At 45.1% G+C, this 72,089-nt stretch overlaps 2 protein-coding genes across 2 annotated transcripts; one reads left to right on the top strand and one right to left on the bottom strand.

Annotated features, from left to right (window-relative positions):
- Positions 1-4,145: 4,145 nt before the first annotated feature.
- LOC139542439 (involucrin-like) lies at positions 4,146-5,900 on the bottom strand. The gene has a single exon (XM_071347870.1). It carries the CDS (start codon positions 5,898-5,900, stop codon positions 4,146-4,148), a length of 1,755 nt encoding a protein of 584 aa, XP_071203971.1.
- Positions 5,901-47,735: 41,835 nt separating this feature from the next.
- On the top strand, positions 47,736-69,967 carry LOC139568554 (solute carrier family 2, facilitated glucose transporter member 9-like). Its single transcript, XM_071390470.1, has 12 exons — positions 47,736-47,940; positions 51,508-51,606; positions 55,778-55,938; positions 58,268-58,392; positions 58,913-59,058; positions 60,678-60,810; positions 61,087-61,274; positions 65,169-65,279; positions 65,910-66,011; positions 66,320-66,380; positions 68,061-68,188; positions 68,579-69,967. Exons 1-12 carry the CDS (start codon positions 47,896-47,898, stop codon positions 68,828-68,830), a joined length of 1,551 nt encoding a protein of 516 aa, XP_071246571.1. The 5' UTR covers positions 47,736-47,895; the 3' UTR covers positions 68,831-69,967.
- Positions 69,968-72,089: the final 2,122 nt, after the last annotated feature.

The raw sequence follows: 72,089 nt of genomic DNA, 5'->3' as shown, positions 1-72,089 counted from the left end.
CTCTCTCTCTCTCTCTCTCTCTCTCTCTCTCTCTCTCTCTCTCTCTCTCTCTCTCTCTCTCTCTCTCTCTCTCTCTCTCTCTCTCTCTCTCTCTCTCTCTCTCTCTCTCTCTCTCTCTCTCTCTCTCTCTCTCTCTCTCTCTCTCTCTCTCTCTCTCTCTCTCTCTCTCTCTCTCTCTCTCTCTCTCTCTCTCTCTCTCTCTCTCTTTTAATAAAAATGTTTGTCCTTTTCAGAGGACCAAAATAAACATAGTTTTTAGAGCTTTTTATTGTGTTGTTACATTCTACACACATTTGACACACATGGCACTTTTTCTACCACAGCAAGAATATAGGTATTTGATATACATTACATCTGGATAGATAGTACTTAAACACATGCGGTATACATTATATATGGTGTACATAGTATATCGGGTTTTCAGTCATAGCTATTTTAAACCCTCCCCTCAGCTACTCTCAGTCCATCCCACCGATCTCTGTAAGCCAGCATCTTCTTATTGTTTCTATGTGCCATGTATTTTTCAACTGTGCTGTGATGTTTCACATCAATTCTGAACCTTTCTAATCGCATAGTATCTACAGATGGTCAGTTATATTGTTGGTAGATTGACTATGGATTTTCAAATCTCCCAACGGTGCTATTTGTAGGGTACATTTTTGGTAAATGTGATTTTTCAGCCATTCCTGAACCTGTGACCAGAAACAAACGACATAGGAGCAATACCAGAATAAATAATCTAATGATTCTGTCTCTTTGTAGCAACATCTGCAGAGTTGAGATGGGTGTATGCCCTATGTACATACAATTCCCTTTGTGGCAAGAATTTTGTATAATCATTTCAATTGAAAAACTCTAGGTTTTGAATCAAGCTGTTTTATTTATCATCAGTTCACAAACCATGTGCCATTTTGCAACCCGTATGGCGCTGCTGTCAACATTTTGGTCCTCAAATAAAACTGGTATATTGTTCTATTTATCCCTCTTTTTCTTTCTTTCTCCCTATCTCTTTCTCCCCTCCCTACTCTATCTCACTTTTACCCTCTCTCGCTCTCTCCGTTTCTCTCTCTCCAATCTCTCTTTCCCTGTCTTTCCTCTCTCTGAGTCTCTCTCTCTCTCTCTCTCTCCCTCCCCTCTCCCTTTCTCCTCTGCCACCCCCTCTCTTCTATCGTTCACAACCTGGAGAACCAATCAGGCGGTGTGTAAGCAGGGCCCGTGCGCCCCAACCGTGTCGTGCGGTTTAACCTCTGGCTCCGAACGACCCCGTCTCACAGCACGACCACTGCTTGGGTGGGAGGGTTGGGTGGGTGGGGGGGGGACGGGGGACGGATGGACAACCACAAGAGTTCAGAGACCACCAGGCATCTAAGAACTCAGAACTCCTGTCCCCCATTAAAATACTCCTGGGTCTGTACTGCGATTCAAGGCTTGTTGTTAAGTAGAGAAGGGTGAGGTCTGGAGATCCCAGAGCATAATAGCAGGGCATACCTTCTATAAAAAGAGATGATGAGGCTAGTTTTATAAAACCAGGTTTGTGTCAAGTTTTGAGGAGTCCATAGTCGTCGGTATGTCTTTTACAAATATGGTCCTCCATATCACCATGGTCCATATCACCATGGTCCATATCACCATGGTCCATATCACCACGGTCCATATCACCATGGTCCATATCCCCACGGTCCATATCACCATGGTCCATATCCCCATGGTCCATATCACCATGGTTCATATCACTATGGTCCATATCACCATGGTCCATATCACCATGGTCCATATCACCACGGTCCATATCCCCACGGTCCATATCACCATGGTCCATATCCCCATGGTCCATATCACCATGGTCCATATCACCATGGTCCATATCACCATGGTCCATATCACCATGGTCCATATCACCACGGTCCATATCCCCACGGTCCATATCACCATGGTCCATATCCCCATGGTCCATATCACCATGGTCCATATCCCCATGGTCCATATCACCATGGTTCATATCACTATGGTCCATATCACCACGGTCCATATCACCATGGTCCATATCCCCACGGTCCATATCACCATGGTCCATATCACCACGGTCCATATCACCATGGTCCATATCACCATGGTCCATATCCCCATGGTCCATATCCCCTAGGTCCATATCACCATGGTCCATATCACCACGGTCCATATCACCATGGTTCATATCACCATGGTCCATATCACCACGGTCCATATCACCATGGTCCATATCCCCATGGTCCATATCACCATGGTCCATATCACCATGGTCCATATCACCATGGTCCATATCACCATGGTCCCATATCACCATGGTCCCATATCACCATGGTCCATATCACCACGGTCCATATCACCATGGTCCATATCCCCATGGTCCATATCACCATGGTCCATATCCCCATGGTCCATATCACCACGGTCCATATCCCCATGGTCCATATCACCACGGTCCATATCACCATGGTCCATATCACCATGGTCCATATCCCCATGGTCCATATCACCATGGTCCATATCACCATGGTCCATATCCCCACAGTCCATATCACAATGGTCCATATCACCATGGTCCATATCACCACGGTCCATATCACCACGGTCCATATCACCATGGTTCATATCACCACGGTCCATATCACCATGTTCCATATCACCACGGTCCATATCACCATGGTCCATATCACCATGGTCCATATCACCACAGTCCATATCCCCATGGTCCATATCACCATGGTCCATATCACCATGGTTCATATCACCACGGTCCATATCACCATGGTCCATATCACCATGGTCCATATCACCATGGTCCATATCACCATAGTCCATATCACCACGGTCCATATCACCACGGTCCCATATCCCCATGGTTCATATCACCACGGTCCATATCACCATGTTCCATATCACCACGGTCCATATCACCATGGTCCATATCACCATGGTCCATATCACCACAGTCCATATCCCCATGGTCCATATCACCATGGTCCATATCACCATGGTTCATATCACCACGGTCCATATCACCATGGTCCATATCACCACGGTCCATATCCCCATGGTCCATATCCCCATGGTCCATATCACCATGGTTCATATCACCACGGTCCATATCACCATGGTCCATATCACCACGGTCCATATCACCATGGTCCATATCACCATGGTCCATATCACCATGGTCCATATCACCATGGTCCATATCCCCATGGTCCATATCACCACGGTCCATATCACCATGGTCCATATCACCATGGTCCATATCACCATGGTCCATATCACCACGGTCCATATCCCCATGGTCCATATCACCACGGTCCATATCACCATGGTCCATATCACCATGGTCCATATCACCATGGTCCATATCACCATGGTCCATATCCCCATGGTCCATATCACCATAGTCCATATCACCACGGTCCATATCACCATGGTCCATATCACCATGGTCCATATCACCATAGTCCATATCACCACGGTCCATATCACCACGGTCCCATATCCCCATGGTTCATATCACCACGGTCCATATCACCACGGTCCATATCCCCATGGTCCATATCCCCATGGTCCATATCACCACAGTCCATATCACCATGGTCCATATCACCACAGTCCATATCCCCATGGTTCATATCACCACGGTCCATATCACCACGGTCCATATCACCATGGTCCATATCACCATAGTCCCCATGGTCCATATCACCACGGTCCATATCACCACGGTCCATATCCCCACGGTCCATATCACCACGGTCCATATCACCATGGTCCATATCACCATAGTCCATATCACCATGGTCCATATCACCATGGTCCATATCCCCATGGTCCATATCACCACGGTCCATATCACCATGGTCCCATATCACCACGGTCCATATCACCATGGTCCATATCACCATGGTCCATATCACCATGGTCCATATCACCATGGTCCATATCACCACGGTCCATATCACCACGGTCCATATCACCATGGTCAATATCACCATGGTCCATATCACCACGGTCCATATCACCACAGTCCATATCACCACGGTCCATATCACCACGGTCCATATCCCCATGGTCCCATATCACCACGGTCCATATCACCATGGTCCATATCCCCATGGTCCATATCACCACGGTCCATATCCCCATGGTCCCATATCACCACGGTCCATATCACCATGGTCCATATCCCCATGGTCCATATCCCCATGGTCCATATCCCCACGGTCCATATCACTACGGTCCATATCCCCACGGTCCATATCCCCACGGTCCATATCCCCACGGTCCATATCCCCACGGTCCATATCACCATGGTCCATATCCCCATGGTCCATATCCCCACGGTCCATATCCCCACGGTCCATATCCCCATGGTCCATATCCCCATGGTCCATATCCCCACGGTCCATATCACTATGGTCCATATCCCCACGGTCCATATCCCCACGGTCCATATCCCTATGGTCCATATCACCATGGTCCATATCCCCACGGTCCATATCACCATGGTCCATATCCCTATGGTCCATATCACCATGGTCCATATCCCCATGGTCCATATCCCCATGGTCCATATCACCATGGTCCATATCCCCACAGTCCATATCCCTATGGTCCATATCACCATGGTCCATATCCCCACGGTCCATATCACCACGGTCCATATCACCATGGTCCATATCCCCATAGTCCATATCACCATGGTCCATATCCCCATGGTCCATATCCCCACGGTCCATATCACTATGGTCCATATCCCCACGGTCCATATCCCCACGGTCCATATCCCTATGGTCCATATCACCATGGTCCATATCCCCACGGTCCATATCACCATGGTCCATATCACCACAGTCCATATCCCCACGGTCCATATCCCCATGGTCCATATCACCATGGTCCATATCACCACAGTCCATATCCCCACGGTCCATATCACTATGGTCCATATCCCCACGGTCCATATCCCCACGGTCCATATCCCTATGGTCCATATCACCATGGTCCATATCCCCACGGTCCATATCACTATGGTCCATATCCCCACGGTCCATATCCCCACGGTCCATATCCCTATGGTCCATATCACCATGGTCCATATCCCCACGGTCCATATCACCATGGTCCATATCCCCATAGTCCATATCACCATGGTCCATATCCCCATGGTCCATATCCCCACGGTCCATATCACTATGGTCCATATCCCCACGGTCCATATCCCCACGGTCCATATCCCTATGGTCCATATCACCATGGTCCATATCCCCACGGTCCATATCCCCATGGTCCATATCACCATGGTCCATATCCCCACAGTCCATATCCCTATGGTCCATATCACCATGGTCCATATCCCCACGGTCCATATCACCACGGTCCATATCACCATGGTCCATATCCCCACGGTCCATATCCCTATGGTCCATATCACCATGGTCCATATCCCCATAGTCCATATCACCATGGTCCATATCCCCATGGTCCATATCCCTATGGTCCATATCACCATGGTCCATATCCCCATAGTCCATATCACCATGGTCCATATCACCACGGTCCATATCACCATGGTCCATATCCCTATGGTCCATATCACCATGGTCCATATCCCCACGGTCCATATCACCATGGTCCATATCCCTATGGTCCATATCACCACAGTCCATATCCCCATGGTCCATATCACCACAGTCCATATCACCATGGTCCATATCACCATGGTCCATATCCCTATGGTCCATATCACCATGGTCCATATCCCCATGGTCCATATCACCATGGTTCATATCACCACAGTCCATATCCCTATGGTCCATATCACCATGGTCCATATCCCCACGGTCCATATCACCATGGTCCATATCCCCATGGTCCATATCACCACGGTCCATATCACCACGGTCCATATCACCATGGTTCATATCACCACGGTCCATATCACCATGGTCCATATCACCATGGTTCATATCACCATGGTTCATATCACCATGGTTCATATCACCATGGAATGGAATGGAATTTTCCAGCACTAAGTCATAATAGCACAAAAACGGTTACCTTATTTGTACTCTGACTATGTCTTCCCTTTATCTTCAGAATAGAGGTTATCAGTGAGTTTGGTTGTCAGGATACGGTTCATCCTCTTTAGAGGTAAAATAACAAATGAAGTCTTCTTTTAGCGTGGCAGGACACTCAGGACAGAACCCTAACAGGCTGGAAGGAATGCTTTTAACAATATGCTGTTGGACATATTGGAACACGAGACCTCCAGAGATTGACGCATTCCAGGGGGGCATTTTTGTCGCTCTTCAAACCTCAGTCAACGCTACTATCTCCTTCTCGCCCCTCCATGCCCCCGCCCCCCCCGGTCCAGAGTCCCGGCACTCTACGTCCCAGTTTGGGACCCAACTGGGACGTCGATGAACTAATCGCCTAAGAATGCAGCTTTACACGGACCCAAACGCACACACACACTAACCCTAACCCTCTGAACATCAGAGGTCCTGTGTGCCCCAACCATCTGCGTTCTGGATCATGGAAAACCTCTCGTCCGGTGAAAAATGGAAAGGAAGATGTCTCTGTTAAATAGCTACACAGAGTGCCCTAAAAGTATTTTCTTTGGTGACTCACCTACAAGTCCTTAAACGTCTCCACCGGTGTGTTAGTTGATGCTTAGGGTCTTGAAATCTTCCCGACCATGTGAATAACTCAGAAAAGAGTCACTTTAATGTCTCTACCCAAGAGGTCATGTGGTCAGGAGGACAAGATAAACCCCTGGCTCTATGGATTGCCTACTGTTTGTTCCAACATCCACTGAAATGTTCATCTAGTAATCGTAATGTAACAATAGATTTTCTAAATTCTGTTGAGCTTTAGAAATCCTCATGACCTCTTCTGTATCATTAGGTGGACATCAGAGGAGGCTGTTGGGAGGAGCTATAGGAGGATGGTCTCATTGTAATTGCTGTAATGGAATAAATGGAAGGTGTCAAACAGGAGCCTTCCATATGTTTGATGTGTTTGATACGTTCCATTCATTCTATTCCAGCCAATTACAATGAGCCCGTCCTCCTGTAGCTCCTCCCACCGGCCTCCACTGGTGGACATCTGTCTAGCCTCTCTGTTTTACGAGCAGGTTGACGTTTATCTAAAAGGAAATCGCTCAGTCTTAGTTCAAGGTTAGGGTTAGGCATTAGGGTTAGCAGTGTGGTTAGGGTTAAGGTTAGACTTAGGCTTAAAACCAGATTTTATGGCTATGCCAGCTAGTGACCACTCTGCAGAGCTGCCTCTAGAACAAGATTCATGACAAAAAACACTAACATGCGTTCTACTCAAGGGGAATTTCTTCAACCGCTGACAAGGCATGTAACACAGTCCCACACAACCTCCGACATCAGCTAGTGGTGCAGACAGTGTGGCTGTGTGTGGTAGTTCGGTTTTGATGAACCCATGGATAAGACGATGCCTCTGCACCCTTAAGAATAGGGTGGTCAGGTCAGGAAGTTGGAGGAAACACATGGAACCAACTTTCAGCACAACTATGCCAAAAATATTTTCTCTGTCTCTCCCTCTCTCTCGCTCTCTCTCGCTCTCTCTCTGTCCTTTACAGTTAGGATAACAGTCGGGGGTGGGGGCAAATTCCACATGACACATTATCAGTGTGTTGAAAGTACCTGACTGCTATGTGACAGTCTGTCACAGTGTCAGTCAGTGACAGTTCCCCTTTAGAGGGGACGGGAGGGGGAGAGGAGCGGCGAAAGGGGTGGGAAAGAGGTTGATCCATTTGATACTGGTTCTCACTGGACACCCTGACAGGAGCTGTCGTTGGAGTGGTGGGAGGGCGAGGTGGGGGCACGGTGGGGTTCTTATCCATCAAAGACCCACCCCTATCTGCCGCGCTGTCCGTCAAATCCTGGGGGGTCGTGTTTGGATAAGGTTAGGGACTGGGTTGTGTGTGCGTGTGTGTGTGTGGGTGTGTGTCATGACAACACCTCTGCTGTCTAGGCTGGATCGTTAGGACATGTCACCCTGGCCTCATGTTACTGTGCTCTTACTGCCTAGGGTGAGGGGGGTGAGGGGCGAGGGTAGGGGGCACAGGGTAACATCAGAGGGAACGACCTAAACTGGAGAGACCTTTAACATTTGCTAGTTGCACTTTTGACCTGAATATACAGACAATATGTAGACATCCCCCTACAGATGTAATGTAATAAAAGTCACAGTCTCATTGTTGAAGAGAGTTAGAGTAAAATAACTAAGCCTTCAGAAAGTATTCACAACCCTTGACTTTATCCCCATTTCGTTGTGTTACAAAGTGAGATTAAAATGGATTTAATTGTACTTTTTTGTCAATGATGTGCACAAAGTATTCCAATGTCAAAGTGGAAGAAAAATTCTAACAAAATTCCCCCCCAAAATATAAAAAATAAAACACTAATATATCTTGATTAGATAAGTATTCAACACCCTGTGTCAATGCATGTTAGAATCACCTTTGGCAGCAATTACAGCGGTGAGTCGTTCTGGGTAAGTCTCTAAGAGCTTTGCACACCTGGATTGTACAATATTTGCATATTATTCTTTTAAAAATTCTTCAAGCTCTGTCAAGATGGTTGTTGATCATTGCTAGATAACCATTTTCAAGCATTGTCATATATTTTCAAGCCATTTAAGTCAAAACTGTAACTAGGCCACTCAGGAACATTCATCATCTTGGTAAGCAACTCCAGTGTATATTTGGCCTTGTGTTTTAGCTTATTTTCCTGCTGAAAGATGAATTTGACTCCCAGTGTCTGTTCTTAGCTTTATTCCATTTATTTGTATGCTAAAGTATTCCATAGTTCTTGCCGATGACAAGCATACCCATAACAGGATGCAGCCACCACCATGCTTGAAAATATTAAGAGTGGTCCTCGGTAATGTGTTGTGTTGGATTTGCCCCAAATGTAACACTTTGTATTCAGGACATAAAGTTAATTTCTTTGCCATATTTTTTTTGCAGTTTTACTTTAGTTCCTTATTGCAAACCAGATGCATGTTTTAAAATATTTTTATTCTACCAGGCTTACTTCTTTTCACTCTGGCTTTCAGGTTAATATTGTGGAGTAACTACAATGTTGTTGATCCATCCTTAGTTTTCTCCTATCACAGCTATTAAACTCTATAATTGTTTTAAAGTCACTATGGGGAAATCCCTGAGTGGTTTCCTTCCTCTCCGGCAACTGAATTAATAAAGGATGCTTGTATCTTTGACTGGGTGTATTGATACACCATCCAAAGTGTAATGAACAACTTCACCATGCTCAAAGGCATATTTAATGTCTTCTTTTTTTACCCATCTACCAATAGGTGCCCTTCTTTGCGATGCATTGGAAAACCGTCCTGGTCTTTGTGGTTGATTCTGTGTTTGAAATTCACTGCTCAACTGAGGGACCTAACATATAATTGTATGTGTGGGATACAGAGATTTGGTAGTCATTCAAAAACCATGTTAAACACGATGATGGCACGCAGAGTGATTCCATGCAACTTATGTGACTTGTTAAGGATTTTTTTTACTCCTGAACTTATTTAGGCTTCCCATAACAAAGGGGTTGAATACTTATTGACTCAAGACCTTTCAGCTTTTCATTTTTAATTAATATGTAAACAATTCTAAAAACATAATTCCTCATTGACGTTATGGGGTATTGTGTGTGGGCCAGTGACACAACATCTCAATTTAATCCATTTTAAATTCAGGCTGTAACACAACACAATGTGGAAAATGTCAAGGGGTGTGAATACTTTCTGAATGCACTATATATTGGCAAAAGTAGCCTATTCTTTTTACCACAGTTTTACACCAGTCCCTCCTGTATAACCCAATCCTTATTGGTCTATTACAAACTGTGCATTGGGATCTGCTTGATCTCATTACATTTCTTTGTAATGTTCTAAATTACCTGAAAATCCAAAAGTAAACTTTGGTTATTGACAAAACACACTTTTGTTCATTTTCACACAAAAAAGAAGCTTACGAAATAGGGATAGCACCATAGTCTATTTTTGAATCCAGAGGTGTTTGTATATTGTGTCAGAAAAACATAAAACCCACAGTTGTGATTAAGGAGGACACAGAGAGAAAGACAACCAGTAATCTTGTGGTCTTCCGGTACATACAGATGTAGGATCTTAAATTGATCACCCAGTGGTTGCAAGAAATTTCCCACATAGCAGGAAATGCAAACTTGTAGTGTAAACTTGTAGGCTTCTGAACTTTGTAATTTCCACTTAAATACGTCAGATCTGATTTGTATCAACCCCTACAACCCCTAAATGTATCAACCCCTACAAAAAAATGTCCATTAATTATAATCCACATAATAATTCAGATGTCCTGTTGCTGCAGGATTATTTTCCTGCTGTGAGAAACTGGTCAAATGAAGAACCTATACCTGTAGCCAGTTTGGCCAGGAGAGCCTATACCACCTCTATAACCAGTGGTCATTATCATTCTGTCACAACAGTAAGTTTGGCAGCAGGACAGTGACAGAACGGGACAGAGGTGATCTTAAACTTAACTGCTGTGCTGTGAGATTTTGGTATCCTAGATGTTGTCTGTGTTTTGATCGTTTCGTTTTTCTTCTCTGTGACTTGACTATCATTTTCACTTCCTTACGTTGTATTGTGACTTTGATTTCAGTCTGTCAAACTGTTGACGAATCTCATTTTGGCTGTTACTTGAGTTTTCCCATCTGTGGTTAGTTAGCTCCCTCTACTGTTAAATGTGTATCATACAGGACACATAGAGGACCACTATACTACACGATCATTAGTACAATAGTACGCTTTAGTCAATGGTACTCTTTATACATTTGATATTAGTCAAATATTTAGTTTACTATTGATAAGATGTGCACCAGGACATTTTACCTTTTGAAAACAACACTTTTGTATTTGTCATGCCCATTTTACACCAATGTAGCGTTGCAATTCAATCTTGAAATCTTGAATGTTCTCATATCAACCGCAAAACACACAGACACACCAATGACTGTAAAGCGAACCCCCCCAGCTCATCTCCTCCTCCTCCCTCCTTACCTCCTATCCTTCACCTCCTCTCACACCCCTCCTCCCTACCTCCCCTCCTTCTCCTCCTCCCCTACCTCCTCCCCCTCTATCCCTACCTCCTCTCCTTCTCCTCCTCCCCTACCTCCTCCCCCTCTATCCCTACCTCCTCTCCTCCTCCTCCCCCCTCCCTCCTTACCTCATATCCTTCACCTCCTCTCACACCCCTCCTCCCTACCTCTTCTCCTTCTCCTCCTCCCCTAACACCCCTCCTCTACCCCTACCTCCTCCTATCCATGATGTGATCTATAAATAGTCTCTCATCAGTAGATGGCGAGTGGTGCTGACCCTGGCCTTCTCTCCCCCCAACCCTCCGTCCAGCAGAGAGAGAGAGGTGATTGATGGGGGCTCAGGCCCGGGCCAACCTTCCACTTGGGCCCTGCTGGCTGGCTGTATAAATAATGGCAGGTCAGAGCCACTGAGGATGGAGGGATGGAGGGAGGAAAGAGGAGAGAAGAGGAAAGCACTCTAATGGTCTTGCTCACAGGTACTGCATTGTTAGTGTGCAGAATGTCTTTCAGATTCTCTCCTCTTTTTCTCCCTCTCTATCCCTTACCTCTCTATCCCTTACCTCTCTCTCTCTCTCTCTCTCTCTCTCTCTCTCTCTCTCTCTCTCTCTCTCTCTCTCTCTCTCTCTCTCTCTCTCTCTCTCTCTCTCTCTCTCTCTCTCTCTCTCTCTCTCTCTCTCTCTCTCTCTCTCTCTCTCTCTCTCTCTCTCTCTCTCTCTCTCTCTCTCTCTCTCTCTCTCTCTCTCTCTCTCTCTCTCTCTCTCTCTCTCTCTCTCTCTCTCTCTCTCTCTCTCTCTCTCTCTCTCTCTCTCTCTTAATTCAATTCAAAGGGCGTTATTGTCATGGGAAACGTATTAACATTACCAAAGCAAGTGAAATAGATAATAAACAAAAGTGAAATAAACAATCAAAAATGAACAGTAAACCTTACACTCACAAAAGTTCCAAAATAATTTTGAATGTCATATGTCTATATACTGTACAGTGTTGTAACGATGTGCAAATAGTTAAAGTACAAAAGGGAAAATAAATAAACATAAATATGGGTTGTATTTACAATGGTGTTTTTTATTTACTTGTTGCCCTTTTTTTGTGCCAAAAGGTCACAGTGCTGTGATGACACACTGTGGTTTTTCACCCAATAGATATGGGAGTTGGATCTGTTTTCTAATTATTTGTGTGTCTGTATAGTCTGAGGGAAATATGTGTTTCTAATATGGTCATACATTTGGCAGGAAGTTAGGAAGTGCAGCTCAGTTTCCACCTCATTCTGTGGGCAATGTGCGAATAGCCTGTCTTCTCTTGAGAGCCAGGTCTGCCTTCAGCGGCCTCTCTCAATAGCAAGGCTTTGCCCACTGAGTCTATACATAGTCAAAGCTTTCCTACATTTTGGGTCAGTCACAGTGGTCATGTATTCTGTTTAGGGCCAAATATCATTCTAGTTTGCTCAGTTTTTTTGTTAATTCTTTCCAATGTGTCAAGTAATTATTTTCTTGTTTTCTCATGATTTGGTTGGGTCTAATTGTGTTGCTGTCCTGGGGCTCTGTGGGGTTTTAACAAGGCTAATCTAAAAACAAAACTCCCTAAATTCTATCAGCATATCGATTGTGCTACCAGGGCTGGAAAAACCCTAGATCATTGTTATACTAATTTCCGCGACGCATATAAGGCCCTCCCCCGCCCCCCTTTCGGAAAAGCTGACCACGACTCCATTTTGTTGATTCCAGCCTACAAACAGAAACTCAAACAACAAGCTCCCGCGCTCAGGTCTGTTCAACGCTGGTCCGACCAATCTGAATCCACGCTTCAAGACTGCTTCGATCACGCGGATTGGAATATGTTCCGCATCGCGTCCAACAACAATATTGACGAATATGCTGATTCGGTGAGCGAGTTCATTAGGAAGTGCATTGACGATGTCGTACCCACAGCAACGATTAAAACATTCCCAAACCAGAAACCGTGGATTGACGGCAGCATTCGCGTGAAACTGAAAGCGCGAACCACTGCTTTTAACCAGGGCAAGGTGACCGGAAGCATGACCGAATACAAACAGTGTAGCTATTCTCTCCGCAAGGCAATCAAACAGGCTAAGTCCCAGTACAGAGACAAAATCGAGTCGCAATTCAACAGCTCAGACACAAGAGGTATGTGGCAGGGTCTACAGTCAATCACGGATTACAAAAAGAAAACCAGCCCCGTCGCGGACCAGGATGTCTTGCTCCCAGACAGGCTAAACAACTTTTTTGCCCGCTTTGAGGACAATACAGTGCCACTGACACGGCCCCCTACCAAAACCTGCGGGCTCTCCTTCACTGCAGCCGAGGTGAGTAAAACATTTAAACGTGTTAACCCTCGCAAGGCTGCAGGCCCAGACGGCATTCCCAGCCGCGTCCTCAGAGCATGCGCAGACCAGCTGGCTGGTGTGTTTACGGACATATTCAATCAATCCTTATCCCAGTCTGCTGTTCCCACATGCTTCAAGAGGGCCACCATTGTTCCTGTTCCCAAGAAAGCTAAGGTAACTGAGCTAAACGACTACCGCCCCGTAGCACTCACTTCCGTCATCATGAAGTGCTTTGAGAGACTAGTCAAGGACCATATCACCTCCACCCTACCGGACACCCTAGACCCACTCCAATTTGCTTACCGACCCAATAGGTCCACAGACGACGCAATCGCAACCACACTGCACACTGCCCTAACCCATCTGGACAAGAGGAATACCCATGTGAGAATGCTGTTCATCGATTACAGCTCAGCATTTAACACCATAGTACCCTCCAAACTCGTCATCAAGCTCGAGACCCTGGGTCTCGACCCCGCCCTGTGCAACTGGGTCCTGGACTTCCTGACGGGCCGCCCCCAGGTGGTGAGGGTAGGTAACAACATCTCCACCCCGCTGATCCTCAACACTGGGGCCCCACAAGGGTGCGTTCTGAGCCCTCTCCTGTACTCCCTGTTCACCCACGACTGCGTGGCCATGCACGCCTCCAACTCAATCATCAAGTTTGCGGATGACACTACAGTGGTAGGCTTGATTACCAACAACGACGAGACGGCCTACAGGGAGGAGGTGAGGGCCCTCGGAGTGTGGTGTCAGGAAAATAACCTCACACTCAACGTCAACAAAACAAAGGAGATGATTGTGGACTTCAGGAAACAGCAGAGGGAGCACCCCCCTATCCACATCGACGGGTCAGTAGTGGAGAAGGTGGAAAGTTTTAAGTTCCTCGGTGTACACATCACGGACAAACTGAATTGGTCCACCCACACAGACAGCGTTGTGAAGAAGGCGCAGCAGCGCCTCTTCAACCTCAGGAGGCTGAAGAAATTCGGCTTGTCACATAAAGCACTCACAAACTTCTACAGATGCACAATCGAGAGCATCCTGTCGGGCTGTATCACCGCCTGGTACGGCAACTGCTCCGCCCACAACCGTAAGGCTCTCCAGAGGGTAGTGAGGTCTGCAGAACGCATCACCAGGGGCAAACTACCTGCCCTCCAGGACACCTACACCACCCGATGTCACAGGAAGGCCATAAAGATCATCAAGGACAACAACCACCCAAGCCACTGCCTGTTCACCCCGCTATCATCCAGAAGGCGAGGTCAGTACAGGTGCATCAAAGCAGGGACCGAGAGACTGAAAAACAGCTTCTATCTCAAGGCCATCAGACTGTTAAACAGCCACCACTAACATTTAGCGGCCGCTGCCAACATACTGACTCAACTCCAGCCACATAAAAATGGGAATTGATGGAAATTATGTAAAAATGTACCACTAGCCACTTTAAACAATGCCACTTAATATAATGTTTACATACCCTACATTACCCATATCATATGTATATGTATATACTGTACTCTATATCATCTACTGCATCTTGCCATCTTTATGTAATACATGTACCACTAGCCACTTTAAACTATGCCACTTTATGTTTACATACCCTACAGTACTCATCTCATATGTATATACCGTACTCTATACCATCTACTGCATCTGCCATGCCGTTCTGTACCACCACTCATTCATATATCTTTATGTACATATTCTTTATCCCTTTACACTTGTGTGTATAAGGTAGTAGTTGTGGAATTGTTAGCTTAGATTACTTGTTGGTTATTACTGCATTGTCGGAACTAGAAGCACAAGCATTTCGCTACACTCGCATTAACATCTGCTAACCATGTGTATGTGACTAATAAAATTTGATTTGATTTTGATTTGGTTTGTTTGTGTTTGTGAACAGAGCCCCAGGACCAGCTTGCTAAGGGGACTCTTCTCCAGGTTCATCTCTCTGTAGGTGATGGCTTTGTTAAGGAAGACTTGGTAATCGCTTCTCTTTAGGTGGTTGTAGAATTGAACAGTTCTTTTCTGGATTTTAATAATTCGTGGGTATTGACCTGATTCTGCTCTGCATGCATTATTTGGTGTTTTACATTGTACACGGAGGATAGTTTTCGTGGTTGTCCCATTTTGTGAATTCTTGGTTGGTGAGCGGACCCCAGACCTCACAACCATAAAGGGCAATGGGTTCTGTAACTGATTCAAGTATATTTAGCCAGGACCTACTTGGTGTGTCGGATTTTATGTTCCTTTTGATGGTGTAGAAGGTCCTTAATGCCCTTTTTGCCTTGTCTCTCAGCTCGTTCACAGCTTTGTGGAAGTTATCTGTAGCTCGAGGCATGTATAGTTTTTTGTGTGCTGTAGGACAACGGTGTCTAGATGGAATTTGAATTTGTGGTCCTGGCAACTGGATCTTTTTTGGAACACCATTATTTTTGTCTGACAGATTTACTGTCAGGGCCCAGGTCTGCCAGAATCTGTGCAGAAGATCTAGGTTCTGCTGTAGGCCCTCCTTGGTTGGGGACAGAAGCACCAGATCATCAGCAAAAAGTAGACATTTGACTTCAGATTCTAGTAGGATGAGGCCGGGTGCCTTTGTCAATTCGATATATATGTTGAAGAGGGTGGGGCTCAAGCTGCATCCCTGTCTCACCCCACAGCCCTATGGGGAAAAAATGTGTTTTTTGCCAATTATAACCGCACACTTGCTGTTTGTGTACATGGATTTTATAATGTTGTATGTTTTTCCCCCAACACCGCTTTCCATCAATTTGTATAGCAGACCATCATGCCAAATTTAGTCAAAAGCTTTTTTGAAATAAGCAAAGCATGAGAAGACTTTGCCTTTGTTTAGGTTTGTTTGTCAATTAGGGTGTGCAGGATGAATACGTGGTCTGTCATACGGTAATTTGGTAAAAAGACAAATTTACATTTGCTCAGCACATGTTTTTCACAGAGGAAATGTTGTAGTCTGCTGTTAATGATAATACAGAGGATTTTCCCAAGGTTGCTGTTGATGCATATCCCACAGTAGTTATCGAGGTCAAATTTGTTTCCACTTTTGTGGATTGGGGTGATCAGTCCTTGGTTCCAAATACTGGGGAAGATGCCAGAGCTGAGGATGATGTTAAAGAGTTTAAGTATAGCCAATTGGAATTTGTGGTCTATATATTTTATCATTTAATTTAGGATACCATCAACACCACAGGCTTGGAGGGTTTGTATTTTGTCCTGTAGTTCATTCAATGTAATTGGAGAATCCAGTGGATCCTGGTAGTCTTTAATAGTTGATTCTAAGATTTGTATTTGATCATCTATATATTTTTGCCATTTTGCCATTTTTGCCATTAGTTTTTTATAGAGACAAAAAGATTGGAGAAGTGGTTTATCCATACATCTCCATTTTGGAAAGGTAGCTCTTCGTGTTGTTTTGTGTTTAGTGTGTTCCAATTTCCAATTTTCCCAGAAATGGTTAGATTCTAAGGATTCTTCAATTACCTTGAGCTGATTTCTGACGTGCTGGTCCTTCTTTTCCCGTAGTGTATTTCTGTATTGTTTTAGTGATTCACCATAGTGAAGGCGTAAGCTCAGGGTTTCTGGGTCTCTAAGTTTTCGGTTGGATAGGTTTCTTAAGTTCGTTCTTAGGTTTTTGCATTCTTTATCAAACCATTTGTCATTACATTTTCTTCGGTTTTCTGTTAGAATTTTTTCCAATGTATTTGAAGTCTGGTTTCCTGCTCTTAAGGTCAAAGGCAGATGACCTCAGACCTGGAAGAAGGAGGAGGAGAGGGGAGAGTAGTTTAATATGTGACATCTTTATCTAGTTTTAATTTCGGTCATAAATATTGAATGGTTTATTTGCTCATCTGCAGCTGTCTGCTCTGCTCTCCACCTCTCTCTCTCTCTCACACACTCTCTCTCTCTCTCTCTCTCTCTCTCTCTCTCTCTCTCTCTCTCTCTCTCTCTCTCTCTCTCTCTCTCTCTCTCTCTCTCTCTCTCTCTCTCTCTCTCTCTCTCTCTCTCTCTCTCTCTCTCTCTCTCTCTCTCTCTCTCTCTCTCTCTCTCTCTCTCTCTCTCTCTCTCTCTCTCTCTCTCTCTCTCATCATCTCTCTCTCCCATCTCTCATCCTCTCTCTCTATCATGGCTTTGGCCTTTTGACGACCAGCTTTCATTTCCTGGCTAATCCCTCCTGGTCTAGAGAATCCATCCTAACTCTGCCTGTCTGTGATCTCTCTGATCCATGTGATCTCTCTACTGCTGGGTAAGTGTAAAAGTCCACTCTCACTGTCTGTGACTGATGTACACACACACTAGCTCTGTCTGTGACTGATGTACACTGATGTACACACACACTAGCTCTAACAAGGTCATCCTTCACATGTGAAGGTAGACACACGCGCGCACGCGCGCACACACACACACACACACACACACACACACACACACACACACACACACACACACACACACACACACACACACACACACACACACACACACACACACACACACACACACACACACACACACACACACACACACACACACACACACACACACACACACACACACGTAACAGGGTCGTCACTCACACACACCCTCCTGTATTGGCCCAGTAGTCATATTAACTCCATAATACCAAAGTGTGACATTTTACTGTGTGGCTCCTTAGATCTGCATCAATACCAGCAGCTTCTCAAGTCAATGAAGGTGGATTAGGTAGCAGTGGAAATAAGAGGAACCAGCCAAATATAACCAGGCAGCTTGTTGTGCTTGGATACACACAGCTTATATCATTGCCAGGATGATAAATACAAGGGGTTAGCTCCCATCTCCGAGGCCTGAGGGAGGCATTGAACTCTGCCTCTGCAATAATGACTTTGTCCACCGAATCGATCCACCGTTGATCCATGTACAGTAATTCTTAGATCATCATCACCGTGATGTGTGGGGTGTGTGTGGGAGGGGGGTGTAGGGATGGATAGGTGCGTGTGTGTAAGTGTGTGGGCGGGGGTGGGGGGGATGGATAGGTGTGTGTGTGTGTTTGGAGGGGGATGGATAGGTGCGTGTGTGTGTGTGGAGGGGGTTATACACTGTATATGTGTGTGTGTGTGTGTGTGTGTGTGTGTGTGTGTGTGTGTGTGTGTGTGTGTGTGTGTGTGTGTGTGTGTGTGTGTGTGTGTGTGTGTGTGTGTGTGTGTGTGTGTGTGTGTGCATGTGTGGGCACGAGCTCCCTACTGCAATAACTTCAAGTCATATTCCGGTGCTCCATCCAGGTGACAAGTTAACGACGTGGAGGCCTTGGCCTCGATTTGGGACCAGCTCAGAAGTGTTCTAATAATTTCTCCTCGTTGGAGACGCACCTTCAGAGCAATATCTGTCCATCTCTCTCAGGAGTTCACTTATTACTTATTTGAGCTACATTTCTTTTTAGTTTTACCTGCATTGCAGTAGGCTCTTTCTCAATTTGCCTTCCCTTGATTCCTTGCATCCTCTCGTCTCATCTGCTTCAAGCGCATTGGAGAAGAAAGTCTGAGGGGAGGGACCTTGAACTGTCTTCTCCAATACAGTTGAGAAGGAGGCAAGGAGATAGGATATGAGAAAAGACTGAAAAAGAGTGTCCAAGACTAGTACGCATCTATCTGTCTCTGATTTGGAACGTGGCCGCTTTAGGGTCCGAGGAGACCTAGCCCGTCCTCTTTAGGCTGTACGCTTTTTCCTGGTTGAGAGGGAGCTATATTTCATTGTCATTTCACCCTCTCCTTAGGTCGATATAACGGTGAGAGACATATAGCCCAGCCTCTGCAGTCTTCTGGCTGCAGAAGGGGTTTAAGAGTTCACACTGACAGAGTGACAAAAAAGCGGCCCTTGGGTATGAACGACGGATGGGATATGCCCTCTTTTTCCCACAATGCAATCTGTCTAGGACTGATCCTCTTAGTGCGAGACAGCAGCTTGGGTCATTGGGGTGTGTGCGTCAACACACACACACACACACACACACACACACACACACACACACACACACACACACACACACACACACACACACACACACACACACACACACACACACACACACACACACACACACACACACACACACACACACACACACACACAGCAGCTGGGGCTCTTGGACAGAAGGGCAGTTTACCTTCTGTCTGGACAGAGACATAGCTCATCTGGAAGGTCCGGGGCCACAGGCTGTTTTCCCTGACATCACTGTTCTTAAGTGGTGATTTAGGAGGGGACAGCTTTTCAGTCCTGTGTGTACAGGCTTTTGTTCCAGCCAGTTCCAGTTCCACCCGTTTCCATTAATCAAGGGCTTGATTATTGGTTAGATGAATCAGGTGTGTTTCTGCTGGGTTGGAAGAAGAACTTGAACACCACTGACTGAGGAAGCTGATGTTTACCAGGCGATGAGTCTGCAGGTATCACTGGACGTGTTTGTGAGGTGCTGTAGCTTGTCTCCTAGTAACTACATTTGGTTTTCTTGTCCGATAGACACACATCTCCTCTTGCCAACAGGTAGGTGCCCATCCCGTCATTTTTTGCATCCATAAAATAGATTGTGAAGGCCGTTTCTGCATAATACAGCCATCATCCACTCTGTCTGTGTCTATCAGCCTGTGTGCCAGAACTTTACAGACGGTGATCTGTCACTGTTCTCCTCCATCTGTGTGTGAATTCATCAGCCAGTTGGTGAGAGAGTGGGCTGTGTTCATCAGTCAGTTGGTGAGAGAGTGGGCTGTGTTCATCAGCCAGTTGGTGAGAGAGTGGGCTGTGTTCATCAGTCAGTTGGTGAGAGAGTGGGCTGTGTTCATCAGCCAGTTAGAGAGTGGGCTGTGTTCATCAGCCAGTTGGTGAGAGAGTGGGCTGTGTTCATCAGCCAGTTGGTGAGAGAGTGGGCTGTGTTCATCAGACAGTTGGTGAGAGAGTGGGCTGTGTTCATCAGCCAGTTGGTGAGAGAGTGGGCTGTGTTCATCAGCCAGTTGGTGAGAGAGTGGGCTGTGTTCATCAGTCAGTTGGTGAGAGAGTGGGCTGTGTTCATCAGCCAGTTGGTGAGAGAGTGGGCTGTGTTCATCAGTCAGTTGGTGAGAGAGTGGGCTGTGTTCATCAGCCAGTTGGTGAGAGAATGGGCTGTGTTCATCAGCCAGTTGGTGAGAGAGTGGCTGTGTTCATCAGTCAGTTGGTGAGAGAGTGGGCTGTGTTCATCAGCCAGTTGGTGAGAGAGTGGGCTGTGTTCACCAGTCAGTTGGTGAGAGAGTGGGCTGTGTTCATCAGCCAGTTGGTGAGAGAGTGGGCTGTGTTCATCAGTCAGTTGGTGAGAGAGTGGGCTGTGTTCACCAGTCAGTTGGTGAGAGAGTGGGCTGTGTTCACCAGTCAGTTGGTGAGAGAGTGGGCTGTGTTCATCAGTCAGTTGGTGAGAGAGTGGGCTGTGTTCATCAGTCAGTTGGTGAGAGAGTGGGCTGTGTTCATCAGCCAGTTGGTGAGAGAGTGGGCTGTGTTCATCAGTCAGTTGGTGAGAGAGTGGGCTGTGTTCATCAGCCAGTTGGTGAGAGAGTGGGCTGTGTTCATCAGTCAGTTGGTGAGAGAGTGGGCTGTGTTCATCAGCCAGTTGGTGAGAGAGTGGGCTGTGTTCACCAGTCAGTTGGTGAGAGAGTGGGCTGTGTTCATCAGCCAGTTGGTGAGAGAGTGGGCTGTGTTCATCAGTCAGTTGGTGAGAGAGTGGGCTGTGTTCATCAGCCAGTTGGTGAGAGAGTGGGCTGTGTTCATCAGTCAGTTGGTGAGAGAGTGGGCTGTGTTCATCAGACAGTTGGTGAGAGAGTGGGCTGTGTTCATCAGCCAGTTGGTGAGAGAGTGGGCTGTGTTCACCAGTCAGTTGGTGAGAGAGTGGGCTGTGTTCACCAGTCAGTTGGTGAGAGAGTGGGCTGTGTTCACCAGTCAGTTGGTGAGAGAGTGGGCTGTGTTCATCAGACAGTTGGTGAGAGAGTGGGCTGTGTTCACCAGTCAGTTGGTGAGAGAGTGGGCTGTGTTCATCAGCCAGTTGGTGAGAGAGTGGGCTGTGTTCACCAGTCAGTTGGTGAGAGAGAGGGCTGTGTTCATCAGCCAGTTGGTGAGAGAGTGGGCTGTGTTCACCAGTCAGTTGGTGAGAGAGTGGGCTGTGTTCATCAGTCAGTTGGTGAGAGAGTGGGCTGTGTTCATCAGACAGTTGGTGAGAGAGTGGGCTGTGTTCATCAGACAGTTGGTGAGAGAGTGGGCTGTGTTCATCAGACAGTTGGTGAGAGAGTGGGCTGTGTTCACCAGTCAGTTGGTGAGAGAGTGGGCTGTGTTCATCAGCCAGTTGGTGAGAGAGTGGGCTGTGTTCAACAGCCAGTTGGTGAGAGAGTGGGCTGTGTTCATCAGCCAGTTGGTGAGAGAGTGGGCTGTGTTCATCAGCCAGTTGGTGAGAGAGTGGGCTGTGTTCATCAGCCAGTTGGTGAGAGAGTGGGCTGTGTTCATCAGCCAGTTGGTGAGAGAGTGGGCTGTGTTCATCAGTCAGTTGGTGAGAGAGTGGGCTGTGTTCATCAGCCAGTTGGTGAGAGAGTGGGCTGTGTTCATCAGTCAGTTGGTGAGAGAGTGGGCTGTGTTCATCAGTCAGTTGGTGAGAGAGTGGGCTGTGTTCATCAGTCAGTTGGTGAGAGAGTGGGCTGTGTTCATCAGTCAGTTGGTGAGAGAGTGGGCTGTGTTCACCAGTCAGTTGGTGAGAGAGTGGGCTGTGTTCATCAGTGAGTTGGTGAGAGAGTGGGCTGTGTTCAACAGCCAGTTGGTGAGAGAGTGGGCTGTGTTCATCAGTCAGTTGGTGAGAGAGTGGGCTGTGTTCATCAGTCAGTTGGTGAGAGAGTGGGCTGTGTTCATCAGTCAGTTGGTGAGAGAGTGGGCTGTGTTCATCAGTCAGTTGGTGAGAGAGTGGGCTGTGTTCATCAGTCAGTTGGTGAGAGAGCAGGCTGTGTTCATCAGTCAGTTGGTGAGAGAGTGGGCTGTGTTCATCAGTCAGTTGGTGAGAGAGTGGGCTGTGTTCATCAGTCAGTTGGTGAGAGAGAGGGCTGTGTTCATCAGTCAGTTGGTGAGAGAGTGGGCTGTGTTCATCAGTCAGTTGGTGAGAGAGAGGGCTGTGTTCATCAGTCAGTTGGTGAGAGAGTGGGCTGTGTTCATCAGTCAGTTGGTGAGAGAGTGGGCTGTGTTCATCAGTCAGTTGGTGAGAGAGAGGGCTGTGTTCATTAGTCAGTTGGTGAGAGAGTGGGCTGTGTTCATCAGTCAGTTGGTGAGAGAGTGGGCTGTGTTCATCAGTCAGTTGGTGAGAGAGTGGGCTGTGTTCATTAGTCAGTTGGTGAGAGAGTGGGCTGTGTTCATCAGCCAGTTGGTGAGAGAGTGGGCTGTGTTCATCAGACAGTTGGTGAGAGAGTGGGCTGTGTTCATCAGCCAGTTGGTGAGAGAGTGGGCTGTGTTCATCAGTCAGTTGGTGAGAGAGTGGGCTGTGTTCATCAGTCAGTTGGTGAGAGAGTGGGCTGTGTTCATGAGTCAGTTGGTGAGAGAGTGGGCTGTGTTCATCAGTCAGTTGGTGAGAGAGTGGGCTGTGTTCATCAGTCAGTTGGTGAGAGAGTGGGCTGTGTTCATCAGCCAGTTGGTGAGAGAGTGGGCTGTGTTCATCAGGCAGTTGGTGAGAGAGTGGGCTGTGTTCATCAGTCAGTTGGTGAGAGAGTGGGCTGTGTTCATCAGTCAGTTGGTGAGAGAGTGGGCTGTGTTCATCAGTCAGTTGGTGAGAGAGTGGGCTGTGTTCATCAGCCAGTTGGTGAGAGAGTGGGCTGTGTTCATCAGACAGTTGGTGAGAGAGTGGGCTGTGTTCATCAGTCAGTTGGTGAGAGAGTGGGCTGTGTTCATCAGTCAGTTGGTGAGAGAGTGGGCTGTGTTCATCAGTGAGTTGGTGAGAGAGTGGGCTGTGTTCATCAGCCAGTTGGTGAGAGAGTGGGCTGTGTTCATCAGTCAGTTGGTGAGAGAGTGGGCTGTGTTCATCAGTCAGTTGGTGAGAGAGTGGGCTGTGTTCATCAGTCAGTTGGTGAGAGAGTGGGCTGTGTTCATCAGTCAGTTGGTGAGAGAGTGGGCTGTGTTCATCAGTCAGTTGGTGAGAGAGCGGGCTGTGTTCATCAGTCAGTTGGTGAGAGAGCGGGCTGTGTTCATCAGTCAGTTGGTGAGAGAGCGGGCTGTGTTCATCAGTCAGTTGGTGAGAGAGTGGGCTGTGTTCATCAGTCAGTTGGTGAGAGAGTGGGCTGTGTTCATCAGTCAGTTGGTGAGAGAGTGGGCTGTGTTCATTAGTCAGTTGGTGAGAGAGTGGGCTGTGTTCATCGGCCAGTTGGTGAGAGAGTGGGCTGTGTTCATCAGACAGTTGGTGAGAGAGTGGGCTGTGTTCATCAGCCAGTTGGTGAGAGAGTGGGCTGTGTTCATCAGTCAGTTGGTGAGAGAGTGGGCTGTGTTCATCAGTCAGTTGGTGAGAGAGTGGGCTGTGTTCATCAGTCAGTTGGTGAGAGAGTGGGCTGTGTTCATCAGTCAGTTGGTGAGAGAGTGGGCTGTGTTCATCAGTCAGTTGGTGAGAGAGTGGGCTGTGTTCATCAGCCAGTTGGTGAGAGAGTGGGCTGTGTTCATCAGGCAGTTGGTGAGAGAGTGGGCTGTGTTCATCAGTCAGTTGGTGAGAGAGTGGGCTGTATTCATCAGTCAGTTGGTGAGAGAGTGGGCTGTGTTCATCAGTCAGTTGGTGAGAGAGTGGGCAGTGGGCTGTGTTCATCAGCCAGTTGGTGAGAGAGTGGGCTGTGTTCATCAGACAGTTGGTGAGAGAGTGGGCTGTGTTCATCAGACAGTTGGTGAGAGAGTGGGCTGTGTTCACCAGTCAGTTGGTGAGAGAGTGGGCTGTGTTCATCAGCCAGTTGGTGAGAGAGTGGGCTGTGTTCAACAGCCAGTTGGTGAGAGAGTGGGCTGTGTTCATCAGCCAGTTGGTGAGAGAGTGGGCTGTGTTCATCAGCCAGTTGGTGAGAGAGTGGGCTGTGTTCATCAGCCAGTTGGTGAGAGAGTGGGCTGTGTTCATCAGCCAGTTGGTGAGAGAGTGGGCTGTGTTCATCAGTCAGTTGGTGAGAGAGTGGGCTGTGTTCATCAGCCAGTTGGTGAGAGAGTGGGCTGTGTTCATCAGTCAGTTGGTGAGAGAGTGGGCTGTGTTCATCAGTCAGTTGGTGAGAGAGTGGGCTGTGTTCATCAGTCAGTTGGTGAGAGAGTGGGCTGTGTTCATCAGTCAGTTGGTGAGAGAGTGGGCTGTGTTCACCAGTCAGTTGGTGAGAGAGTGGGCTGTGTTCATCAGTGAGTTGGTGAGAGAGTGGGCTGTGTTCAACAGCCAGTTGGTGAGAGAGTGGGCTGTGTTCATCAGTCAGTTGGTGAGAGAGTGGGCTGTGTTCATCAGTCAGTTGGTGAGAGAGTGGGCTGTGTTCATCAGTCAGTTGGTGAGAGAGTGGGCTGTGTTCATCAGTCAGTTGGTGAGAGAGTGGGCTGTGTTCATCAGTCAGTTGGTGAGAGAGCAGGCTGTGTTCATCAGTCAGTTGGTGAGAGAGTGGGCTGTGTTCATCAGTCAGTTGGTGAGAGAGTGGGCTGTGTTCATCAGTCAGTTGGTGAGAGAGAGGGCTGTGTTCATCAGTCAGTTGGTGAGAGAGTGGGCTGTGTTCATCAGTCAGTTGGTGAGAGAGAGGGCTGTGTTCATCAGTCAGTTGGTGAGAGAGTGGGCTGTGTTCATCAGTCAGTTGGTGAGAGAGTGGGCTGTGTTCATCAGTCAGTTGGTGAGAGAGAGGGCTGTGTTCATTAGTCAGTTGGTGAGAGAGTGGGCTGTGTTCATCAGTCAGTTGGTGAGAGAGTGGGCTGTGTTCATCAGTCAGTTGGTGAGAGAGTGGGCTGTGTTCATTAGTCAGTTGGTGAGAGAGTGGGCTGTGTTCATCAGCCAGTTGGTGAGAGAGTGGGCTGTGTTCATCAGACAGTTGGTGAGAGAGTGGGCTGTGTTCATCAGCCAGTTGGTGAGAGAGTGGGCTGTGTTCATCAGTCAGTTGGTGAGAGAGTGGGCTGTGTTCATCAGTCAGTTGGTGAGAGAGTGGGCTGTGTTCATGAGTCAGTTGGTGAGAGAGTGGGCTGTGTTCATCAGTCAGTTGGTGAGAGAGTGGGCTGTGTTCATCAGTCAGTTGGTGAGAGAGTGGGCTGTGTTCATCAGCCAGTTGGTGAGAGAGTGGGCTGTGTTCATCAGGCAGTTGGTGAGAGAGTGGGCTGTGTTCATCAGTCAGTTGGTGAGAGAGTGGGCTGTGTTCATCAGTCAGTTGGTGAGAGAGTGGGCTGTGTTCATCAGTCAGTTGGTGAGAGAGTGGGCTGTGTTCATCAGCCAGTTGGTGAGAGAGTGGGCTGTGTTCATCAGACAGTTGGTGAGAGAGTGGGCTGTGTTCATCAGTCAGTTGGTGAGAGAGTGGGCTGTGTTCATCAGTCAGTTGGTGAGAGAGTGGGCTGTGTTCATCAGTGAGTTGGTGAGAGAGTGGGCTGTGTTCATCAGCCAGTTGGTGAGAGAGTGGGCTGTGTTCATCAGTCAGTTGGTGAGAGAGTGGGCTGTGTTCATCAGTCAGTTGGTGAGAGAGTGGGCTGTGTTCATCAGTCAGTTGGTGAGAGAGTGGGCTGTGTTCATCAGTCAGTTGGTGAGAGAGTGGGCTGTGTTCATCAGTCAGTTGGTGAGAGAGCGGGCTGTGTTCATCAGTCAGTTGGTGAGAGAGCGGGCTGTGTTCATCAGTCAGTTGGTGAGAGAGCGGGCTGTGTTCATCAGTCAGTTGGTGAGAGAGTGGGCTGTGTTCATCAGTCAGTTGGTGAGAGAGTGGGCTGTGTTCATCAGTCAGTTGGTGAGAGAGTGGGCTGTGTTCATTAGTCAGTTGGTGAGAGAGTGGGCTGTGTTCATCGGCCAGTTGGTGAGAGAGTGGGCTGTGTTCATCAGACAGTTGGTGAGAGAGTGGGCTGTGTTCATCAGCCAGTTGGTGAGAGAGTGGGCTGTGTTCATCAGTCAGTTGGTGAGAGAGTGGGCTGTGTTCATCAGTCAGTTGGTGAGAGAGTGGGCTGTGTTCATCAGTCAGTTGGTGAGAGAGTGGGCTGTGTTCATCAGTCAGTTGGTGAGAGAGTGGGCTGTGTTCATCAGTCAGTTGGTGAGAGAGTGGGCTGTGTTCATCAGCCAGTTGGTGAGAGAGTGGGCTGTGTTCATCAGGCAGTTGGTGAGAGAGTGGGCTGTGTTCATCAGTCAGTTGGTGAGAGAGTGGGCTGTATTCATCAGTCAGTTGGTGAGAGAGTGGGCTGTGTTCATCAGTCAGTTGGTGAGAGAGTGGGCAGTGGGCTGTGTTCATCAGCCAGTTGGTGAGAGAGTGGGCTGTGTTCATCAGACAGTTGGTGAGAGAGTGGGCTGTGTTCATCAGTCAGTTGGTGAGAGAGTGGGCTGTGTTCATCAGTCAGTTGGTGAGAGAGTGGGCTGTGTTCATCAGTCAGTTGGTGAGAGAGTGGGCTGTGTTCATCAGTCAGTTGGTGAGAGAGTGGGCTGTGTTCATCAGACAGTTGGTGAGAGAGTGGGCTGTGTTCACCAGTCAGTTGGTGAGAGAGTGGGCTGTGTTCATCAGCCAGTTGGTGAGAGAGTGGGCTGTGTTCATCAGACAGTTGGTGAGAGAGTGGGCTGTGTTCATCAGACAGTTGGTGAGAGAGTGGGCTGTGTTCATCAGTCAGTTGGTGAGAGAGTGGGCTGTGTTCATCAGCCAGTTGGTGAGAGAGTGGGCTGTGTTCATCAGTCAGTTGGTGAGAGACTGGGCTGTGTTCACCAGTCAGTTGGTGAGAGAGTGGGCTGTGTTCATCAGTCAGTTGGTGAGAGAGTGGGCTGTGTTCACCAGTCAGTTGGTGAGAGAGTGGGCTGTGTTCATCAGCCAGTTGGTGAGAGAGTGGGCTGTGTTCACCAGTCAGTTGGTGAGAGAGTGGGCTGTGTTCATCAGCCAGTTGGTGAGAGAGTGGGCTGTGTTCACCAGTCAGTTGGTGAGAGAGTGGGCTGTGTTCATCAGTCAGTTGGTGAGAGAGTGGGCTGTGTTCATCAGTCAGTTGGTGAGAGAGTGGGCTGTGTTCATCAGTCAGTTGGTGAGAGAGTGGGCTGTGTTCATCAGTCAGTTGGTGAGAGAGTGGGCTGTGTTCATCAGTCAGTTGGTGAGAGAGTGGGCTGTGTTCATCAGTCAGTTGGTGAGAGAGTGGGCTGTGTTCATCAGCCAGTTGGTGAGAGAGTGGGCTGTGTTCATCAGACAGTTGGTGAGAGAGTGGGCTGTGTTCATCAGACAGTTGGTGAGAGAGTGGGCTGTGTTCATCAGACAGTTGGTGAGAGAGTGGGCTGTGTTCACCAGTCAGTTGGTGAGAGAGTGGGCTGTGTTCATCAGCCAGTTGGTGAGAGAGTGGGCTGTGTTCACCAGCCAGTTGGTGAGAGAGTGGGCTGTGTTCATCAGCCAGTTGGTGAGAGAGTGGGCTGTGTTCATCAGCCAGTTGGTGAGAGAGTGGGCTGTGTTCATCAGCCAGTTGGTGAGAGAGTGGGCTGTGTTCATCAGCCAGTTGGTGAGAGAGTGGGCTGTGTTCATCAGTCAGTTGGTGAGAGAGTGGGCTGTGTTCATCAGCCAGTTGGTGAGAGAGTGGGCTGTATTCATCAGTCAGTTGGTGAGAGAGTGGGCTGTGTTCATCAGCCAGTTGGTGAGAGAGTGGGCTGTGTTCATCAGTCAGTTGGTGAGAGAGTGGGCTGTGTTCATCAGTCAGTTGGTGAGAGAGTGGGCTGTGTTCATCAGTCAGTTGGTGAGAGAGTGGGCTGTGTTCATCAGTCAGTTGGTGAGAGAGTGGGCTGTGTTCATCAGTCAGTTGGTGAGAGAGTGGGCTGTGTTCATCAGTCAGTTGGTGAGAGAGTGGGCTGTGTTCACCAGTCAGTTGGTGAGAGAGTGGGCTGTGTTCATCAGTGAGTTGGTGAGAGAGTGGGCTGTGTTCAACAGCCAGTTGGTGAGAGAGTGGGCTGTGTTCATCAGTCAGTTGGTGAGAGAGTGGGCTGTGTTCATCAGTCAGTTGGTGAGAGAGTGGGCTGTGTTCATCAGTCAGTTGGTGAGAGAGTGGGCTGTGTTCATCAGTCAGTTGGTGAGAGAGTGGGCTGTGTTCATCAGTCAGTTGGTGAGAGAGCAGGCTGTGTTCATCAGTCAGTTGGTGAGAGAGTGGGCTGTGTTCATCAGTCAGTTGGTGAGAGAGTGGGCTGTGTTCATCAGTCAGTTGGTGAGAGAGAGGGCTGTGTTCATCAGTCAGTTGGTGAGAGAGTGGGCTGTGTTCATCAGTCAGTTGGTGAGAGAGTGGGCTGTGTTCATCAGTCAGTTGGTGAGAGAGTGGGCTGTGTTCATTAGTCAGTTGGTGAGAGAGTGGGCTGTGTTCATCAGCCAGTTGGTGAGAGAGTGGGCTGTGTTCATCAGACAGTTGGTGAGAGAGTGGGCTGTGTTCATCAGCCAGTTGGTGAGAGAGTGGGCTGTGTTCATCAGTCAGTTGGTGAGAGAGTGGGCTGTGTTCATCAGTCAGTTGGTGAGAGAGTGGGCTGTGTTCATGAGTCAGTTGGTGAGAGAGTGGGCTGTGTTCATCAGTCAGTTGGTGAGAGAGTGGGCTGTGTTCATCAGTCAGTTGGTGAGAGAGTGGGCTGTGTTCATCAGCCAGTTGGTGAGAGAGTGGGCTGTGTTCATCAGGCAGTTGGTGAGAGAGTGGGCTGTGTTCATCAGTCAGTTGGTGAGAGAGTGGGCTGTGTTCATCAGTCAGTTGGTGAGAGAGTGGGCTGTGTTCATCAGTCAGTTGGTGAGAGAGTGGGCTGTGTTCATCAGCCAGTTGGTGAGAGAGTGGGCTGTGTTCATCAGACAGTTGGTGAGAGAGTGGGCTGTGTTCATCAGTCAGTTGGTGAGAGAGTGGGCTGTGTTCATCAGTCAGTTGGTGAGAGAGTGGGCTGTGTTCATCAGTGAGTTGGTGAGAGAGTGGGCTGTGTTCATCAGCCAGTTGGTGAGAGAGTGGGCTGTGTTCATCAGTCAGTTGGTGAGAGAGTGGGCTGTGTTCATCAGTCAGTTGGTGAGAGAGTGGGCTGTGTTCATCAGTCAGTTGGTGAGAGAGTGGGCTGTGTTCATCAGTCAGTTGGTGAGAGAGTGGGCTGTGTTCATCAGTCAGTTGGTGAGAGAGCGGGCTGTGTTCATCAGTCAGTTGGTGAGAGAGCGGGCTGTGTTCATCAGTCAGTTGGTGAGAGAGCGGGCTGTGTTCATCAGTCAGTTGGTGAGAGAGTGGGCTGTGTTCATCAGTCAGTTGGTGAGAGAGTGGGCTGTGTTCATCAGTCAGTTGGTGAGAGAGTGGGCTGTGTTCATTAGTCAGTTGGTGAGAGAGTGGGCTGTGTTCATCGGCCAGTTGGTGAGAGAGTGGGCTGTGTTCATCAGACAGTTGGTGAGAGAGTGGGCTGTGTTCATCAGCCAGTTGGTGAGAGAGTGGGCTGTGTTCATCAGTCAGTTGGTGAGAGAGTGGGCTGTGTTCATCAGTCAGTTGGTGAGAGAGTGGGCTGTGTTCATCAGTCAGTTGGTGAGAGAGTGGGCTGTGTTCATCAGTCAGTTGGTGAGAGAGTGGGCTGTGTTCATCAGTCAGTTGGTGAGAGAGTGGGCTGTGTTCATCAGCCAGTTGGTGAGAGAGTGGGCTGTGTTCATCAGGCAGTTGGTGAGAGAGTGGGCTGTGTTCATCAGTCAGTTGGTGAGAGAGTGGGCTGTATTCATCAGTCAGTTGGTGAGAGAGTGGGCTGTGTTCATCAGTCAGTTGGTGAGAGAGTGGGCAGTGGGCTGTGTTCATCAGCCAGTTGGTGAGAGAGTGGGCTGTGTTCATCAGACAGTTGGTGAGAGAGTGGGCTGTGTTCATCAGTCAGTTGGTGAGAGAGTGGGCTGTGTTCATCAGTCAGTTGGTGAGAGAGTGGGCTGTGTTCATCAGTCAGTTGGTGAGAGAGTGGGCTGTGTTCATCAGTCAGTTGGTGAGAGAGTGGGCTGTGTTCATCAGACAGTTGGTGAGAGAGTGGGCTGTGTTCACCAGTCAGTTGGTGAGAGAGTGGGCTGTGTTCATCAGCCAGTTGGTGAGAGAGTGGGCTGTGTTCATCAGACAGTTGGTGAGAGAGTGGGCTGTGTTCATCAGACAGTTGGTGAGAGAGTGGGCTGTGTTCATCAGTCAGTTGGTGAGAGAGTGGGCTGTGTTCATCAGCCAGTTGGTGAGAGAGTGGGCTGTGTTCATCAGTCAGTTGGTGAGAGACTGGGCTGTGTTCATCAGCCAGTTGGTGAGAGAGTGGGCTGTGTTCATCAGACAGTTGGTGAGAGAGTGGGCTGTGTTCACCAGTCAGTTGGTGAGAGAGTGGGCTGTGTTCATCAGTCAGTTGGTGAGAGAGTGGGCTGTGTTCATCAGTCAGTTGGTGAGAGAGTGGGCTGTGTTCATCAGACAGTTGGTGAGAGAGTGGGCTGTGTTCATCAGTCAGTTGGTGAGAGAGTGGGCTGTGTTCATCAGTCAGTTGGTGAGAGAGTGGGCTGTGTTCATCAGTGAGTTGGTGAGAGAGTGGGCTGTGTTCATCATTATCAACTAATTTAACTAGGCTTCATCTGGTGTACCATATCATTTAACCCTTGGGCAGAAAGAGGGAAGAGAGAGAGGCAGAACAAAAGAGAGGAGAGATGGAGGGAGGGAGAGAGAGAGAGAGAAAGGGAAGGATTGAAGGGAAGGGGAGAGGGGAGAAAGAGAGAGAAAAGAGAGAGAGACAGTTGCCTTTGGCGCTACAGATAACAATTAGTGAAGCTTGTGTCATTTTTTATCTCTCTTTCTCCGCATTTCCCTCGTTCTCACCCTCATCTACAGTCCCTCTTTATCCATCACTCCCTCCTCCCCTCTGTCTTTCTTTTGCTCTACCCTCTTTATCTCCCTCCCTCCCTCTCCCCTCTCTCCCTTCTCCTCTCCCCTCCCTCCCTCCCTCCTCTCCTCTCCCCTCCCTCCTTCTCTCCCCCATCTCTTAATTGGGAGCCACAGAGAGCGGTGGAAATCACATTAACGTGGGCCCTAGCCTGAGCCGGGCCATCCATCTTATTTTTTATTACGGCTGCCGTTCGATTTGTCACCGGCCTCGTTCGCTGATGACGGGCATTAGTCATCGCCGAGCGTTCCCGTACTACACACACACACAAAGACAAGCCCGTACACGTACACACACACAAACACACACCCACAAACACACATTCACACACACACAATGTTAATGTTATCATCTCCTAGTGACAGCTGGGTCTGTCCGGGGAGGGTAGAATCCGCCTGAAGACAGCAGAACATCCGTCAACGGAATATTTCCGCGGCCAATGGGACCCGGGACCTGCCGCTACCACGGCAATAAGCCACATTAAAGCACTTATGGGTGGCGGAGGGTGTGTGTGTGTGGGGTGTGTGTGCTGAGAGGGGAGGTTGTGTGTGTGTGTGTGTGTGTCTGTCTGCGTGTGTGTGTGTGTCTGTGTGCGTTGGCATGCATGCGTGTGAGTGTGTGTGTGTGAGAGAGAGAGAGAGAGAGAGAGAGAGAGAGAGAGAGAGAGAGAGAGAGAGAGAGAGAGAGCAAGGGGCGGTGAGACAGGGAAGGGATAGGAGGTAATTTGTTGCAATTAATTATGCTGTGAGTGTGGCTTTGTTGTGTGGGAGAGTGGTATGTATGTCTGTTGGAATGTTGCCCTTTAAGGCTGTGATGCCATTTGTTTGATTTATGCCCCATGCCAGCCTGAGGGTGTGTGTGTGTGTGTGTGTGTGTGTGTGTGTGTGTGTGTGTGTGTGTGTGTGTGTGTGTGTGTGTGTGTGTGTGTGTGTGTGTGTGTGTGTGTGTGTGTGTGTGTGTGTGTGTGTGTGTGTGTGTGTGTGGGAGAGAGAGAGAGAGAGAGAGAGAGAGAGAGAGAGAGAGAGAGAGAGAGAGAGAGAGAGAGCAAGGGGCGGTGAGACAGGGAAGGGATAGGAGGTAATTTGTTGCAATTAATTATGCTGTGAGTGTGGCTTTGTTGTGTGGGAGAGTGGTATGTATGTCTGTTGGAATGTTGCCCTTTAAGGCTGTGATGCCATTTGTTTGATTTATGCCCCATGCCAGCCTGAGGGTGTGTGTGTGTGTGTGTGTGTGTGTGTGTGTGTGTGTGTGTGTGTGTGTGTGTGTGTGTGTGTGTGTGTGTGTGTGTGTGTGTGTGTGTGTGTGTGTGTGTGTGTGTGTGTGTGTATGTGTGTGTGTGTGTGTGTGTGTGTGTGTATGTGTGTGTGTGTGTATGTGTGTGTATGTGTGTGTGATATTTAATGCATATACTTTGCTCTGCATGACAAAAATCCCTTGACAATGACGTCAGACAAACACAGTCCTGTACTTTGCCTTTAGCACCAATCATCCTTTCTGACCTCACACTTGACCTTGCTCTCATCCCCGTCTTCCAGGCCAGACCCCCAGGCTGTCTGCACAAATGGCCATAGGGAAGTGGGCTGGTCCATCTTCAGGCCAATGGGTTGGTCTCATGGGAGAGGAAAGGAAAAGTGTGTGTGTATGTGCATATGTGAGAGAGAGGTCTGTGTTTACAATAAAATGTCTGTCTCAACGCCACTATTCTTATTCTTACTCTTTCTTCCTAAAGTTCCCTCCATTTGCCACAAGGGGTCAGTAAAATCGTACATTTCCATGCATCAATTCGAGGGCTGCGTCTCACACCAAAGTGCCAAATGGGAAAGTTGTACACACAAATATCATGTAGCCCTGACTCCCAATAACCATGTATGTGTAACTACAATAGGACACTCTTACACCTTTATGTCTTTAACTCCTGACCTCTAAGTGGAAAAACATGTAATTGCCTCTATGAGTGTCGCCTGGAGTGGTGTGAAACCAACCGGAGTGGTGTGAAACCAAGCGGAGTGGTGTGAAACCAACCGGAGTGGTGTGAAACCAACCGGAGTGGTGTGAAACCAACCGGAGTGGTGTGAAACCAACCGGAGTGGTGTGAAACCAGCCGGAGTGGTGTGAAACCAGCCGGAGTGGTGTGAAACCAACCGGAGTGGTGTGAAACCAACCGGAGTGGTGTGAAACCAGCCGGAGTGGTGTGAAACCAACCGGAGTGGTGTGAAACCAGCCGGAGTGGTGTGAAACCAACCGGAGTGGTGTGAAACCAACCGGAGTGGTGTGAAACCAACCGGAGTGGTGTGAAACCAGCCGGAGTGGTGTGAAACCAACCGGAGTGGTGTGAAACCAGCCGGAGTGGTGTGAAACCAACCGGAGTGGTGTGAAACCAACCGGAGTGGTGTGAAACCAACCGGAGTGGTGTGAAACCAACCGGAGTGGTGTGAAACCAACCGGAGTGGTGTGAAACCAACCGGAGTGGTTCCTGACTCTCACTCCATCAGGCTTAATATAAGTATAAATTGTCATTCTGCAGTGACCTCAAACATGTGTGAATACACACACGCACACGCACACGCACACGCACACGCACACACACACACACACACACACACACACACACACACACACACACACACACACACACACACACACACCCTACCACCCCATCCTTTAATCATTTTCAATAGACATTCCATCTACATGTCCAACCATCAGTCAACTTGTTAATAGCAGTACTCCCAGTAGGACTCACTGAGTCACTGCCAAGTTCCTTCATTACCACCGGGGAGGAAGACAGAGTTTGAAAAAAGTCAACAAGATTTCCTATCATGTCTAACGCTAGAGTCAGTCTTTTTTAGACTGCTAAACTCCTCAATTACACAGAGAGTTAGAAACAATAGACAGTCTTCTCTCTATCAGTCATTCTCACACTCTCTCTCTCTAATCATATCTCTGCTAAACGATGGCATGGGGCGAGGATATTAGGTTCCCTCTCTCCTCATCCATCATGGCCGCACTTAACATGATCAGCTCCCCAGTTTGTTCAGTGCAAAACAATGGGGGACAGTCTCTTCCCCGCTCTAACAGAGTCAATGAGGAATTTAAATACTGCACAGGAGACTGGTGCGAGACTGGGGCTCAGAGGGGAGACTGATTAAGAGACAGGAGATGGGAGAAGATGAGGGAGAAGATCTGTCATCGACGATATGTTGGAATTATTAGAATTAAAGGGGACGTTAGTGTGGAGTTGTGTTACACCACACATACACACAAACACACACATGCAAGCACACACACACACCACACCACCCACTGCCTGGTATTGATGGGTAATTTATCAGAGGGGAGCTCGTTCCAACTTGATGAGAATATTACAGTAAATCATGGAGTGAAATGGCCTGATTAAGACAACCAGATTGAAAGTGAAAGCGTCCTAGGTCATTTTTAATCTTGTAACTGAAGTGCCAGTGGTGGAGGTGTTGCTGTTCATATTTAGAACCACATTCCTGTAAAGATTAGAGAGGATCTCATGTTAAATACTGTTGAAGTAATATGGCTACAGGTTCGTCTAACTAACCTAAAGCCCATTCTGGTGGGAAGCTGCTATAAACCACCAAGTGATAACAGTCAGTATCTGGATAACGTGTGAAATGCTTGATAATGTATGTGATATCAATAGAGAGGTGTATTTTCTGGGTGATTAAAATATTGACTTCACTTTCATCAAGCTGCCCACTCAAGAGAAAGCTTCAAACTGTAACTAGTAACTGCAACCCAGTGCAGGTTATCAATCAAGCTACCAGGGTAGTTACAAACAGCACAGGAATGAAATCATCAACATGCATTGATCAGATCTTTACTAACGCTGCAGATATTTGTTTGAAAGCAGTATCCAGACCCATCAGATGTAGTGATCACAATATAGTAGCCACATCTAGGAAAACCAAAGTTCCAAAGGCTGGGCCTATTATAGTGTATAAGAGGGTTTTGTAGTGATTCCTATGTTGTTGACGTGAAGAATATTTGTTGGTCCGTGGTGTGTAATGACGAACGCTGCACTTCGACACATTGCTAATCCCAGTTACTAATAAGGAAGTTACCTATTAAGAAAATGACTGTAAAAACTGTTCAATCCCTATGGATTGATGAGGAATTTTAAAATGGCATGCTTGAGAGGGATGAGACAAAGGATATGGCATATAGGTCTGGCTGTACAACCGATTAGCAAATATATTGCAAATTGAGAAATCATGTGACTAAACTGAATAAAAAGAAGAACCGACACTATGAAACAAAGATAAATGACAAAGAATGATAGTAAAAAGCACCTTCAATTAAATTTTGGGCTAAAAGGCAAACTTCGCTACATCATTCATTGAATCCGATGGCTCATTCATCACAAAACCCACTAATAACTACATTAATGATTTTTTCATTGGCAAGATTAGCAAACTTAGGCATGACATGCTAGCAACAAACACTGACACTACACATCCAAGTAAATCTGACCAAATTATGAAAGACAAGCATTGTAATTTTGAATTCCGTAAAGTAAGTGTGGAAGAGGTGAATAAATGATTGTTGTCTATGAACAATGACAAGCCACCGGGATCTGACAACATGGATTGAAAATTACTGAGGATAAAAGGGGACAATATGGCCACTCCTATTTGCTATATCTTAAATGTAAGCCTACAAGAAAGTGTGTGCCCTCAGGCATGGAGGGAAGCAAAAGTTATTAAAAAATCAAATCAAATTTTATTGGTCACATATTTAGCAGATGTTGTTGCGGGTGTAGAGAAATGCTACCTACGAATAGTAAAGCCCCCTTAACTGGCTCAAATAGCCGACCAATCAGCCTGTTACCAGCCCTTAGTAAACTTTTGGGAAAAATGGTGTTTGACCAGATACAATGCTTTTTTACAGTAAACAAATTGACAACAGACTTTCAGCACGCTTATGGCGAATGATATTCAACAAGCACAGCACTTACACATCTTACTGATGATTGGCTGAGAGAAACTGATGATAAAAGGGGGGGGGCTGTTTTGTGGGGGGGGTGGGGGTGTCTTGTTAGACTTCAGTGCTGCTTTTGACATTATCGATCATAGTCTGTTGCTGGAAAAATGTATGTGTTATGGCTTTATGCCCCCTACTATATTGTGGATAAAGAGCTACCAGAGGGTGTTCTTTAATGGTAGCCTCTCCAACAAAATCCAGGTAGAATCAGGAATTCCCCAGGGCAGCTGTCTAGGCCCCTTACAATTTTCAATCTTTACTAACGACATGCCACTGGCTTTGAGTAAAGCCAGTGTGTCTATGTATGCGGATGACTCAACACTATACACATCAGCTACCACAGCGACTGAAATGACAGCAACACATAACAAAGCGCTGCAGTTAGTTTCAGAATGGGTGGCATGGAATAAGTTAGTCCTAAATATTTCAAAACTAAAAGCATTGTATTTGGGACAAATCATTCACTAAACCCTAAACCTCAACTAAATATTGTAATAAAACATGTGGAAATTGAGCAAGTTGAGGAGACTAAACTGCTTGGAACAGTAGCTAGGATAGGGAGAAGTTTGTCTATAATAAAGCACTGCTCTGCATTCTTAACAGCACTATCAACAAGGCAGGCCCTAGTTTTGTCACACCTGGCCTACTGTTCAGTCGTGTGGTCAGGTGCCACAAAGAGGGACTGCAATTGCAATTGGCTCAGAACAGGGCAGCACGACTGGCCCTTGGATGTACACAGAGAGATAACATTAATAATATGCATGTCAATCTCTACTGGCTCAAAGTGGAGGAGAGATTGACTTCATCACTACTTGTACTTATGAGAGGTATTGACATGTTGAATGCACCGAGCTGTCTGTCTGAACTACTGGCACACAGCTCGGACATCCATGCATACCCCACAAAACACGCCACCAGAGGTCTCTTCACAGTTCCCAAGTCCAGAACAGACTATGGGAGGCGCACAGTACTAAATAGAGCCATGACTACATAGAACTCTATTCCACATCAAGTAACTCATGCAAACAGTAAAATTTGATTTAAAAAACAGATACAAATACACCTTATGGAACAGCGGGGACTGTGAAGCAACACAAACATAGACCCATGCATACAAACACACAATAACATACGCACAATACACACGTGTACATATGGATTTTGTGTTTTAGATATTTGGTAGTAGAGTAGAGGCCTGAGGGTACACACTTAATATGTTGTGAAATCTGTTATGATGTATTGCCATGAAAAAAAGAAAGTAGAATTGCCTTAAATTTGCTGGACCATAATAAATACAAATTCAAATAATTGCATGTATTGATAGTGGTAACATTTGCAGAGTCATTCCCATGTAACAAAACCAGAGTAGGAATACTTCCCTTTTTTCAGTCATGCTCTCAAGTGGAGTCATATAATGTAGTTCAGGAGGGAAAAGAAGAGAAAAGGAAGGAGGCAGGGTAAAAGAAGGAGACAGGGTAAAGGAAGGAGACACGGTACAGGAAGGAAACAGTGTAAAGAAAGGAGACAGGGTGAAGGAAGGAGACACGGTACAGGAAGGAAACAGTGTAAAGAAAGGAGACAGGGTGGAGGAAGGAGACAGGGTAAAGGAAGGAGACAGGGTAAAGGTAGGAGACAGGGTAAAGGTAGGAGACAGGGTAAAGGTAGGAGACAGGGTAAAGGATGGAGACAGGGTAAAGGATGGAGACAGGGTAAAGGTAGGAGACAGGGTAAAGGTAGGAGACAGGGTAAAGGTAGGAGACAGGGTAAAGGATGGAGACAGGGTAAAGGATGGAGACAGGGTAAAGGTAGGAGACAGGGTAAAGGATGGAGACAGGGTAAAGGATGGAGACAGGGTAAAGGATGGAGACAGGGTAAAGGAAGGAGACAGGGTAAAGGATGGAGACAGGGTAAAGGTAGGAGACAGGGTAAAGGTAGGAGACAGGGTAAAAGATGGAGACAGGGTAAAGGTAGGAGACAGGGTAAAGGTAGGAGACAGGGTAAAGGATGGAGACAGGGTAAAGGATGGAGACAGGGTAAAGGTAGGAGACAGGGTAAAGGAAGGAGACAGGGTAAAGGTAGGAGACAGGGTAAAGGTAGGAGACAGGGTAAAGGATGGAGACAGGGTAAAGGTAGGAGACAGGGTAAAGGATGGAGACAGGGTAAAGGTAGGAGGCAGGGTAAAGGATGGAGACAGGGTAAAGGTAGGAGACAGGGTAAAGGTAGGAGACAGGGTAAAGGTAGGAGACAGGGTAAAGGATGGAGACAGGGTAAAGGTAGGAGACAGGGTAAAGGTAGGAGACAGGGTAAAGGAAGGAGACAGGGTAAAGGTAGGAGACAGGGTAAAGGTAGGAGACAGGGTAAAGGATGGAGACAGGGTAAAGGTAGGAGACAGGGTAAAGGTAGAAGACAGGGTAAAGGTAGGAGACAGGGTAAAGGATGGAGACAGGGTAAAGGTAGGAGACAGGGTAAAGGATGGAGACAGGGTAAAGGATGGAGACAGGGTAAATGATGGAGACAGGGTAAAGGATGGAGACAGGGTAAAGGTAGGAGACAGGGTAAAGGATGGAGACAGGGTAAAGGATGGAGACAGGGTAAAGGATGGAGACAGGGTAAAGGATGGAGACAGGGTAAAGGTAGGAGACAGGGTAAAGGTAGGAGACAGGGTAAAGGAAGGAGACAGGGTAAAGGATGGAGACAGGGTAAAGGTAGGAGACAGGGTAAAGGTAGGAGACACGGTAAAAGATGGAGACTGGGTAAAGGTAGGAGACAGGGTAAAGGTAGGAGACAGGGTAAAGGATGGAGACAGGGTAAAGGATGGAGACAGGGTAAAGGTAGGAGACAGGGTAAAGGATGGAGACAGGGTAAAGGATGGAGACAGGGTAAGGGATGGAGACAGGGTAAAGGTAGGAGACAGGGTAAAGGTAGGAGACAGGGTAAAGGTAGGAGACAGGGTAAAGGATGGAGACAGGGTAAAGGATGGAGACAGGGTAAAGGTAGGAGACAGGGTAAAGGTAGGAGACACGGTAAAGGTAGGAGACAGGGTAAAGGATGGAGACAGGGTAAAGGATGGAGACAGGGTAAAGGTAGGAGACAGGGTAAAGGATGGAGACAGGGTAAAGGATGGAGACAGGGTAAAGGAAGGAGACAGGGTAAAGAATGGAGACAGGGTAAAGGATGGAGACAGGGTAAAGGAAGGAGACAGGGTAAAGGATGGAGACAGGGTAAAGGATGGAGACAGGGTAAAGGTAGGAGACAGGGTAAAGGTAGGAGACACGGTAAAGGTAGGAGACAGGGTAAAGGATGGAGACAGGGTAAAGGATGGAGACAGGGTAAAGGTAGGAGACAGGGTAAAGGATGGAGACAGGGTAAAGGATGGAGACAGGGTAAAGGAAGGAGACAGGGTAAAGAATGGAGACAGGGTAAAGGATGGAGACAGGGTAAAGGAAGGAGACAGGGTAAAGGATGGAGACAGGGTAAAGGATGGAGACAGGGTAAAGGTAGGAGACAGGGTAAAGGATGGAGACAGGCTAAAGGAGGGAGACAGGGTAAAGGAGGGAGACAGGGTAAAGGATGGAGACAGGGTAAAGGAAGGAGACAGGGTAACGGAAGGAGACAGGGTAAAGGTAGGAGACAGGGTAAAGGTAGGAGACAGGGTAAAGGATGGAGACAGGGTAAAGGATGGAGACAGGGTAAAGGATGGAGACAGGGTAAAGGATGGAGACAGGGTAAAGGATGGAGACAGGGTAAAGGATGGAGACAGGGTAAAGGATGGAGACAGGGTAAAGGAGAGAGACACGGTAAAGGAGGGAGACAGGTTAAAGGAGGAGACACAGTAAAGGATGGAGACAGGGTAAAGGAAGGAGATAGGATAATTGAAAAAAGGTCTATCCACCATGTGGTCTCTTTCTCTCTCAGAAAGGCCGTACTTCAGTAGTCCAGGGAGCTGCAAACGAGCTAAGTAGTGGCCTGATGTTGATGACTGATAAAGACCGTTCTGTATCGCAATGTCTCCTCCATTCACTTACAGTGCATTTGGAAAGTATTCAGACGCCTTCACTTTTTCCACATTTTGTTACATTACAGCCTTATTCTAAAATCAATTAAAGAAACAAATGTCTTCATCAATCTACACACACTACCCCATAATGACAAAGCAACATTTTATAAATGTTTGCAAATGTATAAAATATAAAAAAACAGAAATACCTTATTTACATAAGTATTCAGACCCTTTGCTATGAGACTCAAAATTCAGCTCAGGTGCATCCTGTTTCCATTTATCATTCTTGAGATGTTTCTACAACTTGATTGGAGTCCACCTGTTGTCAATTCAATTGATTGGACATGATTTGGAAAGGCACACACCTGTCTATATAAGGTCCCACAGTTGACAGTGCATGTCAGAGAAAAAACCAAGCCATGAGGTCAAATGAATTGTTCGTAGAACTCCAAGACAGGACTGTGTTGAGGCACAGATCTGGGGAAGGGCACCAAAAAATGTCTGCAGCATTTAAGGTTCCCAAGAACACTGTGGCCTCCATCATTCTTAAACGGAAGAAGTTTGGAACCACCAACACTCTTCCTAGTGCTGGCCGTCTGGCCAAACTGAGCAATCGGGGGAGAAGGGCCTTGGTCAGAGAGGTGACCAAGAACCCGATGGTCACTCTGACAGAGATCCAGGGTTCCTCTGTGGAGATGGGGGAACCTTCCAGAAGGACAACCATCTCTGCAGCACCAATCAGGCCTTTATGGTAGAGTGGCCAGACAGAAGCCACTCCTCAGTAAAAGGCACATGACAGCCCGCTTGGAGTTTGCCAAAAGGCACCTAAAGGACTCTCAGACCATGAGAAACAAGATTATCTGGTCTAATGAAACCAAGAGTGCCAAACGTCACGTCTGGAGGAAACCAGGCACCGCTCATCACCTGGCCAATACCATCCCTTTGATGAAGCACGGAGGTGGCAGTATCATGCTGTGGGGATGTTTTTCAACTGTAGGGACTGGCAGAGTAGTCAGGATCGAGGGAAAGATGAACGGGGCCAAGTACAGAGAGATCCTTGATGAAAACCTGCTCCAGAGTGCTCAGGACCTCAGACTGGGGTGAAGCTTCACCTTCCAACAGGACAACAACCCTAAGCACAGCACCAAGACAACGCAGAATTGGCTTTGGAACAAGTCTCTGAATGTCCTTGAGTGGCCCAGCCAAAGCCCGGACTTGAATCCGATCGAACATGTCTGGAGAGACCTGAAAATAGCTGTGCAGCAACGCTCCCCATCCTTTGTCATTATGAGGTATTGTGTATAGTTTGATGAGGGGGGAAAATGATTTAATCAATTTTAGAATAAGGCTGTAATGTAACAAAATGTGGAAAAGCGAAGGGTTTTTAATACATTCCGAATGCACTGTATACTGTGGAGCTGTGGTGTGGTGGGGGGCTCCAAGCAACATAATAATGCCCTTAACCAACTGACAATTAGGTATCAAAGATTGACCAAATCCAAAGATTGCAGCAAAAACTAGCACTCTCTTGACAAACACTGCATTGTCAAAATGTTCAATGTTTTAAGTGTGATTGTGACTTGTACCTAGTTTCCTGTGTGTTCTCTCCTTCTCAAAACTAACAGGATTGACTAAAGTCGTAGGCAGCATGTGTAACTCATTGCCAGTCCTCACCAATACAGACAATCTAGAGGAGACAGTAGGGAACTGGGGAACCACAAAAAGAACACTTCTGACAAGCATAAACTTACTCACTCACCCAGTAATCCAATTAGTTATAATGGTGATATACTGCTTATCCCATGACAGACCCTAGCTCCTGTCTGATGGAATCTTAGTGATGTTGATTGGGGAAGAAGTACCTTTGACTCCATAAATCTTTTTCTGTGATAAACTGGGCCTCTAGCATTTCGCTACACCCGCAATAACATCTGCTAAATATGTGTATGTGACCAATCAAACTTGATTTGATTTGATTCATTTGGATGCTTTCTCAGAAAGTCTGAGTGGACAGGTAGTCTGTGGTAGTAGATACTTTTCACATGGCGTATTTTCCTTCTTAATCCAGTGGTTCCTGATGCATGTGATCTGTATTGTTGTGCTACCATGAAGGACTGGGACTGGGAGAACAATGCTCTAGGGAAGTGGATCAGTATTCATAAAGCGTCTCAGACTAAGAGGGCTGATCTAGGATCAGTTTGGCCTTTTAGATCATAATGAATAAGATGAAAGGGGGGGACCTGATCCTAGATCAGCGCTCCTACTCGGAGACACTTTATCAATACAGCCCACAGGGGCGTACAGAAAGACTGCTGAAATGAGATGGAAGTAAAAAGGATCAGTTTTCCCGTCCCCCAATACTCATCCCCATCCCTGCGACACATCACTATGGCTATCAGTCAGCCTTGGCACATTTGTTTCATGTGTCGTGCCCCAGCAGGGGAGAAACACCCCCCCCCCCCCCCCCCCCACACACACACACACACTCAACCCCCCTTCCACTCCACCCCCCGCCTGCACCATGAACATTGCCCCTATGTTGAAAAGTGTAATTGATTTTTTACCAAAAAGCAGCATGACGCCACAGACAGTGTACAGTGATGGGAGTCATATGACACAAACCATTTGACCTGAGATGGAGACACAGAGAGAGAGAGAGAGAGAGAGAGAGAGAGAGAGAGAGAGAGAGAGAGAGAGAGAGAGAGAGAGAGAGAGAGAGAGAGAGAGAGAGCTTGGCGGGATGAAGCACGTGCCTGGGGGGCTGCCAAGCCTCATTCCATCCTTCCCTCTGTGAGGATACTGTACAGTTGGGTTACAGTAGGAACAGCAGAGTGAGAGAGAGAGAGAGAGAGAGAGAGAGAGAGAGAGAGAGAGAGAGAGAGAGAGAGAGAGAGAGAGAGGGACATCGAGAGAGAGGGACATAGAGAGAGAGAGACAGAGAGAGAGAGAGAGAGAGAGAGAGAGAGAGAGAGAGAGAGAGAGAGAGAGAGAGAGAGAGAGAGAGAAAGAGAGAGAGAGAGAGACAGAGAGAAAGAGAGAGAGAGAGGGACAGAGAGAAAGAGAGACAGAGAGAAAGAGAGAGAGAGAGAGAGAGAGAGAGAGAGAGAGAGAGAGAGAGAGAGAGAGAGAGAGAGAGAGAGACAGAGAGAGAGAGAGAGAGAGAGAGACAGAGATAGAGAGAGACACAGAGAGAGAGACAGAGAGAGAGAGAGAGAGAGAGAGAGAGAGAGAGAGAGAGAGAGAGAGAGAGAGAGAGAGAGAGAGAGAGAGAGAGAGAGAGAGAGAGAGAGAGAGAGAGAGAGAGAGAAAGAGAGAGAGAGAGAAAGAGAGAGAGAGAGAAAGAGAGAGAGGGACAGAGAGAGAGGGACAGAGAGAGAGAGAGAGAGAGAGGGCAATGGAAGGATGATGGAGACTCTATTTAGGTGGCTGTCTTTGAGACAGATGTGTCTGATTGAGTATCCGTGTGTGTTATCCTGCTTCTTCAAAACCATCTGAACTGTACTTGGTTTGTACCATGGTATGCACATGACCAGGGCCTGTTTGTCCTAAATGAGAGCTCTATCTATGCCTCCTGCAGAAAGTAAAACATTTTACATCATAAATAGTTAGTCACAGGACTGCAGAATATGCCCAGAATCCAAAAAGGACCTTTTGGAAAGGGTATTGTGCTTTGTTAGAAAGTGCCTGGTGGTCTATGGTGTAATTGTGTAAGTGTTCACATGTGTGTGTGTGTGTGTTTGTGAACGCGAGTGTGTGAGTAACTAAACCCAGTTATGATAAACAAACATTATTTACATTAGGTTAGCATATTTAAGATAATGGATCAACAACATAATGTATGTGTATTGGAACAACAAAGCCTTCAGGATGAAAACTCTGAAATTGCAGGCCCATGAGAAAACTAGAAATAACTTAGAAAAGACAAATAACCTTCCTTACATGTTATTTTTCTCTGGATAAAGCGCCTGCTCAATTCATAGCTGACATCCATTTCAATGTCAAATTGCTCCAATTAGTGCAAATTTTTGCTCTGCTCCCTCCACAACCTCACACGAGGTTGACCTGACCGGATGCCTCTCTGAGAACTGTGGAACATGAAATAGTAGAGCTGAGTCATGTGCGACTCGTCCCAGTGAGGTTGCTGCGTCCAATGGACACTCAACGGAGGCATCCTGCTGAGAGTCTTGAGTGAGGATCTGATTGATTGACTGTCAAACTGTCAACAACAGACTGCCCTCGTGAGCAGACCTGAGACGGCTGGTGAGGTGGAGGACGTCAGTAATGCAGGGCTCTCGCTTGGAGGTCGTTGGGTAACAATAGGTTTGTTATTGAGTGACCGTGCGAGATAGGTGTTGGAAATAAGCCGTTGCTATTTGGCACTAGATTAAATAAGATCATTTAGAAATGAATGAACAAACAAACAAATTAATGACTCCTACAAAACAATCCATAAGTGAAACCTTCACAGGTGCTATTGCTGTTGGCTTGAGGTACTAACATCAGAATAACAAGGTAGAGGTTATGTAGACAGTAGAGCAGGCCATCTCAGCGGGTATCACTATAGCCTGTTAATGTGACACTTGGTCTGATAGCAGACCCTAATGACCTATTGTGAAGAGCTCATGGTGGTGGACTGGTCACTGTCCTAAGACTGTATATTTTGAATGACACATTGCTAAAGACAGTCACAAATATTACATTTGATCTGGCCTCATATCTTTTATGAATAACTGAAGAGGGCGCTTACTGTATTCAGGCCTACTGTGCAAACAATACGGAATTACATCACAATCATAACAATCATAACATACAGTACCAGTCAAAAGTTTGGACACACCTACTCATTCAATTTTTTTTTTTTTTTTTTTAATGTTCTACATTGTAGAATAATTGTGAAGACATCACAACTTTTAAATAACACATGGAATCATGTGGTAACTAAAAAAAGTGTTAAACAAATATATATTTGAGATTTTAAATTCTTCAAAGTAGCCACCCTTTGCCTTGATGACAGCTTTGCAAACTCTTGGCATTTTCTCAACCAGCTTCTTGAGGTAGTCACCTGGAATGCTTTTCTAACCGTCTTGAAGGAGTTCCCACATATGCTGAGCACTTGTTGACTGCTTTTCCTTCACTCTGAGGTCCAACTTATCCCAAACCATCTCAATTGGGTTGAGTGATTGTGGAGGCCAGATCATCACTCTCCTTCTTGGTCAAATTGCCCTTACACAGCCTGGAGGTGTGTTGGGTCATTGTCCTGTTGAAAAACAAATGATAGTCCCACTAAGCGCAAACCAGATGGGATGGCGTATCGCTGCAGAATGCTGTGGTAGCCATGCTGGTTAAGTGTGCCGTGAATTCTAAATAAATCACTGACTGTGTCACCAGCAAAGCACCCCCACACCATCACTCCTCCTCCATGTTTCACGGTGGGAACCACACATGCGGAGATCTGTTCACCTAGTCTGCATCTCACAAAGACACGGCTGTTGGAATCAAAAATCTTACATTTGGCCTCCAGACCAAAGCACAGATTTCCACAGTCTAATGTGCATTGCTTGGGTTTCTTGGCCCAAGCAAGTCTCTTCTTATTATTGGTGTCCTTTAGTAGTGGTTTCTTTGCAGCAATTCGACCATGAAGGCCTGATTCACACAGTCTCCTCTGAACAGTTTATGTTGAGATGTGTCTGTTACTTTAACTCTGTGAAACATTTATTTGGGCTGCAATCTGAGGTGCAGTTAACTGCCAATTTCTGAGGCTGCTAACTCTAATGAACTTATCCTCTGCAGCAGAGGTAACTATGGGTCTTTATTTCCTGTGGCGGTCCTCATGAGAGCTAGTTTCATCATAGCACTTAATGGTTTTTGCGACTGCACTTAAAGAAACTTTAAAAGTTCTTGAAATGTTCCCGGATTGACTGACCTTCACGTCTTAAAGTAATGACGGACTGTCGTTTCTCTTTGCTTATTTGAGCTGTTCTTGCTATAATATGGACTTGGTCTTTTACCAAATAGGTCTATCTTCTGTATACCAACCCTACCTTGTCACAACACAACTGATTGGCTCAAACACATTAAGAAGGAAAGAAATTCCACAAATTAACTTTTAACAAGGCACACCTGATAATTGAAACGCATTCCAGGGGACTACCTCATGAAGCTGATTTTAGAATCTTAAGAGTGTGCAAAGCTGTCATCAAGGCAAAGGGTGGCTAATTTGAAGAATCTCAAATATAAAACATATTCTGATTTGTTTCAGCCTTTTTTGGTTACTACATGATTCCATATGTGTTTTTTCATAGTTTGGATGTCTTCACTATTATTCTACAATGTAGACAATAGTAAAATAAACAAAAACCCTGCAATGAGTATGTGTCCAAACTTTTGACTGGTACTGTACATGAATTGTGATATACTACTATACGGTTAGGAACACAGGCATTTCGCTAAACCCGCAGTAACATCTGCTAAATATGTGTATGTGACCAATAACATTTGATTTAATTTGATACATTAAATTATATGTATAGTAGGCTAGCCTATCTACAATGTTTATGAAGCAGTGTGTCACCTATACTCCCTCTCCGGCCTCTAGGTCATCAGGCTGCTGATTATCCCACACACCTGTCACCATCGTCTCGCACACCTGTGCCTCATGACACTCACCTGGACTCCATCACCTCCTTGATTGTCGTCCCTATATCTGTCACTCCCCTTGGTTCTTTCCTCAGGTGCGTTGTTTGTGTTCATTGTTTCGTTTATTAAAACACTCACTCCCTGAACTTGCTTCCTGACTCTCAGCACACTTGTTACAGTGTCTACTGAATGACAATTTGAGAATGACGTATAGCCTAAATGTATGAAGGACATTGTAGAGTGTAGACCTTTAATTGTTGGTGATTTTTTTTTACAATAATACACTTAGACTAGCAAGAAGCATTGTTGTCATTTTAGGTCATTTTTCAATGCACTTATGAGTCTTACCTCCAGTCGGTTTTGCTCAGAAGGCTCTTAACAACACTTTAACGGAGGGAAAGCTGATTAAATTCACTATGGTAGTCGCCCTTGCCTTGGAGAGTCACGCTGACAACCATCATGTGATGGCCTGCAGTCCGTCAAGCAGAACCAAGGAGGTTGGTTTGCTACTGGGAGGGACCTGTAGGCTTTGTGCTCCACAGATTGGTGGGCAGACGCTTTCACAACTTCTCAATTATGTCAGTCATCAAAACCTGCCTCTTTCCACCCAAAATAACATGGATGGAGATGCCTGTGGTATAAAAAGTATTGTAGGATAAACATTCATTTCTCTTAAAACCGCACCGCAAACCCGGGGGAGCATTTATTGATGAGTTCATAGATGGCAGAGGAAGTGTTATTAGCAGAAGATGGGAAATGTGTGGGGGTAAGTGTTGATTCTGTTTTGAGAATTGGCTTATTGATGATTCCTCTAGATTTTTGTCTATTTCATACAAAGACTGACTAGATTTTCTTTCAACGCTTTTCTAACATAGTTGTGCCTTCTCTACAAGTATATCACTTTTTCCATTTTTATAGGGAATATGAGATACACTACACGTTGGAGATCTAACTGGCTTTCAATATATTTTTGATCCTTAAAAGCATGCTTGCCATTTCCCTTTGATGGCTTTATATGGTAGGCTACAAATATGGCTTATATATAGTATGGCTTACTTTCAGATTTTTCTTTAATGTATATGATGGCATGGCAAAGGTGTTGGCCTATTGTAGTGGACTTCAAACCCGAGCCCAATACACATTACTGTGCATGTGTTGTGGCCTACAGTGCATTCTGCTGCGTGGTTTAAACCTCTCTGCATTCATCCCTCAGCCAGTGCTTTCAATTCACTAAGGAATGCAGCTCATCTAGACCAGCTAAAGCATCAGAACATCTAAACTGCTTCTGCAACTTGAGCTTATAAGTGGATACCATGTCACTGGGACTTTTAATGGAAACAAATATGTGTTTTTAAGATAGTTAAAGCCTCTTATGAACTTCAATACCAGCCACTGAATCCAGGCTTGTCAGAAGACTGGAGCGACCTATTGGATGTTACAATGCTGCATTGTCTCTTTTCGGCCATTTTCATGTGTGGTTGTCTGTTAGTCTCTCCCGCTGGCCCTTTTTTAAGAAGATTGAATTAGGTTCCTAGGCTAGCCATGCTCCGCTATGCTTTTTATTGTTCACCCTAACTTCTCTGAAATCAGGGCCTTGTCTGCCTGTTTGTTTTACGATGATCGCAAGATGGAGGAAGCCTCAACTACGTGAGTGGTAGGCCCCAAAGTGTTTGAGTAATCTTTATAGGCAGTTTAGACAAGGACAGCTTTTGTTCTGGATTGAGCTCCATATCTGATCTATGTTAAAACATTTACATCAGGATGGTTTGAGTCTATGAACTCTATACGGAACTATAAAATGGCCCTGGGTACTTTGTTTACACTCGTCTATTCAGTCAGCCAATATAAATATCAGTATATCTTGAGCACTTGTAATCATGCTATAGGCTACTACTGTACACCTGCTGTGGAGTTGTAGCCTATCAGATATCCAGATCATTATTTTAGCTCTTGTCCTTCTTATGTGTTCTTGTTGTACTATGCCTCAACCATTCACCCCCATACCTGCTGTCCACAGCTGACTTTCACAAAAGCAATATGGCAGCTTCTGTTGCTTTCTGCTGTACTCCTGGTGAGGTTTGGTTAAGTTTGGTTAGTAGGGTGTAGTTAAGTCCTCTCTCAGCAACTGATCCTGTGCACTGGGGGTGTCAGTTAAGCTGGCTGTGCTGGAATTCAGAATCTGGACAGGGGGCTAAGTTCAGGCAGGACTCCTGACTACTACACCACCCCTAGGAATACAATAACACAGTACTTCTACTTAGCCTAGTATGTTTATGCAGAGCCATCATGCCCATAGGGGCACAGGGGCACGTGCCCCCTCAGAATCTTTTTTGTATTTTTTGTTTTAATTTTGTGTTTTCCTGTAATACTACGAGCCACTTAGATATGTTATGAAGTTGGCTTTAGCTAGCCCAACTACAGTAGGTTCCCAGTCTCCCAACCTTATAGCTAGCTATCAAGAAGCCATTGCAGGCCATCAATTAAGTTAGTGTAGTTATCTTGTATGCTGACACAAAGATTCTGGTAGTTATTGGTCGTAGTAGCCTACTCTGATTCTGTCCCACTCTGAATAATAGAATAGAGTTGGGCCTTGTAAAGGGATTTTCTGTCAACTTTACATTTAGATGACATTTTTTAAATTGTACTGTCAAGTTTGTCCATAACTAATTCTACAAGTTTTTATAGTTTTTACAACTATCTGTAGTGTGATTTAAAAGAAACTTTTCCTCAAGCCTTTTCTTGAGGTTGGGGAAAAAACAAACACATGAAAACGTGTACAGTAATTCTGTGTTTGGCAGGTGGATTCCAGCAGGCTGACTAACCAGGGCTGTATTCATTCAGGCACGCAACAGATTAATAATAATAACGTTTTTCAACCGAAAAAGAAAACAAGTATTCTTATTGGACAAGTCCAGGTTGTCCCTCCCTTTTTCAATCCATTATCTTCTGTTTCGTGCCCAATGAACATGGCCAAGGTCCAGTACAGTACAGCTCTCCTTGTCCCAGACAGTATCCAACCCATACCCTATTTATGATGTATTAAACGCTTGTACATGCAAAATCATGTACTAATCTCATAATTTACTAATCTCATAATTCCATACTAATCCGGCCACAGAAGAATTGAAATGAACCATTTCGGACTCTGACACCCTTATACACTATGCTGTCATTGTATAGTGGCACTAATCTCGGCACCCAAGTCTTGCATGCCAGCCAGCTACTCGATTTGTCACAAGTCTGTCACAAGGCTATAGCAACACATTTTGTGGCAGCGGTTGTTGTCAAAGTAGCCTAGTAACAGTAAAAGTTGTATACTTCACTTAATAATTGCAGATATGTTTATCCAGAACTGATCTATGACATGTAACCTACAGTTGAATGCTCATAATATCAATAATACTATACTGTAACCATTGTAGTGTAGCTACATTCAGGTCAGCGTCCCTATGAAAACTGGTTCTGTACATCACAGAAAGCTGTTATGTTGACAGGTTGATTTTAAATCATCATTAAGCATAATGAACTATGGTTATGTGTGTTTTCTATTGAAATGCCCAATGACCTGTTTTAGTAGTATTTACAGTCACAGTTGGTACTGTTCTCTTCAACACTTACACCTACACCACATGACTCCATTAATGAAACGATCATAGATATATGGGTCAGGAATTGTGCTATCTAGAACCTAAAATGCTTATTCTGCTGTCCCCATTGGAGAACACTTTGAAGAACCCCTTTTGGTTCCAGGTAGAACAGAGGGTTCTACATGGAACCCAAAAGGGTTCTACCTGGAACCAAAAAGGGTTCTCCTATTGGGACAGCCAAATAATCCTTTTGGATCCCTTTTTTCTAAGTATATTTAGGACCCTGAGTTTTACCTGTAACTAGGACCCTGAGTTTTACCTGATAACCTGTAATTAGGACCCTGAGTTTTACCTGATAACCTGTAATTAGGACCCTGTGTTTTACCTGATAACCTGTAATTAGGACCCTGAGTTTTACCTGATAACCTGTAACTAGGACCCTGAGTTTTACCCGGTAAATAGGACCCTGAGTTTTACCCGGTAACTAGGACCCTGAGTTTTACCTGGTCAGTATATGTGCTCACAAAAAACCCTGGGCCCTGGTCATATTGTATGATAAAATTATCCAAATGTTATCAGATGTCTTGAATGTTTCTCATCAGGTTTTGCATTGTTCCTACTTCCTACAGGTGTAGGATCTTAATTTGACCAGTTTCTCACAGCAGGAAAATAATCCTGGAGCAACAGGATGATCAAATGAAGACCCTACACCTGTACAGCATCTCCTAATGTTTTCCTTTCTCTAGTCTCTCACCAAGTCGCTGCTGGCCGTGGCTTTCCTGTCCTCGTTCGGTAGCTCCATGCTCTATGGCTACAACCTGGCCGTGGTCAACTCTCCTGCAGAGGTAGGAGGCACCACAATAACATCTCTATGCAGTAAGACACTGCAGGCCTACATGCATTGAAATGGTTGTGAACAGGGAAATATACAATTTCAGTGAGATACATACAGTCAATAGGAATAGGCCTATTGTGAATATACAGACTCCATGACCGAACCTATCCTTTTTATAAGTACATATGTACTGGAGTTAGTGGACTATAACATAGGAGCTACACAAACTAAGACACTATATGTATTGTATAGGTTTACCACCATGAGTATTCTGTTCATGCCGTGTTACTACTCTCCTCGAGTAGTGTGAAATTGCTGATCTGGGGTCATTTTTGCATTTTCCCCACTATTGGTTAACGTTTACATTATGAGAGGGGAAGCTGATCCTACGTCTGTACCCAGGGGAAACTTCACACGTGAGCCGAGCCATGAGTCTTGTCCCCTGATTTCCTGGTTGTGGTAGATTTGTTTTGACCTGGATGGTTGAACCGGTTCAGTGTGAACTGTGTCAATTCAGTCAGCCTCACATTAGACCGTGTTATTTCCACAATGGGAACGGTTGACGTTGTAAGGCCTGCTACTGCAGAGCATTTCCATCTTAGACTTGGATAGAGATCTTATAAGCTAAATTGATTTGTCTAATGGAGACAAAATGGTGTCATAAAAACATAACACACAATGGCCATTGACGTATACTTCCATAGACAATATAATCGCACATTTCCACAGCGATTATTGGTATCTGAAGTTGAATCAGCCCAGTGTCTCTGGGTTAGAGATGATGAGTATGCCGTGTCTCTTGTCTAACTCCCGTTAGACAGCTCTGCAAGCGCTATGATGTCAAAATACGTTTGTTACCAAATACGGTGTTTCGCTAAGCAACTATTTTAATGTACTCCCGTTACGGCCAGTATGTTAGAAAAAAAAGAGAATGTCTAAGTAAAAAGGTACAAGCAACATTTTCCTCCAATGTATTCAGCTGACTTCTGCATCGCATTAATGAGTGATTTGCATTGGAGGTACCGAATACGCTTTTTTTTTTCGGTTGCTTGTACATAAAAAATAAATAAAACATTTATTGTTACACACCGGATAGGTGCAGTGATTTTTTTTTTTTTTTTACAGAGTCAGCCATAGTAGATTTTCACCTTTTCGGCTCAGGTATTAGAACCAGCGACCTTTTGGTTACTGGCCCAACGCTCGAACTGCTAGGCTACCCACCGCTGGCCGCTTGCAGAGCTGTCTAATGGGGGTTTGAATCGGAGCTTCCTGGGCGTTAAAGAAGAGAGACATCATACTCATCTCTAACCCACAGACAGACACGTGGGCAAACCAGGCCGTACATGACGCATTGTTGCATGGTAAAATGAGTGAAAATGCTACCACGGTAAAATGAGTGAAAATGCTACCACCTCCCTGTCTCATGGATACCTGATGTTACTGTTCTTGTGGTTGATGATGGGGATGATGATGATGATGATGATGACAGGGTTGTTTTCTTTAGTGATGGATATTGCAATGTTTTTCATTTCAATCCCATTGTCAAATCTGTCCACAAATCTGTCTCTTCTTACAACCATTTTAGGAATGTTTATCGATTACATCCCTGTCACACAATCCCTTGCTCCAATTGTTGGTTCCCTCCTTTTATTGTCCTTGCTTCAAATTCCCCAGTGGACATACAGTATAATTAGAAATGTGCACGGCTCCAAAACACAACCTAGTCTTTCACATCGGGAAAACAAGCAGAAGAACTGTCCGACAAATCGGTGGTACTCTTTTGGCACTATTGTGGAAGTCACGTGGGGAATCAGGGCCATCAATGACCCTCCTTCCTGCCAAATGGGTTGTCACGAGACTGCTGTGTCTATTCACAGACCTGGGTTCAAATACGATTTGAAATCTTTCAAATACTTTGCCCGCTTGTTTTAGTCTACCCGGATTGTCGGATGAGTGAGTTAAGCACGTTTGCAACTATTCTATTGGTTACATTGTGCCAGGCAAGCTCAATCAAGCCCAGCTTACATGTTTCAAATTATTTCCAATAGTAATTGAACCCAGGTCTGTCTCTTCCACTGAGAGAATTGTATTCTGCTGCTCTGTTTCAGCTAAGGCTAGAGAGAGGCAGAGAGAAGAAGATGAATTAATTACATAATAGTAACACCACGCTGATTCAGAGACAACAACGTCATTAGAGAAGGAGAGAGAACAGGAAAGGAGGTCCTGGAATTGAATTTTAGCCGTGACCTGAGAGAGAGAGAGAGAGGTACACTCTTAGAAAAAAGGGTTCCAAAAACTTATTTGGCTGTCCCCAAAGGAGAAGTCTTTTTGGTTCCATGAAGCTACCCTTTTGGGTTTGATGTAGAACCCTCTGTAGAAAGGGTTCTACATGGAACCTAAAATGGTTCTACCTGCAACCAAAAATAATTTTTCGAAGGGTTATTTTATGGGGACAGTCAAAGAACCCTTTTAGGCTCTAGATAGCCTTTTTTCCCCTAAGAGTATAGTCAGATGGAAGACTAGGATGTGGTCTATTTGACTTCATAATGTGTAATTTTTCCCCAAAAGGGATTCATTCTTTCTCCTACATTATGATCCAAAAACCCTCCAGTTGACTCAATCGGAAAAAATGTGTCATCTGCTTTATCAAAGGGCCAGCTAAAGGATATGTGCCTGTCCGTTTTAAAGGGAGAGCAACAAAACAAGTGTTCTGTGATCAACACTTGCATGGTACTGTACATGACGTGTGTGGTAGATTCACCTATGCAGTATGCTGCATGTATTTTTGGAACAGCATTAGGTGCAAACCTCAAACCTCATTGTGTTACTTTAAATAAGGAAGTGGAGTAACATAAGTCTATCAGTATACTGTACATTAGGCTATGAGCTCACTAATCGGATTTGACTTCAACTTACAGCCAAGTGATTTAAGCCATTCAACTCAATGAGTCTGTAATGGTCGGTTGTTACCTTATTCTCTGGCCCTTCCTGACCTCTGTTCTGATGTCAGATGACAGCGTTTAAGCCTCCATTGTCATAGTTGTATTATAGTGCATAGCCAGGCTTACAGTGCATTCGGAAAGTATTCAGACCCCTTGGCTTTTTCCACATTTTGTTACGTTACAGCCTTATTCTAAAATTGATTAAATAAATACAAATGATCATCAATCTACACACAATACCCCATAATGACAAAGCAAAAACTGTTTTTTAGAAATGTTTAGAAATGTAATAAAAAACAGAAATACCTTATTTACATAAGTATTCAGACACTTTACTCAGTACTTTGTTGAAGCACCTTTGGCAGCGATTACACCCTCGAGTCTTTTGGGATGCTGTATCATAACAAAATGTGGAAAAAGTGAAGGGGTCTGAATACTTTCCGAATGCACTGTATATACCTGCACTGAAATTGAGTGAAAATAGATTTTCCTTCATAATCTCTCTTAAAAGGGAACGAAAACGCTCCAGACAAATATGACGATGCCAAAAGACACACATGTAAATAGTTAGAAAATAAAGGCCGGGGTATTGTCTGTTGATCCCATCACTTCTAGACTCTATTGTGTTGATATGACTTCCATATCTACATTCTACCCTTTCTCCTTCTCCTCGCCTCCCTCAGTACATAGACTGAAAAACAGCTTCTATCTCAAGGCCATCAGACTGCTAAACAGCAATCAGTAACTCAGAGAGGCTGCTGCCTACATTGAGACCCGATCACTGGCCACTTTAATAAATGGACCACTAGTCACTTTAAACAATGCCACTCTAAATAATGCCACTTTAATAATGTTTACATATCTTCATTACTCATCTCATATGTATATACTGTATTTGATAACCATCTATTGCACCTTGCCTATGCTGTTCGGCCATCGCTTATCCATATATTTATATGTACATATTCTCATTCACCCCTTTAGATTTGTGTGTATTAGGTTGTTGGAGAATTGTTAGATTGCGTGTTAGATATTACTGCACTGTCAGAACTAGAAGCGCAAGCATCTCGCTACACTCACATTAACATCTGCTAACCATGTGTATGTGACCAATAGAATTTGATTTGATAAAGCAGCTTTGCAACCAGACAATGGCGTCTGCTTCTAGCAATTTCTTCTGACTTGACATGGTATCTACGGTATGTTTGACACTTCCTCCCTCTCTTCCTCCTCTCTCAGTACATCAAGGCATTCTATAACCAGACGATGATAGCAAGGAACGGGACGGGTCTGGACGACAAGAAGCTTACGTTGTTCTACTCTGTCACCGTGTCTGTGTTTGCCATCGGGGGCATGGTGGGCAGCCTCATGGTGGGCATACTAGTCACCAGATTTGGAAGGTAAGACTTAGCCCCAAATCTTAGACTTGCCCCTCCAGCCATAATTGACATGACGCCATTGACATAACGCCATTGACATAACGCCATTGACATAACGCCATTGACATAATAAAAAGCATGAGCTGGCGCACACCCAGAGAAAATGATTTAGTGTAGAGGTGCTGACTAACAGAGAATAAACTGTAAGCTGTGGAAATGGAGTCGAACGGTCCATATCTATAACCTCCCAGTCATTTATTTGGTTAAAAAAAACACCAACGTTGCGGCATCACTGTGCCTTCTTCAGGGTAATGTAACGAATGCTTGAACCAGGTTATGTAGACAAACAGTGACACCCATTCCAAATGGGAACTACAAATGTGGCTCATGTGCACAGTGTAATAGCACTACAAAAACATCCTTCTTCAGACACCCACATATGTCAAAAAATCCCTGTTAGCGGTATCATCTCATGCAAGACCAAGGGAGTAATCTATCTCATCACCTGTTCATGTGGAAAAGCCTACATAGGACAAACGAAAAGACAAGTAAAACCACGCATAGCTGAACACCGCAGCTCAATCAGGTGTAAGAACACTGACTATCCAGTAGCAGCTCACTTTGTTGAAGCTAACCATCCCATATCATCCCTCAAATACAAAGGCACTGAGCATGTTGCTCTACCAAGGAGAGGAGGGAACATGGAGATCCTACTACTACAGAGGGAGGCTTACTGGATATCCCATCTAATAACTTTAACCCCTAGTGGTCTGAATATTGACTTTGATCTCAGGCCCTTCTTATGACCAATTATATTTTCTGTGAACAGGTCTTGTAAATGAATATAGTCTTTCTACAGCTTATCGGAGTACACCCTATATGTTCCCCCTGTTGATGATGCTTATTGTGCATTATGGTTGAACCAAAAGAATACATGTCACAAACATTGAGTGAAATTGGAAATATTTAAATATATGGGTGACATTAAATGAAACCATGTATGTTGATGCTAATGATAACAATTAAATAATATATTCAATATGCTGTGAGTCTTTTTAACAGTTTCGCTCAATTCATTCTGCTCAACCTAGCAATTACGACACACCCCTCACTATTGTCATTGGTTGCACTAATTGCACTGTTTGTCTACATAACCTGGTTCAAGCATTTATGACATTACCCTGAAGAAGGCACAGTGATGCCCAAATGTTGGTGTGTTTTTACCCAATCAATTACTGAGAGGTTATACATATGGAGTGTGCGACTCTCTTTGTTTTAATAACGTCATTGACTGATCAGTAAACAACTAAATGACAGTCACATTCGTCTGTGACCACTCTTGTTGGTGCAAGTGCCTGACAATGTCTACACCCCCTTGAACTTTTTTCACATTTTGCTGCCTTAATAATATTCAATCTAAAAAGGGATTAAAATGTATATATTTTCTCTACAGATCTACACAACTTAGTGGAAGGAGTGGAAGGAATTTATAGAACATTCATAAATGGATAAGTCTCCACCCCCCGCCTGAGGTAATACTTGGTGGAAGCACCTTTGGCAGCCATTACAGTTGTGAATCATTTGGAATAAGATTCTGTCAACTTTGCACAACTCTTAGGAGAACATACTGTATATTCATTGTTTTTGGTCAAAATTGCTCAAGCTCAGTACATTTTGTTGGGAATCATTGATGGGCAGCAATATTCAAACCTTGTCTCTGATTTTCAAGTTGTCCTAAGAGTTGTGAAAAGTTGGTAGAATCTTAATGAAAATGATTCACAGTTGTAATGGCTGCCAAGGGTCCTTCAACCAAGTATTAACTAAGACTTATCCATTTTATGATATTTAATATTTTCCTAATTTGGAAAATGTTCTATAACTTTCTTTGACTTTGAAAATGTGGAGTAAGTTGTTTAGATGTGTATGAAAATAAATCGAATTGAATTCCTTTTTAGATTTCATTTTAAGGCAGCAGAATGTGAAAAAAGTTCAAGGTGTGTAGAATTTCTACAGGCACTGTAATGTCAATGATGTGCTGCATCAAAGAAAATGCCAAGGTGTTTGAGAGATCCTCGACCGAGAACTGGATTTTGATTAAGATTTTTGCGAAAATGGGGAAAGGAAAAGAAGTCAATGGAAAACTGGTCCAACATCTAAAACTATTGATTTACTCTGTAGAAAATGATATATGTTGGAAATCATTCAGACATTTATGCATACTTAGGCTACATCTCTTTGCGTTACGAAAGTCTTACATTTCAATCGGGTGTTTGAGGATATTGGACTTCCAGTATGTTGAAGCCAATGGTTTGTCGAAGGTTTCTCAGGCATATTGTTCTGCTGTCTACAGGAAAGGGACCCTGGTGAGAATCACATGTCTGGTGTTTATAGCTGGAGCCTTCATGGGCTTCAGCAGGACCTTCGGCTCTCCAGAGATGATCATTGTTGGACGCTTCATCACAGGGGTACACTCAGGTAATGCAGTAACAGAGAATAATACCACTATGTCCGACCGTCCTTAACATGTTGAGTAAGGATTAGGAAACACTATTTGAGGGGGTAATCATAAGGCATTCATAACACATGCTGTACGTAACTTGACACCTGACGCAAGTATTCTCTCTCTCTCTCTCTGTCTCTCTCTCTACTGCACCTGCTGTTTCAACCTGTAAATGCTCGGCTATGAAAAGCCAACTGACATTTACTCCTGAGGAGCTGATCTGTTGCACCCTCTATAACCACTGTGATTATTATTTGACCCTGGTGGTCATCTAAGAACGTTTGAACATCTTGAACGATCTAGCCTTAATGGCCATGTATTCTTATCAGCTCTTATCAGCAACAATGCTAGCTATAAGGTTAACTGCTAATACTGAATCTGATCTGTGTAATGTCCATACCCCCCTCCCTCCAGGTATCTCTCTGAGTGTGGTACCTATGCACCTGGGGGAGATAGAACCTCTATGACCTCTCACCTCTGTTCCCCTCCCTCCAGGTATCTCTCTGAGTGTGGTTCCAATGTACCTGGGGGAGATAGCACCTAAGAACCTGCGAGGCTTCCTGGGCCTCGTGCCTAGCATCTTTATCTGTCTAGGAGTCTTCATCGCTCAGATCCTGGGGCTACATGAACTACTGGGAAAGGTGCAGTAAAATCTTATCCTTAATATCTTAGTTCATAGTTAATCTTCTTTGTTGGTCTTTTCTTTGGCGTAAATAGATAAAGAACTTTTGGTGAGATAAAGACAAACGAAACGTAACCGCTTAAATTCTGACGCCCTCTAGTGGCATTTTCTAAACCCCGCATAATATTGTATACTACCCTCATAAAGTACATTTCGGTTTACGAACTATAAATCCTACAAACACATGCTTAGTACTGTTACAAAGGTAAGAACTGTGGGATTCTGATAAAGGTGAAAAAATGGACAAAACAGAGCCCGAGATGCAGCAGGCCTAAATCCCTTGAAATGATTTTTATTTTTTTTGCTGTTGGTTCCCCTTCATGGGGAATAAGATATTTTAAAGTCTAGGCTTGAAATAAAATATGTTACCATTTACTGTTCCCCAAAAATATGTATATATTTTAAATAATGGTGGCACTCTAAACATGAACACAGCCATTTTAAAAGCGTAGGGCTTGTGCAAAGTTCCATGCCTTCATTTGTCGTATTACAGGAATTATATGCATATGAAGAGAAAGATGAAGTCTCTACCTATCCATTGATGTAAATATATCCCCTGTCTGATTCCTAGTTCGTGCACTAGATACGAGAACACATGACGTCTCATGGCCACGTGAAACCAGTTGCGTCTGGTTTGGGTAGTGAGTCACTGTTCCAAAATGGCTGACCGGATTTTCAAATCTGACATCTTAAAATTACCATAGCAATCAAAAATAAGACACAAACAAGTGAAGAAACCTCTAACTTATTTTCCCATTCACTATTCCTGTTGTAAATGAGAGAGAGTTTAAGGATGCATGTGGAGGATGCAGGTAATGTGGATAGACAAAGAAATTCATTGCTTTACATTGACCATCAGGGTGTATCCTTTCCATGCATACTAAATGTTTGCACTTTTGGTGACTTGACCTACATTGCATACTCTATGAATATATCCATGATATATGGCCTTTATGGGGGGGCAGTGGTGGGGGGGGGGAGATTCTTATGACATTGCCAGTAGTAAGATTTTAGTAAAATTTCCAAAAAGACAATGGCTATGTCTTTCAAATGATATGTCACTTTATTTTCTGACCTATTTATTTATTTTAAAAAATGTGGGGGGGGGGGGGGGGGGGGGGAGTACTTTCCGGGCCCTGTACCGGGCCCAAATCAACCGCTCGGAGTTTAACAGAATAAACTCACCCTGTGACGTGCTGGTGAAGCCTAAACATTGGAGGTATATTAAAACTACTCTGCAATGAGAGAAGAGTATGTGACAGTCATTTTATTTCAGACTTTTCTTTGGAGAAATGATATCCTCCTCTCAAGGCGGAACTATCAAGGAATGTGATCTGAATACATTTGCAGTGTGTCCCAGTTCTACAGTAATCAGATCAGTCAATAGTATCGACCCACGTGGTAGACTCATCTTTTACGATCATCTCCATTCAGCACACTATTTGGCTGCTTTTTATTCCATTGCTTTTTATTTTTTATTCTACCTTCCTTCAAACTTTGTTATATCATTTTTTTTTAAAGAAACTCATATTGATCTTTTGCTGACCCTATATCCTTTGGCCTCTAACCCCTCAACAGGAAGAGCACTGGCCCCTCTTCCTGTCTCTGGTGGTGATCCCCACCATGTTCCAGCTGATGCTGTTGCCATGGTTCCCAGAGAGCCCGCGGTACCTGCTCATAGAGAAGAGGAATGTCCACGCCACCATCACAGGTGAGGAGGCTCCGTCCATTAGGAGGATATAGTTGATAGTTCTTTCTTTCTTTTCTTGGCATATAGAGTAGACTGTAGAAGACCTAAAAGACCTGAATTGCTATTGTAAGGAGTATTATATGAAGAGATGCAGATTTTCTGTTTGTTCGTTTTTTGGGGGAAAGCTGTAACCACAGACCAATACAACAAAGACTTGTATTTCAATACTGTCCATACTCTATACAACCCTAGCTGTGCTGTACTCACCAGTCTAGTAAAGTGAGATTCTCTCCCCAGCTCTGAAGTGGTACCGGTCCAAAGTGAACATCCAGGCAGAGATCGAGGAGATGCAGGAGGAGCAGCGGTCCATGTCCTCGGTCCAGACCGTGTCGGTCATCGGGCTGCTGAAGGACCGGAGCGTCCGATGGCAGGTCATCACTATAGTGGTGGTTAATATTGGCATGCAGCTGTCCGGTATCGACGCGGTGGGTCAGTGTGTGTGTTTGTGTTTGTGTGTGTGTTTGTCCATACATTCATGCATACATGCAGGAGAGTGTGTGTCCCTGTGTGTACAGGTGTGTGTCCCATATGCCCCTGTCACCACCACCACTATATTACTGTACAATACACCCTAGACACACACACACTGGTCCTCATTACTGTACAATACACCCTAGACACACACACACTGATCCTCATTACTGTACAACACCCTAGAAACACACACTGATCCTCATTACTGTACAATACACCCTAGACGCACACACTGGTCCGCATTACTGTATAATACACCCTAGACACACACACACTGATCCTCATTACTGTACAATACACCCTAGACACACACTGGTCCTCATTACTGTACAATACACCCTAGACACACACTGGTCCTCATTACTGTACAATACACCCTAGACACACACTGGTCCTCATTACTGTACAATACACCCATGACACACACACACACACACACACTGGTCCTCATTACTGTACAACACCCTAGAAACACACACTGGTCCTCATTACTGTACAATACACCCTAGACACACACTGGTCCGTATTACTGTATAATACACCCTAGACACACACACACTGACCCTCATTACTGTATAATACACCCTAGACACACACACACTGATCCTCATTACTGTACAATACACCCTAGACACACACTGGTCCTCATTACTGTACAATACACCCTAGACACACACTGGTCCTCATTACTGTACAATACACCCTAGACACACACTGGTCCGCATTACTGTATAATACACCCTAGACACACACTGGTCCTCATTACTGTACAATACACCCTAGAAACACACACACTGATCCTCATTACTGTACAATACACCCTAGACACACACACTGGTCCGCATTACTGTACAACACACCCTAGACACACACACACTGGTCCTCATTACTGTACAATACACCCTAGAAACACACACACTGATCCGCATTACTGTACAACACACCCTAGACACACACACACTGGTCCTCATTACTGTACAATATAATACACCCTAGACACACACACACTGGTCCTCATTACTGTACAATATAATACACCCTAGACACACACTGGTCCGCATTACTGTACAACACACCCTAGACACACACACACTGGTCCTCATTACTGTACAATATAATACACCCTAGACACACACTGGTCCTCATTACTGTACAACACACCCTAGACACACACACACTGGTCCTCATTACTGTACAATATAATACACCCTAGACACACACTGGTCCTCATTACTGTACAACACACCCTAGACACACACACACTGGTCCTCATTACTGTACAATACACCCTAGACACACACACTGGTCCTCATTACTGTACAACACACCCTAGACACACACACACTGGTCCTCATTACTGTACAACACACCCTAGACACACACACTGGTCCTCATTACTGTACAACACACCCTAGACACACACACACTGGTCCTCATTACTGTACAATACACCCTAGACACACACACTGGTCCTCATTACTGTACAATACACCCTAGACACACACACTGGTCCTCATTACTGTACAACACACCCTAGACACACACACACTGGTCCTCATTACTGTACAATACACCCTAGACACACACACTGGTCCTCATTACTGTACAACACACCCTAGACACACACACACTGGTCCTCATTACTGTACAATACACCCTAGACACACACACTGGTCCTCATTACTGTACAACACACCCTAGACACACACACACTGGTCCTCATTACTGTACAACACACCCTAGACACACACTGGTCCTCATTACTGTACAATATAATACACCCTAGAAACATACACACACACATCTTCGTTTCATAGTCCAAATGGATTCCCACACACACACTGATCCTAGTGACATGGGCCCTTGGCCCTTCAGCACCATGTGGATAAGCACTCGTGTACATGGTCTCATGCTGGTCCCCATCTCACAGCACGGCCACGCTATACTGCTTTCTCCTGTCGCAGCTGCTCCAGACACGGAGCACAACAGCTCTAATGTTATATCAAAGAACCCCAATGTCCACCTTTTAGAATTCCGAGGAGGACTTTGTAACCCATTTCCTGCTTGGTGATACTAAATTCTAGAAGTCCAATCAGAATTCTACACAGGGACGGGCAAATACCATGTGTGGATGTGACCTATTTCCATGAATGGGTGGAAAAATCGATGTATGTGTGGATGGTGGATGGTTACTGTGTGGAAGGTGGATGGTTACTGTGTGGAAGGTGAATGGTTACTGTGTGGATGGTGGATGGTTACTGTGTGGATGGTGGATGGTTACTGTGTGGAAGGTGAATGGTTACTGTGTGGAAGGTGAATGGTTACTGTGTGGATGGTGGATGGTTACTGTGTGGAAGGTGGATGGTTACTGTGTGGAAGGTGGATGGTTACTGTGTGGAAGGTGAATGGTTACTGTGTGGATGGTGGATGGTTACTGTGTGGAAGGTGGATGGTTACTGTGTGGAAGGTGGATGGTTACTGTGTGGATGGTTACTGTGTGGATGGTTACTGTGTGGATGGTTACTGTGTGGATGGTGGATGGTTACTGTGTGGAAGGTGGATGGTTACTGTGTGGAAGGTGGATGGTTACTGTGTGGATGGTGGATGGTTACTGTGTGGAAGGTGGATGGTTACTGTGTGGATGGTTACTGTGTGGAAGGTGGATGGTTACTGTGTGGAAGGTGGATGGTTACTGTGTGGAAGGTGGATGGTTACTGTGTGGATGGTGGATGGTTACTGTGTGGATGGTGGATGGTTACTGTGTGGAAGGTGGATGGTTACTGTGTGGAAGGTGGATGGTTACTGTGTGGAAGGTGGATGGTTACTGTGTGGATGGTTACTGTGTGGATGGTGGATGGTTACTGTGTGGAAGGTGGATGGTTACTGTGTGGAAGGTGGATGGTTACTGTGTGGAAGGTGGATGGTTACTGGGTGGAAGGTGGATGGTTACTGGGTGGAAGGTGGATGGTTACTGTGTGGAAGGTGGATGGTTACTGTGTGGAAGGTGGATGGTTACTGTGTGGAAGGTGGATGGTTACTGTGTGGAAGGTGGATGGTTACTGTGTGGAAGGTGGATGGTTACTGTGTGGAAGGTGGATGGTTACTGTGTGGAAGGTGGATGGTTACTGTGTGGAAGGTGGATGGTTACTGTGTGGAAGGTGGATGGTTACTGTGTGGAAGGTGGATGGTTACTGTGTGGATGGTGGATGGTTACTGTGTGGAAGGTGGATGGTTACTGTGTGGAAGGTGGATGGTTACTGTGTGGAAGGTGGATGGTTACTGTGTGGAAGGTGGATGGTTACTGTGTGGATGGTGGATGGTTACTGTGTGGAAGGTGGATGGTTACTGTGTGGATGGTGGATGGTTACTGAAACCAACTATATGTGTGCATTTCATCTACTTTTCCTGAACTTGTCCGTATTAGAGGATGTGTGTTGTTGACATTCATTCATTTGACTGGGAATACTATAAGCCAACGTTGACATGTTGGACCACAGCATTGATTAAATATATCTAATTTGACAGATGGGATTTAGGATGGTTGTGACAGCAATTATGATGAATCAGCCATGAATAATAAGAGCTTAAGAATGACCATTAGCTGAACGTTGCATATTTGTTTAGCCAGGTTAAAACAGACGGCCATGTTTAGTATGTACACTCAGTTACTAATGTTGCTGTCGATGATGATGATGATGTAAGCGCTGTACAGCCCAGAACACTGAACAATGGACTATTCAAAGAACAATGCAACAAAGATGTAGCCCTACAGTATGTGTATTCAACAATGTACATGTTCACTACTCACAGTTCAGCTACTGATCTACACCTCTCTCTCTCTTCAGATCTGGTTCTATACCAACACCATCTTTGAGAACGCAGGTATCCCAGTCCCTCAGATCCAGTACACCACGGTTGGAACCGGAGCCATCGAGGTTATTGCTGGATGCGTAGGGGTAAGCAAGCTGTCATTGGATTACTGTGTGAGCACAACCGCTGAGCATGCTAGCTTAGCCTGGTTCACCAGACTGAAAGCTGCTCTCATAGGTGAGTGAAGCATTCAGTCTGGTTTAACCAGGCTAACATTAGCTAGCCTACTCTAGTCTGAGGTGTTATTCTTATTGTCTGGTAGCTGGTGGTAATACTCACTTCCACACTCCTTTTGGACAAGCTTGTACTTTAGCTATAAGGCCCTCAGGAACTGTTAAGCATATATCCACTGAGATACTATAGTCAAACCACAGCTATATTATATACAGTAAATTATGTATACATTCTTTACAGCACGGCTCTGGTTCAGACCATGTCTGTTCCACATGGCACACTATTCCCTATATATCCCCCTTTGGGTCCTGGTCAAAAGTAGCGCACTACAAAGGAAATAGGGTGTCATTTGGGATGCAGCCCATGACTACAGTTTCTAAAGAGACATATAGGTCAGTGGACATACTACTGGGTGCTGAGCTATTCCAAGAAACACAGTCTCTGGGTAGCAGTTTGCCATTTTTCCCATGCAGAAGCATAACATTGACATGTTAAGTTGTCAGCCAATAGAAATAACTTGTTCTCCTTTGTCCCGCCTCCAGTGCTTCACCATTGAACGGCTGGGCAGAAGACCTCTGATGATTGGTGGATTCACCTTCATGGGAATTTGCTGTGCAGGGATCACGCTGTCCCTCATGTTCCAGGTACGTTCATCTACCCATGAATCTTCCCCTATAGACACAGGTCTAGGATCAGTTCGCCAGACCTGGAATTCTGCGTTTTCTGTGAAAAGAGAAAATCTGATTTCAGGTCAGTTTATAGAAGAACAATGCAACCTTCATTACTATTAGTCTGAATCGTGCAGACTCTCTTTGTGTTACTGTCTCTGTGTCTTTCACTGTCTCTTTAATGAGTACAATCAGTAACCAGTCAGTCGATTATTTGTAATGTGATGACTGTCCTATGGTCTCTGATAATGACTGTCCTATGCTTCCATTCGCTGCCCATTAAGTCCCACTACATCAGTGTTGCCTGTGTGGTGGGGATCATCGCTGGCTTCTGTATAGGACCAGGTAAGACATCTACCCTGGTGGTCTGCTTGTTTGTTTATCTCTGTCTCTGTTTCTCTCCTTCAAAACAAGGTTCTATACTCAGGACGTATATCTCTCTCAGTAGAAGAGTGGGTACTTCTTCTTTTAGCACAAGGGGCTATAATGCTACTCTGAGAAGTACATTTAAGTTATTTAGCAGATGCTGTTATCCAGAGAAACTATGGTTAAGTGTCTTGCTCAAGGGCACATCAACAGATTTTTCACCAAGTTGGCTCAGGGATTCGAACCAGCTACTGGTTTCAGTTACTGACCCAAAACTATTAACCTCTAGGATACCTATAGCACTTTGAAAGTTCCACTTTATCCAATAGACACAGCCTGTTATTTTCTAACTAGGAAACACTGCTCTCTGGTGGTGGAATATAGAAGTGCTCTAGGAAAGGCAGCCAAAACTCCCCTCACTGTTGACCCAACATAAATAGCTACTCTATTGTATTTCATTAATCCACTAAATGAGGAAATCATAACTGCCACGGTAACAGGAACATCCATTCTTACACCCATTTGTTTGTGGCTCGTCGGCTGAACGCAACAGTTTATTAGAATGTTGATGGTGGCTATAAGCATGATGAATTAGACCAACACCAGTTTACATAATGTAATCCGTCAAGCAGGCAAAATCCATACATCAAGCTCAGATGAGGATTTTCTGTTTGCCGCAATTAGATTTTCAATGGCTCATTGTTCATAATGAATATTTTGGTGTGTGTGATGAATATGCCTCCTTGAGACAAAAACTTGCATAAACAATGTGAAGGAGCTCATAGTACTGCAGATGTCGACAAAATGCAGAGCCCTACTTATTGACTATATTATCAAGCCTTCTCCCCATGTCATTATCATGCTCAAATAATGAGGACTAAACTTGACACGTTCATCACTAGGCTTTTACTAATGCATTATTCCTCATTCATAATATCTCTCATTTCTAACCATGATGAATTAGATATTTGGAGCAATGAAACCGTCTATAGATTCTACATATTATAGAGTTAACATATTGAGATACAGATGTAGGACCTTAATTTGATCACTCCTTTGTTGCTGAGAATTTTCAGATGAGCTTTGTGATTTACGTAAGTTCACTGAAAACCCACACTAACACATGGTTATATTGACAATATTGTACTTTTCATGTAGCCTACTTTTGGCCAGCTAATAGCCTAACCACCGATCGGGCAATATAATGGACTAAATGTTCAAATCCTGTTGCTGCAGGATTATTTGGCTGTGACAATACAGATCAAATTAAGATCATACATCTGTCTTACACCGATGGAATATAATGGTGGTTTCAATCCTCAATGTACTATCCTTACTCTAAAGTCTTGCTGTTATCAATATCAGTGGTTTGGTAGTTTGCCCAACTTCACATGTGATTATAACTAGTAGCCCATGATGTGATTCTATCATGGCTTGAAAAGTATATTTTTGTAGACTATGGCTGTGTTCACACATTCTGATATTCGATCCACTATTTGTTCTTTTGGCCAATCACATCAGATCTTTTCACATCAGATATTTTTCAGAGTTGATCTGATTGGTCAAAAGATCAGTTAGTGGAGAAATGATCAGAGTTGGGTTGGCCGTCTAAATGCCGCCAATGTGTCTCATTGTCTGTTTGTCTCTGTCCCTGTGTAGCTGGAGTACCCTTCCTGATTACAGCAGAGCTGTTTAAACAGTCCCATCGTCCGGCTGCCTACACCGTGGCTGGATGCCTCAACTGGCTGTCCAACTTCACCATCGGCTTTGTCTTCCCCTTCCTACAGGTCAGAACTACTGGCCTACAATTACTCCTGTACACACGTTTTACCCCGGTATATGTTGGCATTTTAGTCGTGCCTTTTTCACGCCAGCTCTCGATCCAGCTCCCTATTCCCTCGAACTCATCTGTAGTAGTAAAGCAGTAGTATAGTAGCAGTATAGTATTAGTATAGTGATAGTATACTAGTAGCATATTGGTAGTATATCAGTAGTATAGTAACTATATATCAGTAGTATAGTAGCAGTATAGCAGTAGTATATTAGCAAATAGTAGCAAATGTTTTAATGAAATAAGTGCCATCGTCTGAAGATCCAATTCGCATGGTGTTCTGTTACTGTTACTGTTCCCTCTGATAATCAATTCATTCAGCAAACAACTCTTTCCCCACCCCCAGATGTCGGCAGGGGCCTACTGCTACCTGGTGTTCTTTGGCGTGTGCATGGCAGTGGCGGCCTACGTCTTCTTCATCGTCCCCGAGACCAAGAACAAGACATTTGTGGAGATCAGCCAGCTGTTCGCGGCCAGGAACGGCATGCTGGAGGAGGAGAGCAGCGAGCTGGGCGTCGCTAAAAACCTCAAACTAGCCAAGATGAACGGCTATGGTGCCGTCGACCTGGAGTACGAAGTGATGGAGAAGAAGAAGTAGAGAAGGGGAAAGGGAGAGAGAGAGCGATAGAGACGTGGGTAGTCTAAAAGTGTCTCTTCATCTGTACTGATCTGAAAACACCCCACTGGGCACAGACGTCAGTTAAACGTCTAGTTTTGATTTCCATTTGGTTGAGTTGTCAACTAACGTGAAGTCAATGTGAAATCAACATAAAATGTCACCATGATATTGGCTTTGGGTTAAAAGTTAGTTTAAAAAAAAATGCCAAAATGCCCTTTTTGCAAATCCAATTCGTTTCCCACGTTGATTCAACGTCATCACACTGAATTGATTTGTTGTAATGACGTGGAAACAACGTTGATCCAACCAGTTTTGGCCCAGTGGGACAGAATAGGTGAAAGCAATGTGGTGGAATTGGTGGACTTTGCTTTTCCCTGCCCAGTTAATGCAGACCAAGAAAAACCATCTATTTCGATTCGTTGTTCAGTATTTCATTTCGTTCTTCTTCTGAATCTGTGTTCATGGTGTACAGACACCTGTGTCAGTCTACCACCACAAACCCCCTTATGGAAGACCTCTAGGATAGTGTGTGAGATGTGTGGTGGTGTTTAACATGTTCTCAATGGTGTCGAAGTTTAATTATGTCCATATCTATGTAAATGAAAAACATTTTTGACGGAAATCTATCTCCATACCGTTCCAAAATGTAACATTTAATGTTACCAGTTGTACAGTAACCTACATTGACTCTATGTACTGTTTGGAAGTCAGCACGTCTATAACCATTAGGTTCCACTCTCTCAGTTATATGTGCCTCTCTTTCTGTGAATCACGCTGAAAGTCTTCTTCTCTCAATCTGTCTGAAAACCTTTCCTACAGTATAGAGGGAATGTATTTATTTATTGACACAGCAACAGTATCATGATATGAATGCAGTATCTGACGTTTACCATTTTCCCGATCACTGGTTTTGACAGAAAATGAGGTCAGTCCACATCATGTGAATGGTATAGTTTTAGAAACACTATCAGGTGTTATAATGCCTTAACAACATATTCATAGCACATTATAAGGTGCTATGATCCTTTATAAGGCTTCATAAGAAGGTGCTCCAAGTGTTACAGTGTCTGTGATCATGTTTACCTTGCTTAGCTGAAGAGAGAACCAATAACTTGAGTTTGCTTGTTTATGTATTTTTTCTTCTCTCTTTTGCGTAAGAGAGTTTGTAAATGTGGCTACTGTAGTAGTCATTCCATATTCCGAGACAGGATAAGTTATATATTGTACGTTATATTGTACATGTTAAACAGATATGCACAAGAAAGTGTGTAGGAGGATATATACATTATACACTGAGTGTACAAAACATTAGGAACACCTTCCTAATATTGAGTTACACCCTCTTTTGCCATCAGAACAGCCTCAATTCGTAGGGGCATGGACTCCACAAGGTGTCGAAAGCGTTCCACATGGATGCTGGCCCATGTTGATCTAATGCTTCCCGCAGTTGTGTCAAGTTGTCTGGATGTCCTTTGGGTGGTGGACCATTGTTGATACACACAAGAAACTGTTGAGTGTTTAAAAACCCCAGCAGCGTTGCAGTTCTTGACACACTCAAACCGGTGCGCCTGACACCTACTACCACCTACTACTATTCACCAGGTCAGTCGATGTCATGGAAAGAGCAGGTGTCCTTAATGTTTTGTACACTCAGTGTATATCGTACGTTAAATTGTACCTAGAATAATAGTGAAGACATCAAAACTGTGAAATAACACATATGAAATCATGTAGTAACCAAAAAAGTATTACACACCCTTTGCCTTGATGACAGCTTTGCACACTCTTGGCATTCTCTCAACCAGCTTCATGTGGTAGTCACCTGGAATGCATTTAATTTAACAGGTGTCCCTTGTTAAAAGTTAATTTGTGGAATATAGGGGTGTCCAAACTTTTAACTGGTACTGTATATATTTATACAGCGCCTTGCGAAAGTTTTCAACCCCTTGGCATTTTTTCCTATTTTGTTGCATTACAACCTGTAATTTAAATGGTTTTTATTTGGATTTCATGGAATTGACATACACAAAATAGTCAAAATTGGTGAAGTGAAATGAAAAAAATAACTTATTTCAAAAATCAAAAATACATTTTAAAAACAGAAAAGTGGTGCATGCATATGTATTCACCCCCTTTGCTATGAAGCCCCTAAATAAGATCTGGTGCAACCAATGACCTTCAGAAGTCACATAATTACTTAAACAAAGTTCACCTGTGTGCAATCTAAGTGTCACATGACCTGTCACATGATCTCAGTATATATACACCTGTTCTGAAAGGCCCCAGAGTCTGCAACACCACCAAGCAAGCTGTAATGATTTTCCTCCTCTTCAGACGAGGAGTATGAAGGATCGGACCAATACGCAGCGTGGTAAGTGTCCATGATAGTTTAATAAAACTGAACACGACAAAATACAAAAATAACAAAGTGAATGATAACGAAAACTGAAACAGTCCTGAAATGTGAAAGAAACACTAACACAGGAAACAATAACACACAATGGGAAACAGGCTACCTAAATATGGCTCCCAATCAGAGACAACGATAAACAGCTGCCTCTGATTGGGAACCACACCAGGCCAAACACATAGAAAAACAACAACCTAGAAAAAAGAACCTAGACTGCCCACCCTAACTCACGCCCTGACCAAACTAAAATAGAGACACAAAAACGGAACTAAGGTCAGGACGTGACACAAGCAGCACTATGTAAACCAAGGAGCTCTCCAAACAGGTCAGGGACAAAGTTGTGGAGAAGTACAGATCAGGGTTGGGTTCTAAAAAAATATCTGAAACTTTGGACATCCCACAGAGCACCATTAAATCCATTATTAAAAAATTGAAAGAATTATGGCACCACAACAAACCTGCCAAGAGAGGGCCGCCCACAAAAACTCACAGACCAGGCAAGGAGGGCATTAATCAGAGAGGCAACAAAGAGACCAAAGATAACCCTGAAGGAGCTGCAAAGCTCCACAGCGGAGATTGGAGTATCTGTCCATAGGACCACTTTAAGCCGTACAGTCCACAGAGCTGGGCTTTACGGAAGAATGACCAGAAAAAAGCCATTGCTTAAAGACAAAAATATGCAAACACTTTTGGTGTTTGTCAAAAGGGATGTGTGAGACTCCCCAAACATATGGAAGAAGGTACTCTGGTCAGATGAGACTAAAATTTAGCTTTTTGGCTGTCTAGGAAAACGCTGTCTGGCGCAAGCCCAACATCTCTCATCACCCC

Source organism: Salvelinus alpinus, chromosome 2, assembly GCF_045679555.1.
Source record: "Salvelinus alpinus chromosome 2, SLU_Salpinus.1, whole genome shotgun sequence".
NCBI lineage: Eukaryota > Metazoa > Chordata > Actinopteri > Salmoniformes > Salmonidae > Salvelinus > Salvelinus alpinus.
Note: the sequence above shows the minus strand (reverse complement) of the source record. Positions and strands in the feature narration are given on the sequence as shown.

Coding starts and splice junctions, on each gene's coding strand:
- LOC139568554 (XM_071390470.1), top strand. CDS start 47,896: ATGGCAGAGGAAGTGTTATTAGCAGAAGATGGGAAATGTGTGGGG. Junction 60,811..61,086: donor TGTCCACGCCACCATCACAG/GTGAGGAGGCTC, acceptor TTCTCTCCCCAG/CTCTGAAGTGGTACCGGTCC. Junction 66,381..68,060: donor TGGCTTCTGTATAGGACCAG/GTAAGACATCTA, acceptor GTCCCTGTGTAG/CTGGAGTACCCTTCCTGATT.
- LOC139542439 (XM_071347870.1), bottom strand. CDS start 5,900: ATGGACCATGGGGATATGGACCATGGTGATATGGACCGTGGGGATATG.